General features: G+C 49.6%; 2 protein-coding genes and 1 long non-coding RNA gene across 8 annotated transcripts in view; 1 reads left to right on the top strand and 2 right to left on the bottom strand.

Moving 5' to 3' along the window:
- The first annotated feature begins 10,429 nt into the window (after window positions 1-10,429).
- On the top strand, window positions 10,430-61,156 carry Capn2 (calpain 2). 3 transcript variants are annotated; one of them, NM_017116.2, is made up of 21 exons: window positions 10,430-11,092; window positions 15,779-15,848; window positions 34,963-35,081; window positions 35,621-35,754; window positions 36,731-36,899; window positions 37,810-37,893; window positions 38,874-38,959; window positions 40,185-40,259; window positions 41,349-41,509; window positions 43,492-43,661; window positions 45,281-45,292; window positions 46,164-46,375; window positions 48,033-48,069; window positions 49,342-49,407; window positions 50,905-50,962; window positions 54,080-54,144; window positions 55,133-55,201; window positions 55,572-55,650; window positions 57,555-57,671; window positions 58,126-58,184; window positions 60,149-61,156. In NM_017116.2, the coding sequence occupies exons 1-21, from the start codon at window positions 10,856-10,858 to the stop codon at window positions 60,170-60,172; spliced, it is 2,103 nt and encodes a 700-aa protein (NP_058812.1). In that variant the 5' UTR covers window positions 10,430-10,855; the 3' UTR covers window positions 60,173-61,156. The 3 variants fall into 3 exon arrangements, 2 of the variants coding, with proteins under 2 accessions (NP_058812.1, XP_087436615.1); XM_087580489.1 differs by lacking the exon at window positions 45,281-45,292 and adding an exon at window position 44,313 and having other exon boundaries at window positions 10,601-11,092; window positions 43,492-43,678; XR_015635162.1 differs by lacking the exon at window positions 45,281-45,292 and having other exon boundaries at window positions 10,601-11,092; window positions 43,492-43,678.
- LOC102555308 (uncharacterized) lies at window positions 29,222-30,522 on the bottom strand. Its single transcript, XR_015636234.1, has 2 exons — window positions 30,310-30,522; window positions 29,222-29,495 (listed from the first exon to the last, which is right to left on the bottom strand). It is a non-coding gene; the product is annotated as an uncharacterized LOC102555308 (long non-coding RNA).
- Window positions 61,157-65,967: 4,811 nt separating the features above from the next.
- Window positions 65,968-66,684, bottom strand: part of Tp53bp2 (tumor protein p53 binding protein, 2) — a 56,656-nt gene continuing 55,939 nt past the window's right edge. For all 4 annotated transcript variants that reach the window (XM_087581041.1, XM_087581043.1, XM_087581044.1 and 1 more), the window contains one exon: window positions 65,968-66,684. This exon is cut by the window's right edge and continues 43 nt beyond it. The gene's annotated coding sequence lies outside the window, so the exon portion shown is untranslated.

The following is a 66,684-nucleotide window of genomic DNA, read 5'->3' as shown; positions in this document are numbered from 1 at the left end:
TGCCAAGTCTGCTTCAGGCACTCCCTGCTGAGCGTGACTCAAGAGGCTGAGGTCTCCCTACAGAACTTTCTCAGGACTGGGCTGCAGCCGCACCCTCAGTTCGTTCAGACTGGGCACAGCCCAAGGAACAGAGGCCCAGTGAGCTGTCTCGGGGGAGTCTGGAAGCCCCGTCCCCAGCTGACACCAAGTCTTCCTAAAAGGGCTGGACAGTGGTCAGCCTGCGCCGCACATCCAAAGAGAGTGGACTAGCCGATCGGGAAGGCCCTGCCCTCCAGCCCCCTCAGAACCTCTCATGAATATTAAGGAACCTGTGCTCTGAGTCAGAAGCCATGGAGACACACAACTGAGCGTGACTCAGTCCCAGGCCCAGGCTCAGCTCTGAGCTTCCTCTCAGATTATGCCCTTTTTTGGCCCCGGGCAGGGTTTCCCTCGTCTCTCTTAGATGCTGATGGGCAGAGCCTCAAACAGCCCAGGATGAGCAGAGCTGCAGCTCACAGGTTCCCTCTCCAGAAGGGCTGGGTGCAAGGAACGTCTCCCCAGGACTTCAGATCCTACGGGAGGATGATGAGGCACCACTGCCCCTCCTCTAGCCGCGCCTCAGAGTCCAAGCTAAAGTTCTAGTGAATGGACAATCCCAAATCCTTAGAAAAACCTCCTCCTTGCGTGTATAAAAGGAAAATGAAGTAGGAGCGAGGGGGTGGGGGTTGGGCGACGACAGGGGGAGGGACGGGAAGGGTGGAAGTCTACACCAGCAGAAGCATCACGGTAATTTTACCCCAAATCCTAGCTGTATTCACAAGTGACCCCTGGTGGCAAGTTAAACCAGGCAGGTTTTGAGACCAAAAAAAAAAAAAAAAAAAAAAAGGCAAAATTTCCCATATGAAGATACAAGCACAGGGAAATAGGGAGTGCGGTGTGCGTGTGTGTGTGTGTGTGTGTGTGTGTGTGTGTGTGTTGAGGGTGTGTGTGTGTTGAGGGTGTGTGCTTAAGGCAGTGTATCCAAGAAAGAAGAAGAAAAACCCAGAGAGAAGAGAGAAGGGTCTGCTGGGAGGGGGAAAGTCAGAGTGTCTTGAAGCCACAGAAGTGACTGGTGACACCCAGACCTACAGTACAGAGTGTGTTGACAGTGAGTTCAGGGCGTTAGCTACTCCCTCGGACTGAATTAAATGCATGTCCTACACAGAGGGTCAGAGTTCCTAGCTGCAACCTGCCTTCACAATACAGAGCCACAACACCCTGGCTGCATGGTCCTAAGGACTCAAATGAATCCATTTTCTCAACTGCAAATGTGACTAGATAGCAAGACATGGCCCACTGGGCTACCGTGATGATCTAATGAATGAATATGTGCCATGCCTTTGAGAAAGAGACATGGACTCAAGCCAGCTCCACCAGTGACAGCACACAGAGGTTCTAGAATGGCCGCTGCAAACCAGGCAGATCTCCACCAAGTCTTCCTTGTTCTGGAGTCTCCCTCTGAGTTCCCTCTGAGTTCCCTCTGAGTTCCCTCTGAGCTACACTGTGTTTCCCTCTGAGCTACATTGTATCCTTTGCCCTGAGGTATTTTCTTCTCTCTCTTCCCTGTTCTTATAAGATCTTCCTTGGGGTCTGAAGACTTGCCTACCTCCTGCTCTCAATACTCTCACACTTGGTACCCCAAAGCCTCCTGTGTCTTTTCTTATTGAGTTTTTTGAGCAGTGTTTTACTCTATAGCCCAGGCTGGCCACAAACTCATAGCAATGCCCCTGCTATGTTGAGATCACAGATGTAAATGACCATGCCTAGCTGCCTTGGACCTCTGTTCCAGTTTGCTTTCTGTTGCTGTGAAACAAATCACAACCAAATGCAACTTGGGGCAAGTCAAGGTCTGTTTGGCTTAGAGGTTACAGGCTTAAAGGTTACAGTCCGTCACAGAGGGAAGCCAAAACCGGCACTCCAGCAGGAAGTTGAAGCAGAAACAGCAATAGCTTGCTCCCTCTGGCTTTCTCAGTTACCTTTCTCTGACAACCTAGTCCACTCACCTAGGGGTGGCAACTGCTCATGGTAGGCTGGGCTCTCCTATATCAATTTGCAATCAAGAGCATAACACACCCACTCTGGTGGAAGCCGTTCTTCAACCCAGGTGTATCTAGTTGATGACAACCTCCACCTTTTACCTTTTTTTTTTTTTTTTTTTTTTTTTTTTTTTGGAAAGGAACATTGTGTCTAGAGGGCACACAAAGTTAAATAATTCTATGCTGTAGGACCTATCAGAGCCCTTAATATATAAGCAGCATTATGACTCATCAAGAGGCAAATTGAATAGGAAACATTTTCCAAAATCAATTGGCCATGAAAAAATTTACAGATCCACAACCTCGCAGAGACCTCCCACCAACATCTCAAAAGACTCAGGCTGCTTTACAGAATCAAGTTGCAAACCACCTCTAAAGTTCCATCCAACCCTGGTTTCTGGGATGCAGAGCTCACATTGCGAAGCATCCCTGGCAAGTATATGGCCCAGGCGGGGCCATGTCTGTACAGAGTTAACTCAAGCTGTCCTGTGCATTGCATCAGCAACCTGAGCTGTATCTGCAAGCCTTCGTCTACCTGAGAGTGACCGAGCACGTTGTCAGCTCTGTGGTCCCTCTTTCACAGAGAGAGAAACTGAGGCCTAAGAAGATAAAGACACTGGCTCAATCCATGGTCAAACAAACTCTTAGTGTGCTCACTGAGTTGCCCCCGGCAGGTGGATGGATACCAAAGGGCCCACTGATGAGGAGCCTGGAGTAGAGAGGGGTTTGGAATCAAACCCCTAGAACTAACGAGGCCTCAGCAATCGTGCTACGTCACTGAGGCAGGTCAATAACAACAAGGAATAATACCTGACCCCAAAGAGACCACAGCAGAAGGCAGGGGAGGCACATGAACCACATCACAATGGCCATAAAGCAAATTCAGCAGAGAGCAGAGGGAATGTAGGGCCTTAACATAATAGGGGATTGCTGTGGTTTGTGGTTTTTTTTTCTTTTTTAAGATTCGTTCATTTTATTTTATGTGTGTGAGTATTTTGCCTATGTGTATGTATATGCACTACGTGTATGCACTATATGCACTACTATATGCACTGAATGTATATACATACATTCAGAAGAAGGCATTATATCCCTTGAGCTGGAGTTGAGCTGCAGACCATCCCATGGGTTCTGGAAACCAAGCCCAAGCTCTCTGCAAAAGCAACAAGTACTCTTAACCTGAGCCATCTCTCTAGCCTCTCTGGTTTGGATTTTAAATGACTATCAAGTGCCTGACTATAGGGTAACAACTGGTTATCAGACTATAGGACTTTTAGAGGACATTGGAGCAGTTAGGAGACGGGGCCCAGTGGGAGGAAATTTGATGTGATTGCTTGATTGGGAAACATCCCTGTGTAAGTCTATGTTGTATTGTTGTGAAGAGACACCGTAACCATGGCAACTCATTAAAAAAGCATTTAGTGGGGCTGGGGATTTAGCTCAGTGGTAGAGCGCTTACCTAGGAAGCGCAAGGCCCTGGGTTCGGTCCCCAGCTCCGAAAAAAAGAACCAAAAAAAAAAAAAGCATTTAGTTAGTGGCTTGCTTACATCCAGAGGCTTAGCCCATTATCATCATGGCAGAAAACATGGCAGCGCATGCACAGACATGGTGCTGGAGAGATAGCTGAGAGCTCTGTGCCTGGCTCGCAGCAAGTGGCTGGAGGAAAGAGACAGTGGGCCTGGCTTGAGCTTCTGAAACCTCAAAGCCCGCCCCCAGTGACACACTTCCTCCAACAAGGCCACGCCTCCTAGTCCCTCTGGAGGAGAGCACTTTCTAATAACCAGGCATCTAAATATATGAGCCTATGGTGAATATTCCCATTCAAAAGCACCACAATCCCATATAGGCTCACACATGTGAGCACGGCAGCACCGTTCAGGGAGGTTTAGGAAGCTTTGCTAGAGGTAGATTGTCTCTGGGGAGAGGAGTAAGCTTTGAGTTTATAAGCTCACCCCACTTCCAATTTACACCCTCTGCTACTTTATGCTTGCAATTGAAGATGCCATCTCTCAGAATCCTGCTCCTGCTGTCTGTTTGCTGTCATTGCTCCTGAGGTGGCCCCTTATCCTTCTGTATCCATAAACCCAAATAAACTCTTCCTATCAGTTGCCTTAGTCATGGTAATTTATCACACCAACAGAAAAGAAGCTAGTACACTTGGTCACTGGGAGCATACACCTTAAGGGACTATTAAGAGCCCAGCCTCTCCTGTCTCTCTCTCTGCTTCCTGGAGGCCAGGAGGTGAATAGACAGCCCTGCCATATACCCCTGCTATGACATAGTATGCCACCATCAGCTCAAACCCACAGGCCCAGGTGACCACAAAACTGAGCCTATGAAACCAGGAGCCATGATAAACTTTCTCCTTTCAGCCAATTGTCTTAGATGCTTTGTCAGAAGGGCAGAAAGATGATTTACTAGTTTGGTGGTTGACTCTCCCAGCCCCTTCCTGTCTCTTTACTAGTACAGGGTCCTGGCCCCTTGGCCCCCTGTCTACAACCCCCATATGCTCCATTCAGCATCCACTGAATGATTAATGGCTGACAGACTTCCTGCTTCAGGACCAATGTCAGCTTCCTCCCACTAGCTTAGCAGCCAACACTGCAGAAGCTGTCCAGTGTTTTCCGTATCTCTTCTTGGCAATGGGCCTATTCACTCTTTGACTGAGAAAAGGAATGGAATTGGGTGAAGAAACCAGGTAGACTCATGTTCCTGTAACTGCAAATGCCCCCCAGATCATAACTGAGCAAGCCCAGGGCAGTGCTCAACCTCCATGGTCAACTTGAATGGATTTGCAACTCAAGGATGCATTTTGGGATGTGTCTGAGGGTGCGTTCCAGAAAGGCTTAACTGAGGAAGGAGGACCCACTCTTCCACTCTGGATGTGGGTGGCTCCTTCCCATGGGCTGGGTCCTAGACTGATAAACTGGAGGAGCAGGGGGCTACCTGGGCACCAGAATTCATGTCTGCTTCCTGACCATGGATACAATGTGACAGATACCTCATGTTCCCACTGCTGGGATGGATGATACTCAAACTAGAACCAAAACAGACCCTGGGTGGCCTTTTCCATGTACTTCGTCACAAGGTAACAAGGTGCTAATATACCTAGGGATACTTAAAATGAAGACGGATACCAGAAGCCCTGAGAAACTGGCAGTGACATGTTTGGCGTATTGGGAGAAATTACATGCCGACCATCCAGGCTGTACGCTCAGGAGCCAAGTGACCGATTAGCACACTGACCTCTTGCCATGTGAACTTGAGCATATATCTGAGAAATTTTAGAATTTCTGCTTGGGAGGGGCTTGGGAATTGAAAAAATGCAGATGGTAGTTGGAGTTGCAAGGGGTGGTCTTAGGGCCTGCCTTGTGGCTACTTTTGCTCAGCGAGCAACTTGTTCTGGTTAAAAGCATTGATTTGGAGGACTTGGGATACTACTGATGGAACTGGGCAGGGGCCACACCTCTCTGGTACCCTGTGGCGCCTCCCCATAGAGCAGGCAATGTAGTTTTCTTCATCAGGGACTGTGAAGATGGAGAATCAGCAGCAGTACTCATGTCCTGGCATTTGATGGTGATGATGATCGTGGCAATGGTAACAACACCTAAAGTCTTGTTGTTTCCCAAACAATTCAAAGACAGGGTGAGCTGATACTTGTTACAACTCTGACTATGCAAAATAGGTAGTGGGTACCCACATGAGAAGAGGCACCCTAATTTGCTTCTCTGCAGCTCTGATAGAGTACCAACTAAGCAAAACATGGAAGAAAAGGGCTTATTTCACCCTACAGATTCATTGTCTTAGTTCGGGTTTCATTGCTATGAAGAGACACGGTGATGGCAACCCTCATAAAAGGAAACATTTAGGGGCTGGGGATTTAGCTCAGTGGTAGAGCGCTTACCTAGGAAGCGCAAGGCCCTGGGTTCGGTCCCCAGCTCCGAAAAAAAGAACCAAAAAAAAAAAAAAAAAAAGAAAGAAACATTTAATTAGGGCTGGCTTACAGTTTCAAAAGTTTAGTCCATTATCATCACGAAGGGAAACATAGTACCATGCAAGCAGACAGGACCATAGAGGAGCAGCTGAGAGTTCTACATCTTGACTCATAGCCAGCAAAGAGAGACTACGCCGTACAGTAGCTTGAGCATAGGAGACCTCAAAGCCCACCTCTGCAGTGATGCCCTTCCTCTAACAAGGCCACATCTCCTAATAGCACCATTCCTTATGGGCCAAGCATTCAAGCACTTGAGTCTACAGGACTCATATCATTCAAACCATCACAGCCATCATGGAGGGAAATTAGGGCAGGCGCTCAATGCAGGAACCTAGAGGCAACCCCTGAAGCAGGGCCCCATGGAAACACTGTGCACTGGCTTGCTTCTAAGCTTACACTCAGCCACCTTATTTATACAACCCCAGGCCCACATGTCTGGGGATAGCACTCACTATGGTAAGATAGGTCCTCCTCTATCAACTAGTCATCAAGGAAATACACCTCAAGACATGCCCAGGAGCCAATCTGACGGAGGCAATTTGTCAAAGAGGTTCCCCCCATCCCCCAATTATCTCTAATTGGTGTCAAGTTGGCACAAATGATCAGGTATAAGTAGGAGATAAGATGGGGCAGGAGGCTGGCATTTTGAAAATGGCAAGGGATCCCACAAGTGAAGATGTAATTTTTCCTTAGCAAATCTGCCATTAGAAGAAGCTTCTATGAGAGCCCCTCTGAGAGAGGGCATTTGGTGCCTAAGGTGTGGCCTCATCTGTGGCCTTCGACTTTCCACAGCTGTAATACAGGCACGTGGGGGAATAGACTAAAGGCGGGAATGACTTGTGTGGGCTCAGGTTTTCAGAGAGCCCAGTGTGTGGTCAGCTGACTCCATCATTTAGGGCCGAGGTGAGGCTGAACATCGTGGAGGCAGGAGTCTCTAGAGGAGAAGGCTGTTCACTTCATTGTAGACAGGAAGCAATCAGAGAGGAAGAACCTGAAGGCCACGTATACCCTTCAAAGGTCACCTTCCAGTGACTTCTTCCTCTCACTAAGCCCTGCGTGCTAAAGTTTCTGTCATTTCTCAAAATAGAGCCACTAGCTGGGGACGGAGCATTCACCACAAGCCTGTGAAGACATTAATGCTCAAACAAACTGGGCACACAAACTGGGTCCTTTGTTTTTGTCTCCTGAACACTGATACAGGGGACGGAACTCGGGCCTCTGTACACTAGACAACTGATCTACCAGTGAACTACAGCTCCAGGTAGATTTCAGTGACACTGTGGAATTCATATTGTCTGTGGTCCGCTTTGGAGTCATGCCACAGACCTGAAAGGAGGGGAAGAGGAAAGCATATGCTTGCCTAGTGCTCCACCTGCCTAGTCCTTTGCTGTCTGAAGCCAGAAAGAGAGGCCCTGCTGTGGTCTAGGGTTTCAGAGTAAGGTTTACTCCAGCACATGTCAGCTGCTGCCATAGCCCTCTCGAAACAGGGAGGGAGGATTTCCTGTGGCCAGCTGTTAAGTTTGTGAGTGCAACAAAAAACTGCCTCTCTCTCTCTCTCTCTCTCTCTCTCTCTCTCTCTCTCTCTCTCTCTCTCTCTCTCTCTCTCTCTTTCTCATATTCCAGATATGCCAGCTGTTTCTGATTCACTGCTACCCTTCTGGGCTGGATGAGTCATTTGGAAAGAGGGGATCTGTGTATGTCTCTATGGTTCCCTGACAGGGATCCTGTGGCCACAGAAAGAAAAGACTGAGCCAGCTCTCCTGAGAAAACACGGTGAGGGAACTTTGGGAACATAAAGCACAGTGTTGACTCAGGTTACGAACTGGTCCTTGTCCAAAGAGTGAGGTCAGTCATTACTCTGTGTGTCTACAAATCTATTGCAGTAGTTCTAGATGGTCTGGGGCCTTCGGGGAGCAGGATTCTATGCACATAGTTGGCTAGGTCGGCTGCCCTGCCCAAATGCACGGAGAAGGAGGTCACTAACCCGGAAGAGGAAGTCCTGAGTGAGAAGAGACATTCTTCCGCCTTGGCTTTGCAAAGCTTCAGTCTTGCAAGTTTCTGACTTGATGGCAGTGATGGGTGTAGCCTGCCCAGGCATTTGTAGCTTAAAGGATTGGGGAAAGTGGGGGGGGGGGGGGAGGGTGGAGCAGGAGGGGGGATTGGAGGAGGGTTGCGGGGGGGGGGGGGGGGCTGGCCTCCAGCTGCCAGGGAGGAGGAACTTTCTCCATCAGAAAACCAAACTTCTTGCTACAGCAGGATTGGGACAAACTTTTCCCCAAGAGCACTGAGCCCAGAAGAAATCAGGGTGGGGCCAATAGAAATGAGATAGTGGAAAAATTAAAGGCTCCCAGGAAAGGTCGAGAAGCATCTGAAACCATTGCCTGGGAACCCCCTGAACTACCAAGGACTACTGTGGTAGTCTTCTACTCCTTCAGTCACACAGGACAGGGCAGAGCCTGGTGACAAGCAGTATGCCTATCAGACAATGTGCTGGGAGTTGAAACCTGAAGACAGAGGATATCAAATAAAGTCAAATTTAGGTAGGAAGAGATGGTCTTTTCAAAGAAAGACCATGATCCTAGGCAGAATGGCCCACTCTCAGGACTCTGAAAGCCATCTCAGATTCAAACAGAAGAATAAGGGAGAGGAGGCTCCTTTTTCTGTGGCAGGGGAGGGACAGAGTCGGGGAGAATCTGGAAGAGAAGCTGGAGACACACTGGGAAATGACTAGTCAAGCAGGGGAATGCTCCAGCTATCATCATCCCCTTCCCAGAAGCTGGTGAAGGTGGGTTGGAAGCCCTGTTTCATTTGTGTGTGTGCCAGCCCGGGAGAGGCAGAGCTGTGGAGACAGGAAAGAAAGAAGGAACCCCAAATGAAGTTACAGCAAGCGAAGCAGTGGGTCAGCCTTGGGCAACAGTAGACACGAGGTTAAAGACAAGAATAGATACAGTTACAAGAATAGATACAGTTACAAGGCTAATATAGGTATGAACAGTTCTTACAGCTAATATTATGGCTGTCGTATTGATACAGAATGAACACATTTTAAGCGATTTTATTTGACAAATACAGATGGAATAACCAGACACATCATGTTTTGTTTGTTAGCCAGGGTCTCGCTGTGTAGCCCAGCTAGCCTGGAACTCTCCATGCAGACCAGGTTGGCCTGGAATTCATGGAGATCTGCCTGTCCCTGCCTCCCGGTGTTGGGATTTAAAGACATGGCCGCCGTGCTCAACACTAGGCATTTGTTTGCATCGTGATAGTTTCCAAGCTTCATAGCTTTCCCCGGAAGCTGTTTATTTTTTCCCACCGTCTGATTTCCTTTGGCCCCACCCTGATTTCTTCTGGGCTCAGGATTCAAAAGGGAAGTGGGGGGGGGTGACAGCAGACAGACACTTGTGAAGTGACAGTACAGACAAGCCCTCGCCTTGCCACAGGGAGACACTTTGATTCCTCCTGGAAGAGAGTCATTTGCATACCACATAGATATTTCAAGTTGCTACAGTCTCCTGCAGCTTCCAGAGTTACAAACTAAGAAACCATGCAATGCTGAACCAAGATGAGGCCCAAACCAGGGTTTCTCAACCTGGCACAGAGACATTGCAAACTGCATTCTTCTTGCTGTTCTCTCTGTAGAGCGATGCACTCGACCTTTAGTAGCACCCAGCTTCCACACAGTAGAGGCCAGGACCCTCTTTTTCCCCAGTTGCAACAATATGAAGAAAGCCTGCAGTTAGGGTCAAGAGCCTCTTGGGTCACACTGGTGGGTGTGGGTTGCTTCCGGTGGAGACCCCGTGCTTTAAACCACTCATAGAACGAGCAGATACTAAGCCAGCCCAGTATTCATTCCAGAGCTATGTTCAGTGTGTGAGCTGCAACTCCGGAACTCTCCCTGGACAAATGGTACCGTGGTACCTGCCACCAGTAGGGCCTCTGTTCTAAATGCTCTCCCAGCAGCAACTCAATAAACCCTCCCAGGTAAATCTGAGTTTTAACTAAGCACCACACTATCATTCTAGCATAGGTTTGCCTCGAGTGATCTTCCCCCTTTTCTTGAAATTTAGATTTAACACGCATAGATGTTTTCTGTCAAATTGTACAGCCCTACTTATGCATGAGTAGCTGTTCAGTAACTACAGAAGCCCTGGAATCTTAAAATCCGTGTGTTGCCAATGCCTAACCAGCTTTAATTCGTGGGGGTTACATCTTTGAGCTTCTATGAGGCTCAGTTTCTCATCTGTAAGATGGACACATCGGTAGCCATTTCTCAGAGATGTTGGGGTGTAGCACATGTGCCCAGGCCTGCAGAGCTCTCCGATCCTGAGCCCAGTGAGTGGTAACTGGCTCGGTCTTCGCGCGCTCACTCCCTCGTCCGCTCCTGACTCATTTGCTGTTTCCTGGACAGTCATTGCTGAGTTTCACCCTGCCTTCTTCCCGTTGAGTCTCAACTTTCGCACCCCAACTTGCAAGTGCCCTCCCCCACCCTCCTCCACGGCAACCGGGCCTCGCCATCCCGGGATCTGTCCGAAGGTGGCAGCATTGGCCCCTCAGTCCTCCACGGTCGGGCTGTCGCTGTGCAGGTCGCCGGCTGGCCGCGTCCGGAGCCCAGCGCCGAGCAGGCCTGGAGAGGCGGAGGCCACACCCCGCGCGCGGCCCAGGCGCTTCCCGCCGGTGAATCATCCCCGCAGCGGCAGCTCCCGCAGTCCGCTGCAGCGCCCCGGGCTTGGCCGCGCCCCAACCGAGTGCTGCGCCCCGCCTCTCCGCGACCCCTCTCTCTGTGCTGTGCGCCATCCCGATCGCTACCATGGCGGGCATCGCGATGAAACTGGCCAAAGACCGCGAGGCGGCCGAGGGGCTGGGGTCTCACGAGAGAGCCATCAAGTACCTCAACCAGGACTACGAGACACTGCGGAACGAGTGCCTGGAGGCCGGGGCGCTCTTCCAGGATCCTTCCTTCCCCGCCCTGCCGTCGTCCCTGGGCTTCAAGGAGTTGGGGCCCTACTCCAGCAAAACTCGGGGCATCGAATGGAAGCGGCCCACGGTAGGAAGCGCGAGGGGAACGGGTAGGGCCGGGATGGCCTGGAAGGGCACTCGGGGTTCCGGGAGGCTCCAGAGGGAGGCTGCGAGCCCCAGGCTACCGGGTTTGGTAGTCCTGACTTGGTAGTGCTCCTCGATTGCTGCTAAGGGGACTCCAGATGCAGGCTGAGGCCCACCCAGTGGACCTGTCTCAAGCTGCGCCCAGAGCGCTTCGCAGGACAGGACCCCAAATCCCATTAAGTGGACACGCCCTGGGCCTTCGGCTTCGGCTTCACACAGCAGCAGGGCCGCTGGGGTGAAACTTTTATTGGACTTTAGTGGTGAGACGGAGGGAGGAGACATGGGTCAGCTGTGGGGGGTGGGGTGGGGATATCGGAGTTAGGTAGAAGACTCTGGATTGCTGGGGTGAGGGGTAAGGGGCGGTCACAGACTAGCGCTGGCTAACATAGGTGGTCTCAAGTACATGAGGTAAAACGTTACATTTATCCAACTTGAATCTAGTCTATTTCTCAAAGTGCAGTTAGAGGATCCCTCCTCCAATATTGCCCAGGTAACTTAAAGAATCGAAGGGCTCCAATGATCCTGTTACTCATTATTTTGCTGGCCTAGAGTCCTCACCTGGTAACCTCTGCTCGACTCCTAGATGCTCTTGTTCCAACCCTCAGGGCCTCTGCCCTTGAGCCCTTCCCTTTCCCTTATGGTTTAAGGGTTCAGTAGAAGCCCTGCTGGTCCTCATCCCATGGGACCCCGCTTGACTTTTCCAGGGAACAGAGAGGAAATCTAAACTTTTAGATTCCTGTTAGGACAATGGACATTCATACCCTGCTTTCATACTCTTGGTTCTCCCAGGCTGCTTTTGTTATCCTGAATCTAGTCCGAAGTACCCTGGACTAGCTGGGGTGTGGCTCAGCTGGTAAAGTCTTTACTCAGTACGCCTGAAGCCCTGGGTTCTAACCCAAGCACCACATAAAATCAGGAGTATGGTAATGTATGCCTGTAATCCCAGCACTCAGGAGGCGGCGACAGGAGGAGATCAGAGATTCAAAGCCAGGGGCCATAAAGATGGCTCAACCTACTTAGTTCTATCCCAGAACCCACCTGGAAAAAGAGAACCAGCTTCCAAAAATTGTTCTCTGACCTCCACATGCACACTGTGGCACACAAGCAGAGTCTCACAGGCACGTGCGCGCGCGTACACACACACACACACACACACACACACACACACACACACACTAAATAATAAACGACGGAGACTGGTCTGGGTTATGCAGTGCATTTGAGGCCAGCCTGGACTACATGAGATCTTGACTCAAAATTTAAAAGTCTCTGTGGAGCAGGACCCAGAGCACCTGGGTACCTTGGATGGCTCACTGGCTCTCTCTTCCTCACCTCAGCTGGGCGTGGAGGTACACACCCTTGATACTTTGTAGCTTTGGTTGCTTAGTAAGTTCGAGGCCAACCTGAGCTACAAAGTAAGACTGTGTCTCAAAATTAAATGAAATAAAAATAAAACAAACCAGACCTCTCTGCTTTCTCTCTTCCCTAGCACCCTTGGGGCAGCTGCCATGGCTGGTGTCCCCTTCCTGGAGACCCCGTTCTTCTCTCTTACCCTTCTCATCTCCCAGGCATGCTCTTCCTGCAAGTCTGGCTCATTCACATTCTTTCCGAGAGTCCTTTTCCACCCTGCTGTTCTCTGTCCAATGCTCATTTCTGTCCTGGAGTTGTCACCATGAACCAACGCAGTCACATGTTTTCTTGCTTGGCTGAGCTGCTGTGTGTTATTTGCCATGTGCTCTCAGTGTCTTGCCAGGGTAGTGTCCCTTCTCAGGATTCATTCACTCACTCATTGATTCACTCATTCAATCACTCACCAGCATGTAGGGAGTGCTTACCTTAGCCCAGGCATTGGGACATCCATGAACAACAAGTCAGCAACTAATTGGAGAACGAATGAATGAACAAATGTACAGTCATTATGAACCTCAGATGACATCCGGCTGGGGAGACGACTCACAGACAGGAGAACGTGTTCCTTACATTTGCTTACTGTTTTACAACTTCTTATCCTAGTATCATTTCTGTGGTTATAAGACACCCTAAGCAAAAGCAACTAAGGGGAACAGCTGGCTTACAGTTCCAGGCTACAATTCATCATTAAGGGGAAGTCAAAGCAGGAACTCAAAGCTGAGGCACGTTCACCACCCACACACATACTGAGTCCACGGACCTTCCATTCAGTCGATGAGCAGTGATTGAACACCTCTTTTATTCCAGGCACAGTATACTTAGTTTCTGTCTCTGAACCCACGGAGGGCAGAAATGTCCTTCAACAGGTGACAGTGCCCGTGGACCTTCTGAGTAGAAAAAACAGAATTCCAGAGCCACTTCAGGGACACTGCCTAGGGCAAGCGGGCTATGCACCACACATCTTCATACAGTTGGAGAGACCAAAGCTTAGGAGTGTCAAATTTTCTCAAAACAAATAAGGACTGGAGCCGTGGCATGGCTGGACTACCTGTCTTGACCTGTCCTGTCAAACACCCGTGACTTGATTTAAGAGTTGTTTGGCTGTGAACAACTTGAGTTTGCTAAAGGTTGAATCACGAAAGAGGAAGGGATTAAAGGTGACTTCCAGAGAAAGCAGGACAGGCAAGGGAGCCGGTTAGCCATGTTGTGGGCTTGGGAGCTGATAACTCTTCCCGAGAGAATGTCATAGCACTGGCAAGAGAGCTCTCCACTGCAAAGAGATGACATAGACCATGACCACAGCCATACTGAGGGCAGTGGCCATGCCAGTCCACAGTGACGAGTGGCCCAGCATCATCTAAGGCTGGCCCATGAGGTCCTCCCAGCTGTCATGATAGAGTATTTGCCAAGGCCATTCACCTGACCCTGAGAACAGTCCTCTGTGGTGGTACACTTGTCTTCTTCAAACCCATTGTACAGATTCGGAACAAGCTTCAGGATGTCAAGTAACCCACCAGCATCCCAGGCCTTAGGCAATAAACGGCAGGGCTGAGATTCTCAGTGACTTATCAGAATCCAAGGCTCAAGCCTTCTTCCTTCTATGGCTACATTGTGTTTCATTCCAGGCTCCACAGGCTGTGACTGGGGCTCAGTTTTCTAAAGTATCTCTGGGTTGTGAAGTCTGAACTTGGACTTCTCTGGAGACCCTGAGGCAGTCTCTGAAGTATAATGGTAGCCCCCTTCTGAGATAAGAGCTTGGCTCCTGGATGATCAGTTTGACAGAGGCTCCTGGAACCGAGCCCAGTCTGCTCCATCCCCGGGGTTAAGTGCTTGCCTGGCAGGCCTTAGGAAAAGTTGACTTCCCTGCTCGGACAGAAATGCTTTCTCATTGCCTGGCGGCATTGCCCCTGCATCCGCCAGGCAGACTGATGGGGAAGCAGGAGGTGAGCATGCTGTGTGAGCTCCTGTGCTGCTGGAAACTGCCAGGATAGACCCAGCTCTCGCCCGGGGAAGAAGACTCCTGGTAGACAGAGTAGTGCCAAGAGTCAAAGCCATACTGCAGATGCGACATTACTACTGATCAGCTAAGATTCGGGCCCTGACTTCCTTTGTGGCTTTTGGGTGGAGCTCTTCAGAATCCGGAAACATCCAGAGGCCTGCTGGAGGGCTGAGCCCTTCCACGTTGGCTGTAGGGAGCAACCTCCTCAGAGGCATTAGGGTGTTAGCACTTCACACCAATGAGTTCAAACCCCCCGCAGTCTCTACCACTGGGGATCCTTGAAGCTTTGAGCAATCACTTTACCTCCTGAGGTGTTCTCCACTGGAGAACAGGAGGAGCTGACTCCATCTTGACTCCCCAAAGGGCTACAGGAGGTAAATCGCCATGCAGTGTCTGCGCAGCAGGTGCAGAAGGCATGAATTCTCTGAGTGCTGGGAGAATGCAGAAGGGCTGGATTCAGCCCCTGTCCCCAAGAAGCACTTGTATTGGAAAGATGGAGGAACAGGCTGGAGAGATGGCTCAGTGGTTAAGAGCACTGACTGCTCTTCCAGAGGTTCTGAGTTCAAATCCCAGCAACCACATGGTGGCTCACGACCATTTGTAATAGGATCTGATGCCCTCTTCTGGTGTGTCTGAAGACAGTGACAGTGTACTCAAATACGTAAAGTAAATAAATATTAAAAAGAAAGATGGTGGAGATGGTGGAGGGCCCATGAGTGTCACCAAACTGATTTAGGTTCTCAGAAACGCTAGGCCAGAACTCAAAGGGAAGGGTGGGGACAAATGTGGAAAGTAGGGAAGGAAAGGATCTTGAAACGTGAACAAACCATTTGGGAAATGTAGGCAAAGGGAGAATGATGTACAAACCCAAGCAGGCCCAGAAGAGAAGCTTCCAGAATGGTGGGCAGGGGGCACTTGGTGTGGAAGATCCCAAAGCCTAGCAGAGGATGCTGGATGCCTTCCCTGGCCCTGGTAAACAGTATAATGGAGCAGGCTGCAGGAAATTTGGAGTGTGGGGAGTCTGGTGACTTCCTGGAAACCTTCCCCCACACACACACAGGACCAATGAAATGGGGTCACATAGACCTCTTCCTAGCATGGAGGTCTGACAAGAACCATTCCTCAGGGCTGAGCAGCATGAGGAGGAGCGGCTTGAGGCAACCCCAGGGAACCGAGGCTCCTGTCCACGGTGCTGACCATGCTCCGTGTGTTTGTTTCCAGGAGATCTGCGCAGACCCCCAGTTCATTATTGGAGGTGCTACCCGCACAGACATCTGCCAAGGAGCCCTTGGTAAGTAGTGGGGTCTGGAGCAGGCTGTGCTGTGTCTGTGTCAACTGCAAGTTCTGTGGCTTCTCTCCCCAAGCTATGAGTGACTTCCATTTTCAGAAGCTCCCTGGATTTCTTGTCTCCTGGCGATGCCCCCTAGCCGGTCACTAGGCTAAGGCGGAAGGTCTGTGCCACACAAGTCAGGTCCAAGAGGAGGCAGTGACTCAGTGTGAAGGAAGGGGGATCCTTTCACTGCTGAGAGGAAGTAGAAAACACTAGGGCCCGCTCTGCCTGGCAGCAGCTCCCTGCAGAAGCTCACCAGGGAAAGCAGTGTGGATTGTGAGCAATCCCATAATTCAGTCTAATCCAAGCATCCATCAGTATTGGGAGGGCCCTGCCTGAGAATTAGGGCTCTAGGGTCCCCAGCTTCTGAAACTCCACAGGCTTCTGGTGAATTTCAGCCATGAGAATCCACCTTCGCTTTTTCTTATACATAATAAACATAGGCCTATTATTATTTAGGGTAGATTACTTGCTCTGATAAACCAGAAACCTGCTATCTGCCTCAGTGGACTTCCCAAACAAGTCCACTATAACAAAACTGGTTTTCTAGAATTCACCACCTTCTCATGCCCACCTCATAGAGGTTTTGATCTCATACTGGTGGCAGCCACTCTTCAGAAAGTCAGTCACTAAACCATGCTTGCCCACACTCTAAGATTCCCCCTGACTCTTCTCATTTTACAGATGAGCCTTGCCATGCTGTCGTCAATGGAGAGGCCTAGTGTACAGGCACATTTGTCTGACCCCAGCACTAGTGTGTTAAGTGCCAAGATGGCCTCCCCAGAAAGAGGCCTGCAAAAATACCACTGTGTGGGGGATGTGATAGCTTGTTCAAACTCTCAGGATGGAGCAGCCTCTAGAGAGAACCGGACCCAGGCCTGTCGGAACACAACTTTTGCTGAGTGGGATTCCTAAAATTCTATAGAGTTTTTTCACCTGCAGAAAACAGGCCCAGGAAAGAGAGCAGACCGGGCATCCTAGGGTGCCTAAGATGAGTGTCCTTTGGGGACAAGCCACTGCTTAAAGGAAATGGAGAGGGTGGGGTTGGAGGTTGATTGAGATTTTGACTGACCTGGGAGCATTTGAAGGGTCTAGGAAAATACAGCAGTTTCTGGGTGCTAACGAAGCCTGCACAACTACTTCAGAAGTCTGTCCACATCCTAAGGCCCGGGCCACATGTAACAAGTGCCTGAGCTAAGGCCCATTTCCGCTCCACCAAGCAGTTTGGGAGGGGCCACAAGGGTTAAACTCCTGGGAGAAATTGTTTGCTGTATGCCCGGAACTGAATGGGAAAGAGGCATGTAGACCTTCCTAAACGTTCTCAGTAATCAGTTTAAGATTTCTGGAAGTACCAGAGTAGCCATTTTATCTTCCTTCGGCTTCATATTCTGGGAGATTCTAACGAGGCTGTGGGTGGTGAAATGTGGCTTACTGAACTCTCACCCGTACTCTGACATCTGGGCTTGAGATCCTGAAGGGGTGGTGACATCGCCAAGTCCCAAAAGACTCAGAGGCAATAGAAGGGCTGTGGCAGACAGACACACATTCCCAGTAGGGTTGGTAACAACATCTTCAACTCCCAAAAGGCTGAGAAGCAACAGAACAGGACTGGGGCGAAGACACAGGTTTCAGTAATGTCAATGGTTGGGAGACCATGGCCCAGGCATCCCTGGGGACCTCAGTTTTCCCAAAATGCAGGAGGGAAGGTAAACAAGATGTTATCAGAGCCCACTGATGTGTGGCATTCAGCCCTCTAAGGCTGTTCTTGCAGTGGGGCGGGATAGTGGTGCAGTTCTTGACCAGCATTCATGAATGAGGTCCCAGGTTCAATCCCTGTGGCAGCAACCAGTCACTCAGTAAGATCAAGTCCCCAGCCAACTGTTTTTCATTCTTTGGTCCGGTGGGTAAGCAAGACGTATCACCTGAGAAACAGTGCATGACTCAGACGGCAGCATTGGGTTTACTTGGTTTGGTTGCACAGCACCATCCCGAATCCCAAGTAGATAGTTTTTCACGCATGCTATGCAGATATGAAAAACTGAAGCACAGAGGCAGGAGGGTCCATGGAAGGCTGTGTCCTAGTCATTGTCAGAGCTCTGGTCTGATGCCAAGTCATTTTATAACCCGACAGGTTCAGAATCCTCAGTGCTGAGCTGAGAGAGGATGTTTCATTTTCTCTGTGCCTCCTACCCAAATGCGTTCACTGCCCCAGTGAGCCTTCGTAAATGACCTCCTTGGATGTGTACACGTTCTTGCATCTGTCCACACCCTCCCACACCCGTTACCGTGCTGCCCTCCAGGGCTTTACTCAGTCTCTCACCTGCATTCCTGGAAGGCTCAGCTTCGGGCCCTCCCTCAAATGCCCCGCATCACCACCACGGCTGTGTGCGCATGCGCACCCGTGAGTGTGCGCACACCCGTGCCTGTGCCCATGCTTGTGCCAGTGCGTATGTGCGCGTGGGCACACACGGAGGCACAGAGGTGCTCCCACCGTGAGCCACCTGCGTTGCAGAACGTGGTTGGGCAAGGCATGGACTCAGCAAAGAAAAAGAATCTGCCCTTCTTCAAGGAAGACTGGAGTGGAAAGGCTGAGCCTTAGTTAGGCCGGCTGGAAGGCCAGCCACTCTGTACTCTGTAACTGCTGATTGTGATGGATTCTGTGCCCAGCAGGCCTCTGAGGTCCAGGTGAGAGTGCTGACACAGCTGTTCAAATGGCAGGCCTGTGCAGCCCTGTGCGCTCTGGGCCATTGAAGTGAGCCACTTCATCTCCACCTTCATTGAGCTCCCAGAACACCTACCACCAGGTGTTTGGCCACAGGGTGACCTTCTGCGCAGCCTCCTAGTGCTCGCCTCATTAGAGAGCAGCAGGAAGGCAGCTCTGTGGGACCTATGGCCCTGAAGGTGTAGTTTCTGGTCTTACCTCCTCCACCACTGAGTAGCAGTGATGATCTTGGGTAGGCCACCCACCTTTTGCGAGCGTTTGTTATTGGTTTTTGTTTCTTTTTTTCATTATAATAAATAAAACTATGTGCTTTTAGAATAATTTTAGATTTACAGAAAAATCAAGGAGGTATTGCATAGAATCAGAACCAGTTTCCAGTCATGACCATCACACGAGTGTGGTACATTTGCTACCATAGACGAACCAGTATCGGTACACTCTCCTGAGGTCCGCGGAGACTCCTCAGGTTTATCCAGAGACCTTTTGCATCTCGGGGTCTCTCCAGAATGCCTCACTACATCATTGTCATGGCCCCCAGAGCATCTCTCTACTGTGACAGCTTCTCAGTCCTGTTTTTTTTTTCTTGTTAAATGTGCCAGTTTCAAAGAGCACCAGCCAAGAATTTTGCACAATGCTCTTCTCTTGGGGTTTGCAGGCGTCTCTTTTAAAGTAATATACATATGCCTATAACCCCAGCACTCAGGAGGCTGAGACAGGAGGGTCGCTAAGGGTTCCGGGCTACCCTGATCTATGTTGCAAGACCTTATCTCAGACGTCAAATTTAATAATAATTATTATTATAATTAATAATCGCCATAGTAGTAGGGAGGAGAAAAAGAAGTAGAAATAGTAATAGCAGCAGCAGAAGGAGAAGGAGAAGGAGGAGGAGGAGGAGGAGGAGGAGGAGGAGGAGGAGGAGGAGGAGGAGGAGGAGAAGAGGAGGAGGAGGAGGAAGAAGAAGAAGAAGAAGAAGAAGAAGAAGAAGAAGAAGAAGAAGAAGAAGAAAAGCCTGTAGTTTAAAGAAAAAAAAAACAACAAAACAACACACACACACACACACACACACACACACACACACACACACACACACACAGACAGTGACCAGAAAACAAGCGTCAGCTGGTTTAATAGTGAACCCATCTCTCTTCACGGTCCTTCTACCAGCCCCACCCCCAGCCCCTATCCCTCATCCTGCCCCACCCCACCCCACCCCACCCCACCCCCCAGTAGAGGCCCCTCCCTGAGCACTTTAGCATCTATGAGTCATGGTTTCTGCAGATTTCCTTTCTGCTGCAAACGCTTGCACAGCTGCTGTCAGCCTCCCTGTTGTTTTTCCTGCTGCAGATAAGGCAGCAGAAACCGGGCTCTGGTGAAGGGCTAAGCTGCTGTTTTGCCCCTAAGCCCTGTCATGTCCTGGCTGACCCCAGCCTTGGCCATCAGATAGCAAGGCTACAGCCCTGCCTGGTCTGCAGCTCTGTGCTTGACTGTGGGAGTAGAAGTGGTGGGAAGCCATCAGAGCTTCCAGCTCTCTATGGATTCTCCTCTGAAGCCGTGACAAGCCCAGCAGGTAGCAGGGTGACAGGGTTCTAGGTCTGTGGGTCAGGATGTGATCTTTGGTTTGTCTGGGTAGTCCCTCGACCTTCCCACCAGCTGTCTGTACCTAGGAGCCACACTGCACCCCTATATCGACCCAGTCACCACGTCTGAGTAGAAAGGGTTGGGCCGGGTTTTCCTAAGACCTACACTTGCGACATTCTGTGACTTTAAAAATCTGTCAGTTCAACTATGCTTAAGAGCAGGGTCCTAAATCAGTGGAGCCTTGCTTAGCTTAGCCTCAGCTCCCAACAGTATGAACTCTGGGGAAGCTCCTCTCCAGGGTTCTAGCAGTAAGGACTTCATGTCCTATGAGGTCCAGGGGGGTCCTGGCCACAATGTTGTGTAGAAGATGAGCCCCAGGATGAGGTGGCCTAGAAGGCAGGTGTGCAATGAAGCAGGCTAGACCAGCTCTGTCCCAGGAGAGCACTTAGCAGTGATATAAATGTCCAGCTATACTACCCAGTAGGCTAACCGCCAGTCATGTCCCTGAGCGACACTCAAAGTGTGAGGTGTGCAACTGAGGAACTGAACTTGGTGTTTTGTTTTCTGAAGTGAGGTCTCACTCCATGGCCCACTCCCTGATTCAAGGAGCTCTTCCTGCCCTGGCTTCCCACACATGTGGACATGTGGATGCTAAGTGTGCACCATCATGACGGGTGGGGGAACTGAACTTGTAGGTTTTATTTAAATCCCACTAAATGTGTCTGTGGCAGCAGATAGTGCTGGGTTTTGGTGCCCGGTGATTAGAGGCCTCTTAGCTCCGTCACTTTGAACAGCAGGAGTGCCCTTCCATATACTGGGTTTGACAACCCTGAAGATGAAATGGAATGACTTACAGAGGCTCAGTGTGCAAGAGGGTGAGCCGTGGAAAGGTTTAGTAAGGTCTCTGGGGACAGAATGTCAGAGGGGAGTATGCTCAGATGAGGTTTCATCACCCTGCCCATCTTCCATGCCTGAATAGGACCAGCCTTAGCACCTAATGTGGTGACCATGATGCTGTCAGAGAGAGAAGTGACTGAGGGGCATAACACTGGGGAAAGTTCCAGATTCCTCTGCTCCCGTGCCTTGGAGTTGTGATGGTCAAAACTTCCTGCTATTTCCTCCCCAGAGCCAAAGGCCATTAATGCCACACAGCCCGGGTCCCTGCACCGCATAGCCTAGGCTCCTATACCCGCACAGCCCAAGCCCCTGTACCACAGAGCCTAGGCTCCTATACCACACAGCCTGGGCTCCTGTGCTTGCCCCCAACACCCTGGTAATGTTGGTCATCAGTTTTCAATTACCCGCCTATGAAATGGGAACCATAAGGACATTTGAGTCCTCTTTCCTTTTCCCACACAATGGAGCATCTCGAGATTTCTGACTCTAAGGTACTCTTGAGACCCCGGGGCCTCTGGGGATTCCTTTCTCCCTCTGGAGATCAGAGAGAACCCACACCTTCACCATTTCTTGTCAAGCCAACCTTCCTTCTGGTGTTACTCCTCCATCTAGTTGCCTCAGCTCAATCCCTTTGCATCCCTCGGGCTGCTGCAGAGGGGGAGGAAGGATGGCTGCTGAAGAGCAGGCGCCTCAGTGGACAGGAGCCCCCCTCTCTCCTCTTCTGTGGGTGTGGGAGGCAGTGAGCTGGGGAAGGGGTGTGAGCCCCTGCAGCCTCCCCCTCACCCCCACCGCCTCTTTCAGGGAGTCCCCACAGCAGTAGAGAGAAAGACAAGGGAATGAATTGGGTCTTTTTCTGTACAAGAGACTGACGCCCTTATGCTGATGAGGAGGGGCTGCCCTTATGCTGAAGAGGAGGGGCTGCCCTTATGCTGATGAGGAGGGGCTGCCCTTATGCTGATGAGGAGGGGCTGCCCTTATGCTGATGAGGAGGGGCTGCCCTTATGCTGATGAGGAGGGGCTGCCCTTATGCTGATGAGGAGGGGTTGCCCTTTTGCTGATGAGGAAGGGTTGCTGCTCTCCAGCTCAGGTTCCTGCCCTCCCCACGCAGATGAAGATAAGATGGCATGCATGTTATGTTGGGAACTCCCATTAGGGGAAGCCTCTTCTGGTTTGCTGCCAGGCTGTGGAATGACTAACAGGAGGCCAGGCCTAGAGTGACTTATCACCCTGACACAGGCCTGGCTCTAGGCTGGGTGCTTCCTCTAGAGGAAACCACACAGCTAGCTCCACAGGGACCCTCGACTGTCATTAGGGTCATTCTTTCTTATCCCCTTTATTTTATTTTTTTTTTTTTTGGTTCTTTTTTTTCGGAGCTGGGGATCGAACCCAGGGCCTTGCGCTTCCTAGGCAAGCGCTCTACCACTGAGCTAAATCCCCAACCCCTCTTATCCCCTTTAAAGTCAAGACCTTCAGTTCCCTGAGAACTGGGGTTCCCTCCCTCTCTGGGCTGCCTAGGACAGGAGCTTGGCTTGTCCCTTCCCCCACGAGGTGCCAGGAGGGGTGGAGACTGAAGGTGATGTTGAAGGCAGGAATGTAGCTAGGAGCTGCTTCCGAGTTCCTTTTTATCCATCCAGCTGTGGACCAGTGAGGGGAGGAAGGGGGCCAGCATAGGATGGAGCCACAAAACCAGCAGGACAGAAAGCAGGCTTTCTCCTGGGTGTCATTTGGGGCAGAGAATTCTTGGTTGGTGAAGGGGTTGGGAGTCCCTTCAGAGTCTGTTCAGGACAAATCCCCACAACAGGTGCTCAGCAAAAAGGAGATGTATTACCAGGGAGGGACCGGAGATTGGGGGGTTGGAGGGCAGAGCTGCCTCTAGACTGGGAAAAGGCAAGAAGCAGCAGGTGGTATTTGCAGGAGTGAATTTTCAAGGAGAAAGGGGGATAGTTTGTGCTAGGATGAATTGGTAAGTCCTGATTGGACAGATTAGCCCGTGTCACCAAATAATGATCGTTGGACCTTGATGTTTAGTCTCGGGAATGAGTCAGTGGCTAAATAAGGAAATAGAACCTGGGGGCCTAGCTTCGGGGATGTAATCTAACTGTCTAGCAAGGGAGAGGGAAGGAGGGTGGGCAAGGCCAGCCTGCAGTACTTAGGCCTGCTAAAGAGCCCTTCAGTGGGGGAAGGCGGGAGAGGGTGTGTTCTTGAGAAGTCAGCAGCATTCTAGGCCACTGCTACCCCGCACTTGCCAGGAACACTCCCTCAGACAGGTTGAGATGGTCCTAGTGTGGGGAGGACGGAAACGTCCCAGTCGGAGCCACTGGCAAAGGAGCACAGGGTCTCGGACACAAGGCCACAGAGGGTCACACCACACTGGGTTGGCCATCGAGGAGGCTCCCCAGACGGGTGGCAGTGCTCTGATGGTACATGCCAAAGACAGCCGCACACACCTCCCGAATTGCAGCAGCCTAACTGAGGCAAGATTATGCCTACAGTAACATTGGAGCCACGGGGCAGCTTGCACAGGGATTCAGCATTGTTGGGATATTTGAGCACGTGGGAGAGGAAGACCAGGCTTCCCACCAGCACTGGGAGGAGCTTCAAAAAGGAGAAGGTGGGGAAGACTTCTCTTGAGTTTCTGTCAGGCCCGTCTACCAGTTTCTTCAGTTTCCCAGCTCTGGTCCATCCTAAAGCACTCATTGGAAGTGTGTGGGAATGTATCTGGAGACCAGGGTGTCCCGTGTGTGACCTGCGAAGTTGATGTCCAGGACATCCGGACAATAGCCTCTCAAACCCTTAGAGACTCAGTCAGCTGGTGCAGCTAAAATGTAAATGGCTTTGACGTGCCTGGAGGGGCTGACAGGGTGGGACAGCCTAGTATCAGAAAGTGAAGCGTTAAGGCGGAGCCTCAGTCTCAATCCCCCTCACTGTCCCCCCCACCCCCAGGATGAGGGCTGCACTTCAGATTCCAAACCGACTGACCTTTCTACCCTGAGCTGTGCCTATTCTCCACACCTTTGACCCTTCCCTCTCCCCAACTCTCCTCACTCAGTCCCAGCTGCCCCTCTGCTAAGCCCACCCCATGGCCTCGTCCCTGCCAAGACCTGTGTGCACCACCATCATTGGGATCCAGTCTCCATGTCGAGTTAGCTGCCCAAGTGTCTTGACATTGCCTAAGGCTAGATTAGAGGGTGATGGTGCCCTCTGGCCTGCATGCACAGCACAGGGGTGTGTGTGTGTGTGTGTGTGTGTGTGTGTGTGTGTGTGTGTGTGTGTGTAAAGGTAGAAGAACCACAGAAAGTTAAGCACAAATGAGAGAAAATGTAACCATCAAAACTTTCCAGGCACAAGGAGAGCTTTCAGGAGTGATGGAGTTGGCTGGTCTGTGTCCTGTCTCCCTTTCCCCCACCCCCACCCCTTCCCCCTCGAGCTTAAGCACTGCCTTGGCCGGTGGTTGAAGTTTATGAACGATGGGTGTCTCCCTCCCCTGGGCTTATAACTCACTCATAGCCATGGTAGGGCTAAGCTGACACAGGGCCTGGTCAGGGTTTATCCCCAGGCTATTGCTTTCTGGTGTGGTGAAGATGTGCAGAACCCAGCTTGCCCTAGGTCCCCTGGGTGCTTCGCCACTCTGCCTCACTTTCCTGTTTGGGAAGGAAAGGTGTTGACAGCTGAAGGACACGGGAGAGAAAACACCCAACAAGTATGTCATCTTTCCCTTAGTAAGCAGCTGCAGATGAGTCAGCTAGCCACAGATATTCCCCACGGTGGTACAGGTGACCCTGGTCTGCACACGGGGCTGCCGCACAGGGTGCAGGGACCAGGAGTACAGCTCTGGAAATTTACTGGCATAGTCCTGAATGAATTTATCTTTTCAGGAGAGAGCCCTGAAGATTAAAGGAACCATTCATAAGGCCTGTCCTACCTAAGACGGGATCTGGGGTGCCAATGGGGACCAGTCTGCAGGCTTGGGTGTGGCAAGAAGGCTGTGGGGGTCTAGGGGTGCTCATTGGAGCAACAGGAAATAATTAGCCCTTTCATCCAGGAAGACGAAGTGAGTCTCCAAGGCTGAGTCCAAGGTGTGGAAAAGCCCAGACTCCAGCTTTGACTGGCTTTGGCCAAGCAAATTAAAATGGGTAGAGAAAGTCTGAATTCATAGAGACCCTAAGGGCCCGTGGATGAAAGGCCTTCTCAGCTGCCCCAGGCTAGAGAGAATATCACTGAATTGTTGAGGAATAAAAGAAAGATAAACCAAGCAGTAGAAGCTGGTCTGTCGAGGCAGGAGTCTCGGGAGAGCCCATCAGGGGAAGAAACCGTGAGCACAACCGTGGACTCAGGAAGAGGAAGATGCTGGCTTCTGAGAGCCTTGCAGCCTTGTGCTCTGTCAGGTCACCAAGCAGAGAAGGGACCTCCAAAAAGCCTGCGATTCTCAGGTCCAGGGCCCAGCTCTAGATGGCCTAAAGAGAAACTAGGTTTCCCCTGAAAATTTGGTCTGGTGAAGCAGGGTGTGCGGGCTTTCTCTGTAAGGCCCACTCTTACCTCTTAAGCAATTGTGCAAACATGGCTTTGACCTCAGTGCTGAGCTTGACCTCCATATTGACCTTGACTTCAGTACTGACCTTGACCTCCTTTGTTTGGACAGCAGCATTTTCTGCAACTTTGGAAGCACCCCCAAAAGCTCAGCCAGAACCATGAGACAGAGCTACAAACACCACTGTCCCCTCCTCCCCTCCCTCCCACCTTAGTGACAATCTGTCCCTCTCCTCCCCAAGCCCTTCTGCCAGCCTCACACCTCCCAGAACAAAACTGCCAAAGGTGACTAAGGTTTGCACAGGACAAAAAGAAAGGCAGCAAGGTTCACCCAAAGTCAAGTGGCAGCAGCATCGGACCAGACCTAGGTTTCTAACCACAATTGTGTGTATCTGTCGGCCTCGGCCTCAGCCTCAGCCTCAGCCTCAGCCTCAGCCTCAGCCTCAGCCTCAGCCTCAGCCTCAGCCTCAGCCTCAGCCTCAGCCTCGGGTGGGCCTCTTGGGTCTCACTTGATTAGCTTCTCGCCACACAGGCTGGGCCAGTGCCCCTGCCCGAAGTGACTGCTGCCCCTCCAGCCTTAGTGTCCAAGGCTCCTGGGTCATGGGCCCAGTGGGCAACTGTCATGTCCATTTTGTTTACCTATCAAGCAAATGGGACAAGTGGTGCTTAGGACAATGTAAGGAGGGTGGCTCACACCCAGGGAAGGAAAGGCCACAGGAAGGGAGAGCCTGGGCCAAGGAACAAAGTGAACTGAAGCTACAGGGGGTTGAGAGAGTAAAGAACCTAGAGTCTGAGGAGCTTGGGAGGGCGGTGTTACGGTTAATGGTGCCTTCTGGTGCTGGAAGAAAAAACGGGTGTGTGGAACATGCCGGAGGGGTGAAAAACTAGACGCAGAACTGGGTAGGCCAGGTCTCTGAACTGGCATGAGCTCTGCCTACAGTAAGTCACACCCTGGACGGGAACCCTGGAGGACCTCAACAGAGGAAAGCAGGATTTCTCAGTGTGTCTCCAAGCAAAAGATGAAGGTGTCAGGTTTGCTGCGAGGCCCTTGGTGACTCCCCTGGCCACAGTAATGTCCTTTCAGTGCTGGGTCTAGACTCCAGAACCTTGCCTCCCCCACCTTCCTCAAATTGTCAGTCATTTTACTTCAGAGTTTAATGATCCACAGACTCCCTCTCTATAGGTATCTGTAGCCCAAGTCTGGCCTCTTTATTTGGAGTGGGTTATTCTAGCTCTCTGTATTATCACAGAAACAAAGTCCAGTGGGAGTAGGTGACAGAGAGGGCACAGGAGGCCCCCACGGCTCAGTCTGCAGCTTCAGTGTCTTCCTGGATGTCTGACTGATGTGGGGTAGCCTGGGTGACAGATTGGCATTCTGTGAACAGTGGTCACGGGGCAGCTCAGTAACCTCTGGGCTAACCACGGACGTGTTCACAGCTGCCAGCTCCCACCCTGGGGAGGCACAGCCTTGGGGACTCTCATGAGGGATAAATGCTACAGTGACCCATCTCTGACCCTTGTCCCTGCTCTCGTTCAGGGTGCTGGACAGAAGCCAGTATGAGGCTTCCCAGGCAAGAAAGGCAGACTAGAGACGATATGTCACAGTTGTACAGCAGCCAAGGCGGGGTTTATATATACATGGCCTCTCCTCCTTCCCAGGGTACACTGACAACAGTGTAAATATAGACAGTACAAGCTGTGATAGCCTTTAAAGAAAACCAAGCAGTTACAAAGAAAATACAGTCCGGGGTTGGGGATTTAGCTCAGCGGTAGAGGCCCTGAGTTTGGTCCCCAGCTCCAAAAAAAAGAAAAGGAAAAAAAAAAAAGAAAGAAAATACAGTCCAGAGCCAGCCAAATTATAGACACCTGTAATCTCTGCACATGGGAGGCTGAGGCAGGAGGACTGCTGTAAATTTGAGACCAGTCTAGACTATTAAGGAGTTCCCGGTCAGCCTGAGCCTCAGTCTTACAGACTGAGACCCTGTCTTAACAGAGAAAAAGAGATGTCAAGAGGAAGAGGGAGCCCTAACCCAGAGAGAAAAGGGTAAGTACTGTCGAGGGCACTCACTGTGGCAGATAGCCCTGTGCTGAGGGCACCGAGGGCCTCTGGCTCCTGCTGGCCAGCCAGCCTAGCCTGAGTAGCCCAGTGAGAAACCCTGTCTCAAAAGCAGAGTGGCATCTGAGGAACAACTCCTGAGGCGGAACTGCACACACATGCACAGCCTCCTGCTCTTGTGTATGCACATCACACACACACACACACACACACACATATACACACACACATACACACACACATACACACACACATAGGCACACTCTCCTGCTCTTGTGTATATGCACACACATTAACACTCCTGCTCTCCTGTATGTACACAATCACACGCATACACACATGCACAGCCTGCATATAACACCATACACACACACACACACACACACACACAGGCACACTCTCCTGCTCTTGTGTATATGCACACATATGAATGGCCTCCTGCTCTCCTGTATGCATGCAATCACACACATACACACAACCATAGCCTCCTGCTTTTGTGTATGTCACATAACACATATACATATACATACACATGCACACACACAAACATGCACACAGGCAGAGCCTTCTGCTCTTGTGTATATGCACACACACATGAACACACACATATACCCAGGCGCGCGCGCGCACGCACACACACACACACACACACACACACACACACATCAGTTTTTCCTTTTTCTATTAACTGTATATTTTTCTAGTAAGTTTGGTCTTTTGCTCTTTACATATTAAAAAAAAAAGTGACCTGTGGTCTAGGTCTGAACAACATTCATTTTTCACCTTTTTTGTATTCTCATTCATTTACTTTGGTTTTATTTATTGTGACTTTTACCATGTAATTTCTTTAATGTAGTTAAATTTACTATTTTAGATTTAAACATTTTTAACTTATGACTTTAAAGTTTCATGGCTTCTAAATTACAACTAGATAGCTAATTTTTACTCTACGATTGCAATAGAATTCCCCCACTTTTTCTAGAATTTTTGGGGATTCACAGACGATGTCAAATATTACCATAATATAAAATATGCAAACACATAAGAGGACAAATGTATAAATGGATCGTTTGTTGCAGTTAGGACTGTATACATGGTATGTATAGATATAAATTTAAGTTGATAATATGACTGTTTATATATGAATGTCAAACCATTCATCATTCCTTCTGAGTGCCCTCCACAAGTAAGGAGGTCAGAGGACAACCTGCAGGAGTCAGCTCTCTCCTTCTACCTTCTGAGTTCTGGGGCTCAAACCCAGACCTTAGGGGCAGAGCCTAAGATCCATCCCTCAGCCTGTTCTTCTGCTCATGGTTTTAGACATTCTTACTCATGGTCGCTTTGTCACTTTGCTCTGCTGTTTAGGGTGGTTTGAGGGGGTTGGGGGGAGCATGGCCTGGAGCTTGTGCCAGGCGTGAGTCCCAGGGCCTGGGGAACTCTTCCTAAGTTCCAAAGTGCTCGAATGACGGTGTACACCACGACTTGGGCCTCTTAGATACTGCTGTCTGCCTGGGCCTCATGCTTAATTCCCCCATAAACATAGGTGTGGACAGATTCCGATTTTTATTGCTATTTTTATTGAGATCACATTTATAGGCCAATTTAAGAGGAAAAGACGTTTTTATGATAATAAATCTTTGTAGCTGAGAATATGGACTACTTTAAAAAACACAGGGTAGACAATTGCCTCAGCCCCACAGGCTGGGGCCTGTGCAACTTTATTAATACAGGTCAGCAGCTGCCGGGGGCTCTTTTCTTCGTCTCGTTCTGCAGGTTGGGGGCAATTGACAGAATTCTAGAACCTGAAGTGGGACTTGTACAATGCTACCTACCAAGAGAGAGCCACCATCAGAGGAAGCAGGGAAAACGTGCCCTGACCATTGGTCTACAGGTCCCCCACTGGCTAAACCACACCAGCAGCCATAGCGTCTGCTGGTCAGGGGGCTTCTAAGCAGAAACCAGGCTGGAGGCTACAAACTAAACACAGAGGCAAGCAAAAGGTTGCCAGGCTCCTAACCGCAGCCAGCCATAGTCCAGCATCAGGCTCTGGGGACAAGTGTTTCTGCTTGAGGTAAATAGAGTAATTTGGGGACCCAAAAAGAGTCCACAGAAGATGATGCACAAAGAACCTTTGTACCTGTGTAACAACAGTGATGACTACCAGGAGAGACAGTCCTCTCCCCTCCTCCCCACGGCGTGGGCCAAGGTCTGAGTGGTCCCTCCCAACAGCGTCGTCCTGTTGTGACTGGCAAGCAGAGCCAAAAGTGTGCCACTGGGGAGCAGAGCCTTCTAGTCTTGAATCTCTTACCGCTGCCGGTTAAAACCTGTACATTTCTTTTCTCAAGCCGCACCCACGTGACCACATTCCAGGGCCTCCGCCCTGGACCCTACAGGCACCCTTTAGGGCTGGCGCTAAAACAGACTAGCTGAATCCCTTCGTGGTAGTTAATCCACTTATCAGACCCTCCCAAACTAGCTGGCTGACTTATTACCAGCCCAGCCTGTAACTGCCCCAAGCAAGTTTTGCTTAGCGGGGAACCCCGGGGACATCTCCAACTAGGCTACCTGCCCACGAACAGGTCCTCGTGATTATCCAGAAGGGACAGATTTCCATAAATGCTACAGAGGAGGTGGATTCTGACCTTGGTGGGGGATAAGTCAGAAATGGGTGGGGCTGAGGGAAGAGGCCATGGTTGATACAGTTGTAGCGCAGGTGTCTTGGCGAGAAACCGTCTACTGCTCTTGGGGCTTACAGGTGGCGTGAGCGCTCTGCAGAGTCTCAGGTCACATCTCGAAGATCCGGGTCTCCCAACACTGCTCTGAGTTGGGCGAATCTGAAAGAGGCACCAACCTATCTGCAAAGCAGGGGCGTAGAGGGTGTGCAAGAAAGAATTTAAATTAGCAGACAGCTGTGGTCAGTGTTCAGGAACCCAGACTGCGCCCGCTGAAACTGGTTTCCGCCATGAAATGGGGGCACTGTTTAGTGACCGTGAAAGGATGTGATACTGTGAACACGTATGCAAATGCTTGCACAGGCCTGGCACATGGCAGGCCTTTGAGCGTGTCAACTGGGTAGAGATTGATGCCAATATATTTTGTAGGAATCCATATTTAAAAGGGGGGGAGTTAATGGAGCTTCCTTTCCTATCTCTAAATATTCTGATTGGGCTAAGGGAGAACATGAAGGAATCAAATATAAAATGTGATTTCAGGTGTTTCCAACTTATTAAAACCCAAAATATTCTCCTTCCTCTAAGGCTTCCTCACTGGGCTCGAGAGTTAGAAAAGTTGAATGTGTGGTTGTAAGCACACATGTAATCCCAGCACATAGGAGTCTTGGGCGGGAGAAGTTTTGAGGTTCTAGATAGCCTATGCTACGCAGTGAGACCTTGTTTCCACGCACCCACAGATCCAAAGTGTGCATTCGCTGCTTCCCGCCTTGGCTTTGACTGTAGGGTTGTCTTGGCTGTGTAATGCTAAGCTTTCACGTTGTCTTGGTGAATTACCTTGTACTGAAGAGATTATAGGCTTTAATATTTCATAAATGTGGCAGTTTGCATACTAATGACCCCCGTGGGCCCCTGTATTTGAATATATTTGGATGCTTGGTTGCTATTTGAAAGGATTACATCGATTAGGAGGTGTATCCTTGTTAGTGGAAGTGGTCTATTGAACCTTGTTGATTGTTAGTGTATCCTTCCAAAGTGTTGAATTCGAATTTACAGTTGAGCATTCCTAGTGGGAACAGGATACTCTTGATGAAAAGAAATTACTGACATGTGTTATTCTGAAACAAAGCCCAAGATTTGGCTGGGTAGGATAGCACACACCTTTGATTACAGCACTAGAGAGGCAGAGGCAGTCAGAGAGCTCTGTGAGTTCAAAATCAGCCTGGTCTACATATGGAGTTCCAAACCAGCCAGAGCTCCATAGTGAGACTGTGTCTCAAGAAAACAAAACAAGAAACGTCCCAGTATTTGGACTTAGAGACTGTGTGTGGGAGATCTGACAAATATCTACTCCATGGACCTCCTGACCTTTGGAGATAAGAGAGGTGTTAGGAATGACCTGAGCCCTATGAGAAGTTCTAGAAAAATGCAGACTATTCTTTGTCAGCATTAAAGTGTTGTGCAAGTGTTAGACACCTGTTTGTTTTTAAATTCCTGCTGGTAGGAAGAACACGGACTAGAGGGGGAGGGGGTCTGAGCTGTGCCCCTTCCAGGATGGAGGAGCTAAGCCTACCTTAAAGCCCCTGTCTTGTCGCCCAGGGGACCCTCTAGCATCGTGACCCTTTCAGAAGAAGCTGGATGGCAAGTGGTGAGGAAAATGCTCCTCTCCAAAGGCGGCTTGAGAAGAGGCCTAATTCTTGCCTGTCTAGGATGGATATGTGCTTCTGAGACATGGAGAAAACCAGAAGCCACAAAGCGTGGCCACTGATTTCCAGGATGTGGCAAGAGCACACTGCACTGCTAGTGGTGATTCAAGACAGGTGTGCCCATCTAATATGAATACAAATACGGAAATACAAACATGTCACTTTCCAAGGCCAGTCCTTCACGCACTCAGTCATTGTTCGCTGAACAGCACGCTGGTCCACAGTGACCTCTGAGATTATAAAGGCCTGGCGTTCCACGTATGCCTATGCTTCCGTGTGCATGCTGATGTGCGAGCATTGGTCACTGGGGCTGAGGGGATCCGGAGGCGGGGAGGGAGGACGTCAGGGTGGTCACCAACGTGCTCACCAGGCCTCCCCTAAGCAGATCCTCAGATTTGATGGAACCTTACACAGAATCCATGCAAGCCCCAGCTCAGGTCTGACCCCACACGGTGGGTCCATTTTCACACCCCAGGCTGTGTCCTCCAAATGCCATGAATAGGCTACAATCTAGGCAGTTTGCAAGAGTCCTAGAAAATGTAATAAGTTCAAACTAATCTAGAATCACAACCATTGCCAGGCTCCTAAAGAGGTCTAAAGGAGAGGAGAGATGGTATAAAAAGAGGGGGGCTCCTATTACCCCAGAAGCAGCTGGTGCCTAGAGCACTAGCCCTTTAGTTATGGGGAGTCTGAGTGTCTTAGATGGACGAGCAGTCGATCTCTGGAAACTGGCAGGTCTTTCTTAACACTGTGTCCACAGGTCCATCCAAGGTACAAGGGGGAGATAGGTAGGAAAAGCACTCCCAGATAGGTATCCATCCTTGCTAATCCTCAGATCTACCTGCTGTCCAGAGATAGAAAGGATCACTACCAAATTTCTCCTGGGTCCCCAGTCAGAGTCTCCGGTTTGGACAATATAGTGGCCTCAATGACCCGAAAGCTTGGATCCTGACAGCCAATAAAGCCCTACCTTTAAAACTTGGGCAGGCAGCTGTTTGAGTGTGTGTGTGCAGTGGACACAGAGGCTTGCTAAGCCTTGCGACTCTTTAAAGTGAAGACAGCAAGTGCGCTACATGGCCTCCTGGAGCTGTTAGGAGTAATGAGAAGAATTTGGATCTCCCAGATCAGTGGGCAGCATGCAGGAGGTCTGAATAAGCAATGGCTCTTGTCCACCTTCTCCCAGCAGTAAGCCACAGGGACTTGCAACCCAGTGCGCTGGGTCAGGAAATGGGGGAAATGATCAGTTCATGTGAAGGAAATACTTCAAGCCAGGTTTGGCTTCATGGATGGCTCCACTCGGGAATCTAGCTTCCTCATCTCTCAGCCTTTCTTCATCAGCATTGGCAGGGTTTCATGGAGGCAGCATGATGTCAGAGCCCTTCAGACCACACATCTTTATAGATGCAATGCAGAGGCCACCTGCCCCACCCCTGAAGTTCAACTGGGGGGAGGGGGGGTCATTACACTTTGTTCCTGAAGTCAGGCAATGCCCCTGTATTCCAGTCGTCTGGAATTGGGGACAGGTCTATAGCTACTGAACCTTGAGACAGAGTCCCGGGAAGGCTCTGGTGTTACTAGGAGAACGGCAAATGGTTGTGGTGGAAAACTACAAAAATCTGCATTGCTCTACTGCTCACCCAAGTCCAGAAGTTTTGCTTTCTTTTGGTGACCTGCTGACTAATCAGGGAGGCTGTGTGTTCACTCACCACCCGCTGCCACCATTTGTCACACAGCACAACCTGAGGAGCTGAGTGCAGTCCTGTCAGAGGGGTCACGTAGCTCAGGCTATATCAGGATTTGCCCAGTAGCCACCAGAATTCAGAACTTCATAAAGGCTGCAAGGATTCTAATTAACCAAGCCATGCCCTGTGGTTGCCAAGACAACTTCTACTGTAGTAAACATCTTCATTCTCTTCCTAGTTCCCTTTTGTTGCTGGTTTTTTTTGTTTGTTTGTTTGTTTGTTTTTGTTTGTTTTTGTTTTTTTTTTTGTTTTGTTTTTGTGCTCAACAATGTCCCTGTCTGCAAACTGTCTTGAGCTGGTGCTGGACCAGGTTGTCTCTAAGTGCGGGATTGACCTAGTGCTTCCTACATGGAGCTCCTGCAATGGTCCCCAAGGAGGACTGCATGCTTTAGACACACATCCTCCTTCACAAAGAATGGGCCTGATGATCAGAGAGCCTCATCTGGTTGTCCCTGTCCCTTCCCTCCCATGTCCACATCCCAGAGGTGAGCTCTGCCTCTACCCCAGGATACCCTGGCCAGCCCAAGTTCATGCATACTGTCTGAGTTCATGCATTGTTGCACACTCCCGTGATCACACTGTCCCTGTCCCTGCCCAGGCATCTCTCTCCTTGTCTCTGAATTCTTGTAGGAGATGGGCAGTGTTCAGCCCCTCCTCGTCGACTGCTGCATTTTCTCCCTCTCATTCAAACTCCTCTCGGAAACCTCTTTTTTTTTTTTTTTTTTTTTTTGGTTCTTTTTTTTTCCGGAGCTGGGGACCGAACCCAGGGCCTTGCGCTTCCTAGGTAAGCGCTCTACCACTGAGCTAAATCCCCAGCCCCTCGGAAACCTCTTTTCACTGAGGCCTCTTGTTGCCCTGTTAAGTTCGGTTCGCCCATAGATGGGCATAGTTCCTGTGTGTGAGCACAGGGCCAGGCTCTAACGACACAGTTCAGCCATCGCAGAGTTCTGAGTTTCTCAGACAATGAACCTCTCTTGTATCTAGCCATCCACACATGGCGTTTCTCCATCAAAATATCCACCAGACCAGGTGACCTATCCCGTAGTTGAAGACTGTCTGAAACACTGCTCCGTCTACTCCAGGGTAAGGTTGGGTTTTAAGCACCCAGCTGCAGGAACAAGACTTCACAGCCTCCGGGAGCTAAGACCTGACCAGAGCTCATGGCTTTGCATTCTCAGGGGACTGCTGGCTTCTGGCTGCCATCGCCTCCCTCACCTTGAATGAAGAAATCCTGGCTCGAGTTGTGCCTCTAGACCAGAGCTTCCAGGAAAACTATGCAGGCATCTTCCATTTCCAGGTAACTTAATGGTTGGCCAAGGCACCTCCCCGTCCTGGCTCAGGGACTCAACAGATTCCTCCAGCTTGACTTTGCTCCTCAGCTTCCTGGTCCCTGGTGGTTTGAGAACTCTGGGGGTCAGTTCTGTTCTGCAAAGAATGCTGGAAGAGAGAAATTTTCCCAACCTGTCCACCATGTGGAGTCCCATCATCAGAATGGCTGGGAGTTGGGGGTGGGGAGAGTCCATGGAGGTAGATCATGGTGTACAGGAAGTAATGTGTTCAGGAAGTAATCCCTAAGTTTTTAAGTTTATTATTTGAGGTTTGAGATAAAAGGTTAAAAGGCTTCCTTTCCCTGATAGCAAATGAGAGATGGCATTTTTAAAGTGTGTGTGGCTTTGGAGACCTACATTGAGCTCCACTGGCCTCTTGCTTGGTGAGGGGCACGCTTAACATAAGACACTGAAGAGAATCATGGGAACTTACAACAAGGGGCTGGGCCAGATGAAGCCAAGGCTCGGAGTCCCAGCGCCACCCTCTCTTGTCCCCCATGCCCTGCAGTTCTGGCAATATGGCGAATGGGTGGAGGTGGTGGTGGACGACAGACTGCCCACTAAGGACGGGGAGCTGCTCTTTGTTCATTCAGCTGAGGGGAGCGAGTTCTGGAGTGCCCTTCTGGAGAAGGCCTATGCCAAGTAAGTAACCACGCCCTTCCCCAACACCCCATCTTGCCCCTGCTGCCCTGGACTCTAAAACAGGAGCTATTTTGGGGACTGTTTTGAGTAGACATTCTGTTCTATAAAAGGATGACTTTGGCCCAAATTGGGCTCTCAGTTCAAGGAGGCAATGTGGGCATGGGAGTTGTTCACATGATACACTGGTACAGGACGGTCATTGTTTTTGAGCAAGGGAACTGGAACATGCTGAGGCTAATTGCTCTGGCCTTAAGAACTCTGCTTCTTTGGTGGGCCCCGTTGCCTCTTAACCAAAAAGACCAAAACCTTCTTCCAATGGCAAATCTGCCCATTGCAAAGGTAGGAAAATAGTGGAAACTCACCCAGAATAAATCATGCGGCTGGTAAGAATGGTTTCCCAGTTCTAATCCTAGCTGGGCCTCACTCAGATGGCCCGAAGTTGTGCCAGGTCCACCCAGGATGTCAGCCCTCTGAAGTGGAGGTCTCAGGTGCTGGTGCTCTCGCTGCATTAAGATCGGAGTGAGTGGGTTTAGGATCCCTACAGCCCCAGGCTAGAAATGGGGCGTAGGGACTCCCTGTCCTTAGCCAAGAGAATTTGGAGCATAGAGCTCAGGGCATGACCACAGGAACCTGCTGTGTGCTTCTCAGGAAGCTGGATTCATTACTTTAGTGTCAACCTCTGTGTCAAGGCTAGAGTCAACACCAGAGGCTGGATCAGAACTAAGTCTTTCCAGCTCCAGGGTTCGGTACAAATTCTAAAACATGTCATAGCCGCAGAGGAAAAGTAACTACAGAGATAGTGCCTTGCCTTCCTGGGTACCCCAAGTTGGAGACAAAGACAAAGAGAATGAAAGCAGGGGACCCCATGAGCTCCCATGGGGGGGATCTGAGTTGGAGTGGGGTGGCATTTTCAGGGATGAAGGTGCACCCCGCAGCATCCAGGGCACTGAGTGGCAGTGTGAATTCCCTCCTTCAGGATCAATGGGTGCTATGAAGCACTCTCAGGGGGTGCCACCACTGAGGGCTTTGAAGACTTCACAGGAGGCATTGCCGAGTGGTATGAGCTGAGGAAGCCTCCTCCCAATTTGTTCAAGATCATCCAGAAGGCTTTGGAGAAAGGTTCTCTGCTTGGCTGCTCTATCGATGTAAGTCTCCATGGTCCTCTCCAAGCACTTCAGTCTGCTGTCGCTCCGAGGAGGGGTGGGGTGAGGGTGGGGTTGGGGATGAGGGGCTCTTTAAAACAAAGGTGCATTCCACTGCTCAGCTCCCGAAGCCCAGGATCACTAGGCAATAGCTCTCTAGGGGGCGCATTTGAGATAGGAACAGTGATTCCTGCCCTTCCTCCCCAGCCCACTTTGGATTCTAACTGTGCTGAATCACTCTACTCAAAGAGCGCAAGTTACACAAAGTCCCCCATCTCCCTTCTGCTGGTTTTAGCACCTTGTCCCCCACCTGCAGGGCTGTTTGAGCAGCCCCGCAGCCTCTCCTCACTCTGTCCCAGTGCTCATGGGTCCTGGCTAAGACTGCAGGGAGTACCGCAAGGAACTGTTTCTTCAAAATAGCTTTGCAGGCAAACCTCACCAGGGAAATGGAAAGTGAGCCTGACCCAAGTCCTGGCGAGGAGCTTCCCCAAGCTGGGCCCAAAGAATGGGAAGGGAGGGTTTTTAAGGAGTTGGCAACCCAATACACGGATTCTGAAGCGAGGGTAGAAATAAAAAACTGCCATCGTTGTGCAACTGAGCTGGGCGGGGTAGGGGTGCGGAATTAGAGCATCTTGGCTACAGTTCCCCCATGGGGTGTCTGTCTCTAGGCCTCCCACAGACCCTTGTCTCGAAGGTGAATCCCTGCACACCCTCCCCATCCAGAAGATGATTCCTGGGGCTTTGGGATATGCGCCAACTTGCGCCTTGGTGATCAGCAACTGAAAGCTGCTCCTCCAGGTGGCAGGATGGATGCTCAGAGTCCCCCAGGCTGGGCCCGGGTGCTTTGTGCGTCCTTCTGGGCCATTTGTATCCGGGCTAGAGCAGCCGCCGCCTATTGTCCTTGCGTTTACAGATCACCAGCGCTGCGGATTCTGAGGCCGTTACGTACCAGAAGTTGGTGAAAGGACATGCGTACTCCGTCACTGGAGCCGAGGAGGTACGGGCCCCTGCTAGTTGGTGGCTGTCCGGGGTGGGGCCTCCAGGGTGGCAGCTGCCTGGCGCGCGCTGCCCTCTGCTGGTCACAGCGGCGGCTGCAGGCGTTCTTCGGATCAGCTTTAAAAACAACCCCCAAACACAGCACTTCCTGTTTTATACTCTTCAAATTACGGCTCCTGGGGCGTGGTGGCTCACACCTGAAATCCTAGCCCCTGTTTCTCAAGTCCTAGGATTTTTTTTTAAAGACTTTTTTAAAATGTGTATTTTAACTTGGCTAAGTTTGCCACACAGGCTGTCTCCAAATAAGTGGCTGGGTTTTTTTCCCCCAGCCATTTACAAGTAAGCTACAGGAATGGTGGGACTGTCGTCCCAGCTACTTTGGAGTCTAGACAGGAGGGTCATTCGAGTCCGTGTGCTCAGAGGTTAGCCTGGGTAACCCAATGAAACCTTGACAAAACAAAAAACAACAGCAGAAACCCAAACCGCATCTTCCTTTCTATCCAACACCTTTAAGCAACTGAGAAAGCGCCTCTGAGAGCCTGTAACAAAAGTACAACCTATTATAGTTAACTGCGGTGTAGCTGTAACACCCCAAGCACGGACACCAGGTTGAGCTAGGCCGGTTGTGCCTCCCTCCCACTGCTGACAAAGATTAAAGGGCCCAGTCTTTAGAGCCAGCTCCTGGGAGCTTTAATTCTCATTTCCTTTGTTTTCGGGGAGGTGGTGGTATTTGTTTTGCTTTGTTTTGTTTGTGATGGAGTCTCACTGGCTTCCCTGAACCTTGGGGAGAGACCTAGGTGCTTGGGGTTTAATTCTGATTATTCCAAGGCTGGCTGGGAGTGATCTGAGCGTCAAGCCCTTTCCAGCTTCCATGATCCTCCTCCACCCACTTATCTGAAGCGGGGTGGGGAGGGTCCAACCCCCCCACCCAAGCCTGTGTGGCCCTCAGCCTCTTCAACTTTTTTTCATTGGATCCTTCAGGTTGAAAGCTCAGGAAGCCTGCAGAAATTGATACGTATCAGGAACCCCTGGGGACAAGTGGAGTGGACCGGGAAGTGGAATGACAAGTGAGAAGGGAACAGAGTGGGCGGGCCAGGGTGCACGCGCATCCTACAGGGAGGGCCAGCTGAGTTGGTCCAGGAAGCATGTGCATCCTACAGGGAGGGCAGAAGAGGGCCAAGGAGGGCTGAATGCAGCTCAGGGAGGAGGCACTGTGGGTGAGGCCAAAAAATGAGGTTCTGAGGTCCCTCCTCACACTGCGTGTGCCCCAGGCCTGTGCTAAAGGGTTTCGCAATCAGATCACTACTCTCAGCACTGAGCAGCCCTGGCTTTGCCCAGGCCTCCAGCAGGCTACATTCTTTCCCTACCTCACAGTCAGTGGCCCGACCGACTGTTCTTTTCCAGCTCATGCTCACTCTGCTACTGGGCCCTCTGGGGAAAATACACCCCACAGACCAGTGAGATGGCTTAGCAGGCAAAGGTGCTTGGTACCAAGCCTGATGACATGAGTTTCTGATCCCTGGGACCCACGTGGAGGAACGAAAGAACCAGTTAACCACAAGCTACCCTCTGACCTTCACAAAGGCACCATGACAGAGCGTCCACCACCCCGCTAGACTATTCGAGCGAGCACACACGCACGCACAAAAAAATAAATGTAAACAGGAAAAAAAAAGAAAAGAAAAGGCACCGTCATCCTAATACATCAAGGCATGAACAGTGCACCAAGAGCAGAGATGAACTCATTGATTCCCCAGGGCTGTTAAACTTCAACCCTCTGGGGCAAGTGATCCATTGAGCCTCTCTGCTGGGTCCCCCGACTCTTCCCGAGGTGCATGTCCCCCTTTTCTACCCCTTTCCTGGCTTGTTCTAAGCAGCCCTGCCCTCAGCAGAGGAACACCTATGGGCAGACTTCCTTCCAGGTTGCCCTGGGGGTGGTCCTTGGTGGATGTCCAGTTGTTGCCCCTAAAAGATCTGCCAGGAGCATCTCCCCTGACACAGGCAATGCTCCTTCGTCCCTTGATGGTGGGCCTTGCTCATTTCCTACTCTTCTATCCACCATGGTCCGGGAGAGCAAGACGTCTCCCTTGCTCTGTGCTGCTTAGATTATGCTTTGCGTTTCACCATGGGGTCTGGATCCAGGTGGGAGAATCCCTTCCTTTCTGAGGCCTGGGCCCTTGGTAGGTAGTCAAAGAGGCTGTGTTCCGTGCCTCAGTCTTTGGGGACTGTAGAGAGAAATGGTCTTTACCACACATTGGTTCCTAAAGCCTCTCTTATTGCTTTGCTTTTCAGCTGCCCCAGCTGGAACACGGTTGACCCAGAAGTAAGGGCAAATCTAACAGAACGGCAGGAGGACGGAGAATTCTGGTAAGTCAGCGGAGGCTCCAGGGAAGTCAATAGGCAGGGAACCAGTCAGAAATGCATCCACTGGGGTTGGGGATTTAGCTCAGTGGTAGAGCGCTTGCCTAGCAGGCGCAAGGCCCTGGGTTCGGTCCCCAGCTCCAAAGGAAAAAAAAAAAAAGGAAATGCATCCATCACGCTGAGGCATGTGGTAGGGCACTGTGGCTTTGCTGCTTTTAATGCATCTAAGTGCCAAGCAGATGGTACACCTCTATGCTCTCTAGAAATTGAGGAAGAGGGCTCACACATCAGAGACCAAGCTGCACAGCCTCAGCTATCCAGAAAAAACCTGTCTCCAACAAAGGAAAAAAATCTCTTTATGATTCTAAACAACTCTTAAATCTCTTCAATGTGTCCATCTCAACTGTGGGGTTGACACCCTGGGCAACCTCACCAAGGCTGAAAGAAATTCCTTCAGAAATGTTCAGACCCCAAGAGAAAGCACAGAGAAAGATGGGACCTTTCCTCCCACCAGTCTCTAAATAGACATCTTGGCTCATTAAAAAACCAACACCAAGGAAGGGATGGCTCAGTGGTTAAGGGTGCTCTCTGCTCATGCAAGTCTGAGTTCAGTTCCCAACCCCACATGGTAGCTCATAGTTGCCTGTAACTCTAATTCCAGGGGATCTGGCTTCCTCAGGCTCCTGCTTGTATGCAGGGCACAAAAACTTACTGACGCAAACACACAATTTTAATAAAATAAATAGAAAGAGACTGGCTCCTTAGTGAGCAGAGAGGGTCCCTCATGTATGCACTGCCCCACAGAACACCTACATTGGTCATTGTTTGCTCTGTGAGCCCAGATGTTGTCTCTGTTCATATCTATTCATGGCTTTCATTTCACATATGAGAACTCTGGGGTGCAAAGAGAACTCATCAATTTGCCTAAAATCACCCCTTAGAAAGTGGCTGTTACAGAACTACATTTAGGGCCCTCTGAGTCTGGCCATAGTGCCCACTCCTGGGTCTTAGGCGGTCCCAAACCTGACCAGGTAGAAGTTTAAGGATGACCCTGTGTCATCTGTAACTCAGGACGCCTTGTCTCTGCTTTGCTAGGATGTCCTTCAGTGACTTCCTGAGGCACTACTCTCGTCTAGAAATCTGCAACCTGACCCCGGACACCCTCACCTGTGACTCCTACAAGAAGTGGAAACTCACCAAGATGGATGGGAACTGGAGGCGAGGCTCCACTGCAGGGGGCTGCAGGAATTACCCAAGTAAGTGTTATGACCATGAGTGGTTGCAGTCCCATGGCCTCCTACCTGGAGAGAGACGCCACATCAGCCTGAAAGCCTGGGGGAGTTGGCTCCCACTCACCCAGGCCCTCGTTCTCTTCCCTCACCACCAGCCTTTGTCTCAGCATCTATTTTTCCATTTTCTCAGCCTTACTACTTCCTGCATTCGTTTGCTCTGGTACCCTTTGGACCCCACATCCACTGATGGCCTTCATCCAGTTTATGGAGGCAGTGCTAAGCCCCAGTTCATAACGAGCCACCCCAGGCCCTCATGCACTGCATCCTGGGACACACGAGCCTCTCGCTGTAGTCTGTCACCCTCTTGTGTGTCAAGTTTACTTATAAAATGTTTATAGCTGGGTGTTGGTAGCTGCGTGCCTTTAATCCCAACACTCAGGAGGCAGAGACAGGCAGATCTGAGAGCTGAAAGCCATTGTGCTGTACAGAGTGAGTTCTAGGACAGTCTACACAGAGAAATGCTATCTCAAAAAGACAGACAGACAGGAAGGAAGGAAGCAAGCGAGCAGGAGAGTGCTTCTCCTCTGTTCTGCTCTGTTGATTCCTTTGCTGATCTCTTCTGTTTTGATGGCTCAGTCCTCTCCTACTCTGTCCCATAGACACTGTCTGATCTCCATGACACTGCCAGTGATAGGGTGGGGTGTACAGAGAGTACTGGGAACTGTTCCAATGAGCTTCATCTGTGTATTAATCTTCTCGATGAACTCAACTATTTTCATTTCCAACTTGAGGATGATGGGACATGGGAAGTGGCTGGCCCAAGGTCACAGAGCTTTCTGGGGTTAGAACCCAGGCAGTACGGCTATGAAGTCACTCTTACTCTGGTGGCAGATCATGGCCATATTTTGATTCTCTGTTGCGGATGAGGAAACAGAGGCTGTAGGTCGTACACCAGGCCAACAGAGCAAGCAGACTAGCCGGCCAGCCCCTCCAGTCCCAGCATGCAGTTCCAAGTGCAGCTCTAGAGGCTTTAGCACCCACAAAAACACCCTGTACCCCTTAGGTGGGGAGTCTGCAGACACTCTCTCAAGGACCTCCGAGCGAATGCTCTTGCCCTTGGGGACGTCCTAACTCAACAGTACTTACTCAGTGACACTGAGGTAGCCTAGAGCTTCGTACACAAATGAGTATGTGCCAGTACAACTGAGATTAAAGAAGCAGTTGTGTCATGGCTGCCAACACTGCGAGACCATGCTTCCAATTCAACCCCAGAGGCCATTGTGTGAAGGATGGGAGGCACTCAGACAGGAGGGACTCAGTATCTGGCTGCATATGGGGTTTGGAAGTGTGGGTTGCAGAGGCACCATAAGATGTTTTCTGGCCTCTGCATTTGCAAAGGAATGGCAGGGCGAGGGGGAAGACAGGCACAGTGTGCAAAGATGTCCTTAGGGAGCACCAAGGCAAGCCAGCCTAAGGGCAAAAAAGTACCATTCCTGCTTTAGGTCCTCCTGAGGTGCACACTGTGCCAGGAGCCCAGTGGTCCTCCATTTGCTATGATGTGGGTGATAAGCCTTTGTGAAGACTTTGTAAGGGGACCAAGAATGTAACTCTGATGGGAGTGAATCCCTGGTTCAGTTTCTAGTACTTGCCATGCCTGCACTGAGCAGGTAGAGAGTCAGGAGGACCAGAAATTTGAGCTCATCCTCAGACACATAAGCAAGTTTGAGGCCAGCTTGAGCTGTAAGAACCCTTGTGCCAGAGGAGAGAACCCAAGGAAGCTGTCTCCTCACAGTAGCTGCAGGCAGATTTGACTCCGAAGCCCGTCTCTGTCAGTAGCCACTCCATCTAAGAGGTTGCCGTTGGCCTCTTCTGTGCTTCCTCTTTTCCCACCAGCTCCTTTTTTCTCATCCTTGACCCACCACCTCCAGCCACAAGGCCAGACCCACCGTGGTTCTCAGATCCTGGAAATTTATTCAGGGCTGGGTTCCTCTGACCTTGTTCCACAGATACCTTCTGGATGAACCCTCAGTACCTAATCAAGCTGGAGGAAGAAGATGAAGATGATGAGGATGGGGAGAGGGGCTGTACCTTCCTGGTGGGCCTCATCCAGAAGCATCGGCGGCGGCAGAGGAAGATGGGTGAGGACATGCACACCATTGGCTTCGGCATCTATGAGGTATGGGCAGAGGATGGGTGGAGCTCTGCCTTGCCTTGCCTTCCCTTCCCTTTCCTTCCCTTCCCTTCCCTTTTCTTCCCTTTCCTTCTCCCAGGCCCCACATAGACCCCACAGGCAAGACTTGGAATAAGACAGAGGACAGGGAACTTAGCCAAGCCAAAATAAAGAAGCCAGCATAGCCAGACTTAGCAGTAATTGACCCAAGGTCTATACAGCTGTTTGTGTCCCCAGGGACCTCCTGGCTCTTTCTTGGGCTCCCATAGCTACCCTCTTGGGAGTTCCGTGCTTGGAAAAGACCTCCGTGTCCCCGTTCACATCCCCTAGTCCTGGCATTCTGGTTAGCCCGGCAAACTCAAAAAGAATAGAACAGAATATTCTAGAGCACACCAAGAAGTATTGAGAGGGCTGAGCTCAGCCAACAGGTCCTAATGGCCAGAGACCAGCCAAGTCTTTGGCCTGGATGAACAAGAGCCCACAACAGGATAAAGAAGGGCCATTAGGCTCCCCAGGGGCTGGCTGGCTGCAGCTGTGCTCTCACAGGTCCTTTACTTCTCAAGGGACTCGGTGTCATTCCAAGCCAAAGAAAAGCCCTGCCTGCTCAACTGCGCCAGAGGGGCAGCCTTGTCAAGGCAATCTCTTCTTCAAGATAAGGGTTAGAGCTAGGAGACCTGACTCCATGTGAGGGCTCAGCTGCACAAAACATGGCGTTGCTTGGCAGATGAGCAGATCATGGAAGACCTCAGGGATACCTTTTTGCTTAGTGAGTGAAATCCGGCATTTGCTGGACTCTTCCTGGTTCTGCAAACCCTGCTACCCATCATTCCCTCAGTTCCATGTTTAGCAAGGTCACGTGGTAGCCTGAACATGACTTTGGGAAATGGTAAACATTACCAAGCCAGACCTCTACCCACAAACTCCAAGCACACTCCCAGAACACTGCGGAAACCAGACTAGGTGTCAGGGAGGCAGTCTAGCCCCTGTGCTCCGCACTGGCAACATGGCAGCTTCTGATTGGCTGACAATCTGAGCCCCACCCACCAACCTGAGAAATGGGGTTGGACAAAAAACATCAGTTTAAGTATCCCTGGACTCTCAGCCTCTGAAACGGCGGAAGCTCAGGACTTGGGCAGAATAGCTCAGAAATGCCAAGTGAACTGTGTCTGCTCATGCATGCACTTAGAAGTCCAGTCATGCGCTTTCAGAGTTGGGCAGGATGTTGGCAGTTATCAGTCCCATTTGACATGTAAGAAAACTAAGGCCAATAAGAGAAAGTGGCTTAGTGGAGGAGATACAGACTGGGTGTGGCTTGCCCTGGCCTGTTGCTTCCTCCACCTGTAGCCAGCCCTACTTTCCCTGAGCAAGAGGTGGGTGTGGGCATCCACACAGATAGCTGGTGACCAAAAACAAGTCACCACATGCCTGAATGATAGTAAGGGCCCATCCACCATATCATCGGATCCTAAAAGGGTTTCCTTCCAATGTGCTACTTTGAGTTACAGTGATGACCTAGTTAATAGCACCGGAGCTACCTAGAAAACCCTTGGTGAAGAGTCGGGCACAGTGCTAATGTGTTTGTTCTCAGCTCTCCAAATCTGAACCAGTCCTCCTTTATTTTTCAGGTCCCAGAGGAGGTACGTCTGGCATGTGTCAGTCCCCGTCCCCAAGCCTCCAGCTGCCACCAAGATTGAGGCTTAGCCAACCTGATCTCAAGGAGTAGTGGGAGCTTCGGAGGGGGCTGGTGGCTGGGGATGAGCCCTTGATCCTGCAGAGGCCATGTGGAAGTGGCTCCAATTCTGGGGCTGACTGGAGTAAGCTCAGGGCTAAGTATCTAGAGAGTTCATTAGTGCTTACTGTTTCCCCCACAGCCCTGAGAACAAGCAGAGGCGGGGTTGGGGTGGGGGTCGGGGAGAAGCAGCTCTCAGGCTATGTGACCTTCTATGCCTGACATACTCTCTCTGAGCCTTGCTTTCTTTTCCAGTGTAAGTAATTAACCATCAACCACTCTGGGCACTGTGGGCATGAACTGGGGTACAGTAGGCCACAGTTAACAGTAATAAAGTGCCTAGGAGCCAGGGGACTCAAAAGGTCATTTACTAAATGGCCATACCAGGTGCCCGGACCCACCCATGGCCATTCAGATAGACAATTAAGATTTATTGTGCTGTGGGCCCAGCCTTGAGTTACATCTAGTTTGACAGCCAGGCTCCTTTCTCTGCTTTGTCTTTCCTTTTGTCGGCCTGTGAAACACAACATAGAAGTGATCTGGATCTGTTGTGAGGGAGGGACCTCTGGCACCCTGATTGTCACCTAGAGCGAGGTGGATGGGAAAGGGGTGTTCCCATCATACCTGGTCATGCCTGAGCTCCTTACCAGTAGTGTGATGCTCAGGGTGGAAATTTCACTTCCCATCTAAAATGATCCAGGCATCGTCCCCACTATTCCTCTGGGAGTGAACGTGACACAAGTGCAAGCTCCTTCCTCATTGCTTTGTTTAACCATCAGCTAACAGGGCAGACCAACATCCACCTCAGCAAAAACTTTTTCCTGACAACCCGAGCCAGGGAGCGGTCAGATACCTTCATCAACCTCCGGGAGGTCCTCAACCGCTTCAAGCTGCCCCCGGGAGAATATGTCCTTGTTCCTTCCACCTTCGAGCCCCACAAGAATGGCGATTTCTGCATCCGAGTCTTCTCAGAGAAGAAGGCTGACTACCAGTAGGTTCTGTTACCTCTCCCTGTTTCTGGCCCTGGTCTGCCCTTCACTTTTCTTTTTCTCTAACACCAACCTACTTGGCAGGTCAGTGTAGGGCTGGAGAACTCTGAAAGTTCTACTCAAGGAAGCAAAGGGAAAAGGCACTCAGGACATGCTAAGTTGGAACAGGGAAGCTGGGGAAGTGAGTGGCTTGCAGTCCAGTGCCACAGTCTGTTATGAATTACCAATTGTTAATATAATTTTAATGGCCCATGTATACCCTCTGTGAGCCCACTCCTGGCATAACCCTGGCTTTCCCAGGTTATGTGTAATCGATAGTATTGATGTCCAAAACCTTCCCAGTTTTAGTCAGGAAGTCTCTGGTGGAACCTTTTAGGCAGATATGACAAGTTCCCACCATTGTCCCTGTGGCCTCAGTTCTGCCACCCCTGTCACCATGTAAATCATTTAGCCAGCAGACAGAACCACCTCTGGACACTGTAAACCAAAGGAGGATCACTGTAAGACTGTAGGGACCCCAGCAGTAGAGACAAAATTGGAAAGACAGGAACAAGGGTACTCTGGAGGAACCACAGTTGGGACAACCTTTGCTTAAGACCCAAAGGTCCCATAGATTGTGTTTGATGGGGTGGGCATGGGCCAGTCTCTACCCATTTCCTCCTGTGAAAGGGAAGAGGCATTGGAAGAGAGACCATGGAACCTCTGCTTCAAGACACTACATGACAAGAGAAAGAGTTTCCGTTCCCAACAGTTGTGAACCAGTAAATGCCACTAGAGCATGGTGGTGGCTCCCTCCCAGCATGGTCCTCCTGTTTCATTGAAGCTTGCTGCAGGGAAAGGGCTGAGTCATTTCACTTGGGAATCCCAGTGTGTCCAGCCTGCTCTGGTCAAACCCTATGCTGCCTTTCTCCCAGGGAAAGGCCCCCAGTGTGAGCTCTCTGCCACTCAAAGATGCTGCCCTGACCTGGGACAGCCAACCTACTGCAGATCCCAGCTAGCAGCACTTGGAAGTCCCTTTACCCTCCTGTGACGATTCAGGCCTGCAGGTGGGGCTCTCAGTAACCTAGTTTAAGACTACAGGCACCCAAGTAAAGCTTTCCTAGGCTTAAGTCTCCTCACTGAAGGACCCAGCTTATGGAAGGGACTGTGTGGAAGTAAGCTAACATTGCCATTAGGTTCCACAGGGCTTGTTCCAGCCCAATGTGGGACAGAGTCACAGGTTCATGCAAGCAATTATTAGGTAGTTTTCTCCTGGCACAGGATGCTTTAGATGGAACTTCAAAGTTGTCCTTTGAGACTAGGGATGTAGCTCAGTGGCAGGTGCTTACTCAGCATTGTGAGACCTCAGCACTTTAAAAAAAAAAAGCAAAGCAATGAAACAGGTGTCAAGAAACTGTCCAGCCAGAAGCCAAGTCCCAGAGCCCTTGCACTGGACCACTTAGGAAGCTGTTTGATAAAGACCCAAAACCAACAAAGTATCTCTACCCTGGCTACTGTTGCCAAGAGGCTGTGTTATCACAGAAACCGGGTACAGAGATGCCCTCTGCCACAGCATGCTTCATTGTAAACACTGCTGTTCTGTCTCCAAGAGTGACTTCTGCAATACTTCTAGCTCACCCTCCCCAGCCTTCTAGTAACAAAATATCCTTCTCTTTCCAGAACTGTCGATGATGAAATCGAGGCCAACATTGAAGAGGTATTTCTTCCTTAACTCTCTAACTCTGCTCATTGATGGGTGGACACACAGGATGTTGACAGAGCAAAACCACTGTGGGGGCCTGGGCACCCCTTGGGCTGTGTGAAGACATTTTGAAAGCCAGGCTACAGCCAGTCAGACTCTTGCTCATTAAAGCCCAATTATTCGTGTGCAGGGGGGTCGGGGTGAGGTTGGAGGGTGGGAATAGGGAAGGACAAATCACTAATGCTGCCCTAAACAGGCTGGGCTCTGGTCATTCCCCTTGCTCAACCTCACTTTTTTTTTTCTATTTTTCGGAGCTGGGGACCGAACCCAGGGCCTTGCGTTTGCTAGGCAGGCGCTCTACCACTGAGCTAAATCCCCAACCCTCAACCTCACTTTTATCATTTAGAAAATGGACTCAAAGGATGAGGAGATTCCTCATTTTCTGAGAGTTCTAAGAATGGTTCAGTGGTAAATCCCGAAGGGCTTTAGAGGTGTAATTCAGGAATTTCACCCAAGGCCCAGTCTTAGCAGAACTGAGTAAAAGTACCATAGGCTAGAGAAAGGAAGGGGGTCTTGCTTCCTCTCTCAGAGTCCCCAAGGTGACTCTGATTGGATCATAGTTGCTGAAATCCTGTGCCTCTCATACGTACCCAGTGGAACACCAAATGGTTTGTAATTGACTAAACTTTCCACAACATTCCACTGGGCTCCTGTTGGAGTAGACCATACAAGGTCATTTTAGTTAAATATTAAAGATACTTGGGATTACAAGAAGTTAAAGGGTAACCTCCCTGCCATGTGGTTTCCACCCCCTCTCATGGGCTTTAGCTAAAACAAAACAAAACACCTTACCTGGGCATGGTGGTACACACCTGTGATCTCAGCACACAAGAGGTAGAGGCAGGAGGATGAAGAGTTCAAAGCATCTTTGGCTCTACAGTGAGTTCAAGGCCACCCTGGACTACTTGAGACCCTGTCTCGAGAAGGAAAAAAATTCTCAAAAGACAGGTGTGGTGACGCACACCTGTAATCCCAGCACACAGGAGAAGGATCAGGAACTCATAGCCATCCTCAGCTACATAAAGAGTTTGGGGCCAGCCTGTGTTATATGAGTCCTTGTCTCAAAACAAAACAAAATCATTAATTCCTCATAGTGACATTCATTGTAAGCCCAGGAGCCTTAGAATTCTGGCCTGAGGGACAGGAAGACTGGAAATTGGGGGGTTGGGGATCTTGCTGTCAATCTCCCCTTTAACCCATTTCCTGTTTCTATGTCTCACCTTCTAGATTGAAGCCAATGAGGAGGACATTGGAGATGGATTCAGAAGGCTGTTTGCTCAGCTGGCTGGAGAGGTAGGTGTCATCAAGGTCCTGCTGACTCAAAAGAAAAGTGATCTCCTGGCGGAGACTTCCATCTAAGGGGAAAGGAAGCAAACCAAGCAAAATCTGAACTGTCACCGGTCGCTCAGACCCTTAGCTTGGCATTCCTTGTTCATATCCTCTCAAGCCCTCTGCTGTCTTCCAGGGCAGCCATGGCTCTGCTCTTCTTTCCATGAGATTCTCCCTCACTTTGAGGCTGTTTTGTGTCCTCTCTGTCCCATGCCAACGGTGACAGGAAACTTGACTCCCAATCTTGGCCTCCATAAACATACCTGAGATAGAAGGGACCCATTCCTCCAGAATGTAAGGAGTTTACACCAAAGCCTTGCTTGTCTTTTTCTTGAAATATTTCCCTAGCCCTACAGTCTCATGACAGAGCCAATCAGCCCTTTCTTCCCAGCAACTCCAGAAGCAAAGTGTCCTCCTCCACTGTGTAGCTCTCTCTAGTGTAACCGTGAAAGAGACTTATCAGAGTGCTAAGCCAGATGCTGTTTGTGCTAAGGCACCATCTGTCCCCTCTCCACAGTTTCTCATGGGAAGGGGCATCAGAGAAACTTACTATCCCCACTGACTGAACCACATATACCCCACACATACACACACACACAGTGAACAGAGTTAGCTGGACCTGAGATAGGACACTGAGGAACCCTGGCAAGTGACCCCAGAGAGGAGATGAGCCGTCTTGGAAATGGCTGTTCTCTTTCTTTCTTCCTTCCTTCTTTCTTTCCTTCCTTCCTTCCTTCCTTCCTTCCTTCCTTATCAGACCTCCCTTTCCCCGAGTACTCCCTCACACAGATCCTCCCCCATTCTCCCCTCCCCTTCTCCTCTGAAAAGAGGTACCCCTCCCCCAGGTATCTCCCCTTCTTCCTACACATCCAGTCACTGTAGGACCTGGTGCATCCTCTCCACAGAGGCCAGAAAAGGTGGCCCAGGAAATGGCTGGTCCTAAGCAGTTTCAGGAACTCCAAAGTCTGAGTTGTAGAGGTTAGAGGAAGCCTGCCAGGTAGGAGGGATGGTTAGGGAGGACGAGGCTGCCACAGAGAAAGGGTGACTGACTAGACCTAACCTACATTACCACAGTATGCTAAAAACAAGCCAGGGAAGTACTTAGTGTAGGTTGGGGACAGCAGCACCAACATCACTTAGGTTGTTAACAATGCAGTCAAGATTGCATTGCTAAGATGCTAACCACTTGGAGGCCGGAGAGATGGCTCAGTGGTTAAGAGCACTGGCTGCTCTTCCAGAGGTCCTGAGTTCAATTCCCAGCAACCACATGGTGGCTCACAACCATCTGTAATAGGATCTGATGCCCTTCTCTGGTATGTCTGAAGACAGCAACAGTGCCCTCATATAAAATAAATAAATAAATCTTTAAAAAAAAAGATGCTAACCACTTAAGGTGTTCACAGTGGTTCGCCCAACGCCTACCGGGAAGCCCATAATGATGTTCTGGTCATACGTCCACAGGATGCGGAGATCTCTGCCTTTGAGCTGCAGACCATCTTGAGAAGAGTTCTAGCCAAGCGTAAGTGTCCTTTTTACAAATCCCTTATCCTACTCTTCCCGCTTTAGATGTGAGGGGACATGGGCCAACTCAGCAGCTGTGGCTAGACCATCACTCTCTGTTCCTACACCAGCATGACCTTTGCACTGCCAACACGGGAGGAACAGGATGGAGCAGACTCCGAGTGAGGTCATAATCTAGGGCAAAGGTTCCTGGGTCTAGAGATCACAGAGGAAATCCAAGTTCTTCTATGGTTGCGCTCTGTGATCTAAACCCAGTTAGACCACCCGTCTGATTACCCCCACCCCATCCAAAATAGACATACTGTGACTTCCTCTTCCCAGTGGTTAAATACTACTTTGTGAGATAACATCTAAAACTCTGCCTGCATGCTGTAAACAGAAGTTCTTATAATGACTAGCTGGTAAGGAAAGGCTAAGTCAGCCCAGAGGGTGGGCACCAGAGTCCTGAGTTCCTAAGTTCTCTGTCTACATAGGGGAGAGGGCACCTGTCACTGACTGGCCAGAATGACGGACAATACGCCATCTTACCCACAGACTAGGAGAGATACATTGCAAAGTCTCAACACCCCACCTTGAATTAAATGAGCTTCAATTCACTTGAGCCAATGGGACCAAGTAAATGGTGTCTAGATTCTGGAAATACATGCTCAGGCCCAGGTCAGAGGCTTCCATAAAGCAGGGAACAAGACTAGGTAGAGATCGGAGAATGAGGCAGAGTCAAGGTTATCGTCAGCTTTTTTTTTTTAATCTTATAGCTATTACTTTTTAATTTTTTTCCTTTTAAAATATATAGGTATTATTTTTTACATGTATATATATATATATATGTGCACATGTATGTGCACACATATGTGTGTATGCACATGAATGCCACCTTGCACACATAGAGGACAATATGCAGGAGCTGTTCTTTTCTTCCACAGTATGGGTTCTAGACGATGAACTTAGGTCATCAGACTTGATGACAAGTACCTTTACCTGTTGACCCGTCTTGATGGCCTTTTTGGCTTTGAGATAGGGTCTCTCTCATTCTGTAGCCTAGAATGACCTCCTTGAACTCAGTGTGTAGCCCAGGCTGGTCTTGATCTCACAGCAATCTCCCGGCCTTAGGCTCCTGAGTCCTGAGGTTATGGGTGTGATCAACCATGACAGCTTTGCTAGCTGTTCCTTAAGTAAGAAATTATCAAAGACTGATGCTCACTCCTCCTGCTGCTGCTCATCCCTAGAGAAGAGGGGAAATAAACCTCTCCCACCTCAACCCTTACAAGTCACGATGCTTCTGACAGGATAGTGGAGTAGTTAGCCAGTGTGTAGTGCCTGAAGTCATGCGGATCAGAAACACACACACACACACACACACACACACACACACACACACACTGTGACATCCTGAGTATCAGCTCTATCAGTCATCAGGGACGTTCGTGACCTCCAGGGGCTGCCGTTCCATCTGACGCCAGACCAGACGACCTCCCACTCGACCCCTCTGGATAAAAGAAATTCGTGTTTTAGAGCTAAAGAATAGCCCAAGGTCTGGAGGGTATTCCAGACATGGTGTGTGTCCCTTGCAGATATGGGAGACAATGGGTCCTGAACAAACAGCTATAGGAGAGCATTTGTGCTTCATAGATCACTCAGCAGTCAGAGTGAGGGTGGCTGGAGCCGGCATCCAGACAGGGCTTCGCCAGGGCTGGGCTACACGCTCCTCTTCTAAAACGGGAGAATAGTGACTGCCAGACCCAAGGATGGTCAGAGGGCTCCTCAGTTGGCTGCAGTGTATGCAGAAGACAGTCTCTTTGTCTCTCACAGCTGGGATGCAGAAGAGCTAAGCCATGCTTGGTCCAGCCTGCTCCCAGTTGAGGGAAAGCGTGGGCTGCTGAGCTCAGGCCCCTCCCCTGCCTGTCTGGTGACTCCAGCCTTCTGCCCAAGTGTCCCCACACAGCCTCATGACCCTACATGGAACAATGGATTGCTGTCTAGTGGAATAAGTTTAATACAGTGTAGGCCCAAATATTCTACAAAGACATCACCAAAAGGGTTATTCCTTGTGGCCTGGAGAGATGGCTATGGGGCTCAAGTGCTTGCCGGGCTGCTATGAGGACCCACGTTTGAATCCCTGGAACCTCTATAGAGCCAGGCACAGTAGGATGCACCTGTGCCCCAGTGTTCCTATGGTGAGATGGGAGATGGAGGCAAGAGACCCCAGAAGCTTGTGGGTATCTCAGTCTAGCACCCACAGTGGCTAACGACAAAGAGACCCTGTCTCAAACAAGGTGAAAGGTGAGGACTGACACCCCAGGCTGTCCTGACTTGTACCATGTGTCATGGTACAAACCCGTCCATACTCACACGCATGCATATACATCCATCATACATACACATCACTATCATCCTCATTACACACGCACACACACGCGCACACACGCACGCACACACACACGCACACACACGCGCACACACGCACGCACGCACACACACACACACACACATGCAGAGCTGCTCCTCGTGAAGTCCGTAGGGAGTGTGACGAGAGTCTCAGACCACATGCCACCACCAATGACACAGAGCTAACCTAGTAAAGGTTCTGAGTCCTCCAATCTCTCTGTCACCTCAGACAGAGACACACCGGTCTGCAGATGGACCAGTGGACCCTCGGCCTTCCTCTCTCTGCTCAGAGCCTACAATGAACGCACGTGCTCTCTGGCTGTGTGTGACCATAGGCACTTTCCCACCCTGTCAGCATTTAAAGGTTCAGCTGTAACCAGGTGTGCTGGCACATGCCTACGGTCCCAGCACTTGGGAGGCGGAAGTGTTGACTTTGAAGCCTGCCAAACTCCATCGCAAAGCTTAAAAAGTCCAGTCACTTTCTTATTCAAAAAGAATAATATTACTTTAATATTAAACCCTGTTTGTCCATGGCAGTTATACAAAGAAATCAAGTACACTTAACACCCTCTGTGCGTTCCCGTTTGACAGCCAGTCACACATGGCTAAAGTAATCCGATTTGCTGTCATAGTGGCCTGCAGAGAGGAAGGACATGTCTACCTTTGCAGGAAGTTCTGGGAGACAGTGCTGGTCTGGGAGGCTCCTCATACTCTTTATTTTATCTTTTAGGCGAAGACATCAAGTCAGATGGCTTCAGCATCGAGACCTGTAAGATCATGGTGGACATGCTGGATGTATCCTTTCGTGCGCTCCAGAGAGTGGAGCCTGCCTCCTCAGATAAAGGAAAGGAGTCCACTCCCCACCTGCCTTCAGAGGCTTGATTTGTGGACAGGCAGCCTGTCAGGTCTGGGGCTAGAAACCTGGACCCTACACCTGCCGTCTCTGCCCAGAGCAGCCTCGGGGGCTTCCTGGGTGACATCGTTCTCCAACTTTTCCTAAGCAGAGCTTCCCTAAACCACAGTGGGCCTGACAGGAATCTGTGTCCTTAGCGAGATTTCCTTTTAAAGCCGCGTGTGGTGGAACACTTGTGTCAATTCCAGCACATGGTGGGGCCAAGGCGGGAGGATTTCCAGTTTAAGGCCAGCCTGGGCTACATAGAAAAATCCTCTCAGACAAACAAGCAAACGGAAAAGTTTCTAGACCCTAAGATGAAGGCCCGCCTCCATTGTTATTCCTTCTCTTTGGCCTAGCCTCTCGGGGATGCCCACCTGTCCATGGAGCAGACTGAGCATTCTCTCTCTCTCTCTCTCTCTCTCTCTCTCTCTCTCTCTCTCTCTCTCTCTCTCTCTCTCTCTCTCTCCATCTCTAATGCTCAGTGATTGAACAGTCCAAACTTCTGACACTGTGTCTACTGGCCACACGGCATGTACCTATGACACCACCCCCTTCACAAGATGCCCCTTCAAAATACTCGAATAATGTTCAAGGGCCCAGATCTATCTGTCACCTCATAACAAACTGTTATCACGATCTGGGGGCCCCATAGCCCCTCAGTCAGCAGACAGCGTGCACACACACACACACACACACACACACACACACACACCCTTCCTGCTACTCCCTTTTGAGGAAACTCAAGGGTGTGAAAAGCAAAAGGCAGATCCTTCAGTGAAACCTCCCTATGCTTGCTTTGGGAAGACCAGCAGGCCCAGCCTGTAGGCCAACCAGATGGCATTGTACCCAGGGACCGCTTACTCCAGAGCTTTTCTTAACCGAGGGCAGGAAGATGGGAGCGGCAAGCTGGGGCTGAAGGAGTTCTACATCCTCTGGACGAAGATTCAGAAATACCAAGTAGGGCCCTGGGTACCCCAGGGTGGGTAGGTCAGTGCTGGGGGACATTTAGGCATATGCTTTAAGGTGTAATGGTTCTGGAGAGTAGGGGCACATTTCCAAGGGAATTGAATTTCGCGGAACTCAGCAGAGGTGAAGTTTGCTTGTATGCTGACCAACCAGGCAAAGCAAGGACTTAGCAAGTAACATAGCCTTGTCCTATCATTTGCCTGATTGGTGACCAGAAATGAGGTCACTGTCAAGAGTTTCCCGAGAAGGCTGTGTAGAAAGAAGTCCTTCGAGCCCACTCAGCACACACCTAACAGGCACCTTGACACCTCACCTGTTTTGCTTTGGGTCACAGTTCTAATAAGCATTTTTCATGTTCCAGAAAATTTACCGAGAGATCGACGTGGACAGGTCGGGAACCATGAATTCCTATGAGATGCGGAAGGCTTTGGAAGAAGCAGGTAATGCTTTAGACCCACACCTCCCAGCCCGTGTTTTCTGCTGAGCTCCTGCATACGGCATAATGATGCTTTGCTTCTGGGTCTGGAAATGGAGCTCAGAGGTAGAGCTCTTACACCATGCACAAGGCCCTAAGTTCTGTCCCCGGGAACAGCCTGGCAGAGCAAGCAGGTGAAGCCAGTCAGCTTTCAGGTGTGTGTGTCTTTCTTGATGTGTCTGTGTGTGTATGTGTGCATGTGTATATGCATGTGTATCCCTCTTCGTATTCCTCACACTCTTTTCTGCTGTTGCTGCTGTATATGTGTCTGTCTGGTGTGTGTATGTGTGTGTGTGTGTGTGTGTGTGTGTGTGTGTGTGTATGTGTGTGTGTGGTATATGTGTGTGTGTGTCTGTTTGGTGTGTCTGTCTGGTGTGTGTATGTATGTGTGTGTGTGTGTATGTGTGTGTCTGTTTGGTGTATGTGTCTGTCTGGTGTGTGTGGTGTGTATGTGTATATGTGTGTCTGGTGTGTATGTATGTGTGTGTGTGGTGTGTATGTGTGTGTCTGTCTGGTATGTGTGTGTATGTGGGGTATGTGTATGTATGTGTATGGGGTGTGTGTGTCTGGTCTGTGTGTATATGTATGTGTGTGTGGTATATGTGTGTGTGTATCTGTCTGTGTGTGGTGTGTGTGTGGTTTGTGTGTGGGAGTATGTGTGTGGGGTGTGTGTGTGTGTTGTCTGTCTGGTGTGTGTGTATGTGTCTCTGTGTGTGTGTGTGTCTGTCTGGTGTGTGTGTGTAGGGGTATGTGTGGGTATGTATGTGTGTGTGGTGTGTATATGTATGTGTCTGTCTGGTGTATGTGTTTGTGTGTATGTGTGTGTATGCATGTCTGTGTGTGTATGCATGTCTGTGTGTGTATGCGTGTCTGTGTGTGTATGTGTCTGGTGTGTGAACTAGGGTGTGAACCTAGCAAAGACCAGCACAGGAGACTTCTGTGCTTTGAGGACAAATCTGACTACAGGAGACTCCAAACAACAGTGGTTCGAAACAGGGTGCATCTTTCCCTCAGGCATCCAAGGTTGGGGTGGAGCTTCTACTGTTAGCATCCCAGGCTCCTCCTGTCCACTGCTTAGGGATCTGGGACAACATGACTTCTGCTCACACACACTATCGGCCAGAACTTGCTCTCAGGGTCTCTTACAGCAAGGGAAGCTGGGAAATGCTGCCAACAGCCACCGGCCTGTTGAAGTTCCTTTTCAGTTCATAAGGAAGATTTAAAATTAATTAGTCTGTCACAATCAGTCCTCTGGGAGAGCTAAATCTTCCTAAGACTAATCTCCAAGCTGATTTAGAACTAACTACAAAAGATGGGATCATGGTTATCAATACAGAGTGGTAAGACCATTGTAGAAAAGCAGACCCAGAGCTTCACTTGTTATCGAGGAAATAGACCAGGGCGATAGAATAACAGAAACCAAAGAAACATCAGAAGGGGCTGCATTGCAAGTTCAACCAGCCGCCGCCCATGGACAAGAGCAATAGCAGGTGTAAAGTGTCACGTGGTGCGGGAGCTGGAAGATGGCTTGGTAGTTCAGAGTATTTGCTGCTCTTACAGAGGACTGACTGGTTACCCACACCCACACTGGGCAGCTCACAACCACAGCTCCAGCTCTTAGGGATCCAGCACCCTCTTCTGGCTTCTGCAGGCACTGCACACAGGTGGTGCGCATATAGAAAAGCAGGTGCACGCATATACATGTTAAAAATATTAAAACAAAGTAATGAAGACAGAGACAGAGAGACAGAGAGAGAGAGTCACGTTGGTTCCACAGCACGTGAGAAGAGCTAGATGGTAGGCCTGACACTGACAGAGCCAAGCAGTGGGCCTGACACTCACAGATGTCCCTTGTCCACTCTCCTCCAGGTTTCAAGCTGCCCTGTCAACTTCATCAAGTCATCGTTGCCCGGTTTGCAGATGACGAACTCATCATCGACTTTGACAACTTTGTGCGGTGTTTGGTTCGGCTGGAAATACTATTCAGTACGTGGCTTTAAACATTTACTTGGAGTAAAGGCCTCTCTCGGCGGTTCTCAGCCTGTGGTTCCCAACCTGTTTGGGGTTTAATGACCCTTTCACACGTCTCACCTGAGACCATAGGAAAGCACGGATTTTTTTTACATTACAATTCATAACGGTAGCAAACTTCTGATTGTGAAGTAACAACGAAAATAGTCTTATGGCCAATTACACCATGAAGAACTGTATTAAAGGGTGGCAGAGTTAGGGTGTTTGAGACCCACTGACCTATCTCGTCCTTCACCGGGGGTGCAGTAGTCACTGATGTGTCTGTGAATTGAGAATAAATTTCCCTTTCCTTAAACGGGGGAAGCAGGAAAGAGTAGTAGCTTGTGGCATCCCACAAAAGTCAACTGCAGCCCTGGACACTGCTCCAGCCCTGCTCCCTCATTTCTCACATCCTGACCTCCCTCCACAGAGATATTCAAGCAGCTGGACCCTGAGAACACTGGAACGATACAGCTCGACCTTATCTCGGTAAGTCAACACCAACCCTGACTCCTGGGAAGGCTGCTGCAAGATGGGTCAGAACAGGCTATTTTGGGGGCTATCTGAACAAACTGTTCCTGGGGTAACTGACCTGAACAGACTGATCCTAGGGCGACCTAAATAGGCTGCTCCTAGGATGACGTTCATTTGAAAACTTGCTTCTGGATTTTTTCTGGTCTGTTGGGAATAGGTCTGTAAATGGTTGGGAGGTCCCACGATGCACTTTGAGTTGCTATTTCTGAACTACTTGCTGATTCTCCAACCTAGGAAAACACACCTGGCTCTCTCGTCCCATGAGCTTTGACTGGAGCATAGCATTGGGCTAAACTAAGGTTGGGTATACCAGATGGCTGAGGAAAGAAATGGTCAGCGTTTGAAGGAGTGTGCTTGTAGAATGAAACCCTTAGTGTAGAATCCAGGCTGACTTCTGGGACATTCATAGGACATATCTACTTAAAGTATTTTCTAGGACAAATACTCCTCTCTACTCTTTCTCCCCTTTGAAAGGAAGCTAACAACAATGTGTATATTTGTCACAGGTCATGATAGGTTTATGTGTCTGGAACACAACAACATATCTCTGAGATCAATCTAAGGCAATATGGTAGGCCACTTCACCAAAAACGAAGCAGGGACATCTCCTTTAGTCCTGCTAACAGAAGGCTCACACACACAGAAGCAGCTGGGTAGCAGAGAGCCTGCTGAGCACTTACAAGGCCCCAGGTTCAAGTCCCAGCCCTGCAGAAAACATCAACATCAGCAGAGAATCCAAGACCCACATGGCTCCAGTTGGTCCCAGAGCCTGGCCGGGCATTGCACAGAAGGATGCAGTACTGGGTGGGAATAGTACTTCTGTTCGCTACTTCTCCATGTCACCTAGGAGAGCCGAATGGCAGGGAGGCAGGGTTAGCCATTTGTTTGGTTTTCTTGAATTTTGAACTCCGGAGCTCAAACAGCTGCTCACTGTTCTGCTGTATGTTGTAAAGTACACGTATCCCAGTGGAAACCTTTTAACCAGTTACAAATGCCCAGCTGCTTAGAGCTATATATGTTTTATCACCTGGAAAGCATCCTTAGCCTGAGCCTGCAATTTAAGGGAAGTCGGTAAAACTAGAATATGAAACATGGCAGGCTAGGTTCCAGAAACTGGTCTGTTTCTCATTCCTGCTGGATAGCCAATTCTGAGTCCCCACCCAGTCCCTGCTTACACATACTGGCCTGTCTGCTGATCAGCCCCCTCCTATCTCCTAAGGAACACATACCCTCCATTTCACTTACCTTCCCAGGTTCCTAAAGATCCTTAGGAGACGTTGCCAAGGAGGAGCCATGTCTAGAAAGTTGCCCCTTAATTATGCAGTGACTTTCATGATTTCAACCTCAGTTGTGGGTTACATCACCCCGGAGGTCTTTTCCAATCAATTTAGAGTCTGCCAGAGTTCCTGTTATTTCAATATAGAACCAAAAATAGAACCAAGGCTGAAAACAGTGTCCACATCTCAAACCATTTTTTGAGGGGGAGAGGGGTAGGTTCTCACTATGGACCCCTGTCTGTCCCGGAATTCTCTATGTAAACCAGGCTAGCCTCAAATTCACAGTAATCTGCCTGCCTCTGCCTCCCTAGAACTCAAGGTATGCACCACCACACTAGCCCCAAATGAACCTCTGATGTGGTGTGTTGAGGCAGAGGGATGAAAAGCTGGTTCACATGTTATCCGGATGCCACCCTTCGTGTATTCAATACTACAACAGCCGCTGGTTCAAGTCACCCAAATCCTCACACTTCTAAATGTAGACTCCAGAACGTTGGCAGAATAAACCGCTAGGGCATGCTGTCTTAGTCCTTGGTAAGCTTTCGGATCCAGCCATCTTCCAGAATAACTCAAAACGACCTATAAGGTCTTTCATTTTAACACCATCCCTGAATGGCCGTTCGGTTCTTTTTCTTCATGCAGTGGCTGAGTTTTTCAGTACTCTGAAGTTACATGCCTGAAGATTTCTGGTGGAAGAAAACAGCCAATGCCTACACTTAAATACTTTGTATCTGGACCTTGAACGTACGGGAACATTTACTTCATCGGGTGATTGTAACTGAAGCTCTAACCGTCAGAGGTGGATGAACTTTCACATATCAGAGTAATGGATCTGCATACCATTAACCAAATGCAAATGAATTGCATAACCCTCGGTAAGGTCAGAGAGAGCTTTATGCCTGTACATAGTATATCCTTTCTACTTCTACACATCGTCTCTTCATAGCAATATTAAACCAGGAAGGACTGTTGAGAGGTTTAAGTAATTGGGCAAACAGCAAATTGATCTCAGAGGCCACAATGCCTTGATGGGAATATTTAAAGAAATTTAAAAATTTAAGATGCAGTGGTGGCATCTTCCACAGCAGGCCAGAGAGAAACAGAGAGAGAGAGAGAGAGACTTGGAAATACAATAATAAAGTAATCTGTGGAGGCGTCTAAAGAATCCAGTCTGATGGAGGCATCTAAAGAATCCAGTCTGATGGAGGCATCTAAAGAATCCAGGAGCCAGGAGTATCTGACACAAGGCCAACCTGGGCTACCTAGCAAGACCTGATCTCAAAAAATAAATGTCAATTAAAAAAAAAGAAGGCATGTTTCCATCATTTGGTTCTAACAAAAGATGGTTTTTATACACCTTTGTGAACAGCAAGCCCTCTTAGACTCAAGTCCTTGACCATATTTGGCCTTAGACATTGAAGTAGTGAGTAGTGAGATCATTTGACTGACCAACTGAGCCAGGTCTGCCATCTGAAAGAAAATCGTGATACAACCCCAGGGATGGTGCCTACGGCTCGGGAGAACAGGGCTCAGAAGATCCTTCTTAAAACAACCAAGCTGGCTTCGTGGTCCGAGGAAAATGCTAGCAACCATACAGACATACTGCCTTATCCACTTCCAAACGTACTGTTAATAAAGAGTTGCAATGCAGTCACGCCGTGCCTTGTTTTTCCTCGTAGAGCGTGGCCCCCGTGGGAGGGTTTCTGAGCGCACAGGTAGCAGCTGGTTTCTACTTAAGTGAGGTCTGCTGTTCTGAAAATTCACGCACTGAGAGAGCATCTTGCCTGTCACTAAACTGTGGACTGTACAATGTTTTAAGACTCTAGTTCAGAAGTTCGGGTCATTCTACCGGAAAGGACAACCTTAGTTTCATCAGCTGGGTCTGGTTTAGGAAGGCCTTTTGGGAAGCCATTGCTGGTTCCATCACTTTGGCCAGCATGGGAGCTGAGGAACCCACATATGAAATCAGCAATCCAGGGCGAGGCCTGAAACTGGTGATCCTTGAGGAATCACAAAATGGGAAGGAAAGAAAGAAAAAAGGTGGCCTGATGGGAAAATGCTGTCCACTATTTCATGGACAGTTTAGGGGGCAGATTCCTGCCCCCTAGGGGCAGGGGATATATAGCAGGACTTCATTTATTCCAGAAAGATTTGGACCTAACATTGGCCTTGAACTCCTGATCCTCCTGCCTGCACCTCCATAGTTCGGGAATTACAGCACCATGTCAAGTAATTGATGGGTTTCTCCAACACACCTAAAAGTAGGCTGGGAAGGCTAAGAAGTTGGGAGAGTGTATATATGGAGCTAACTCAGGTCACTGGCATGAGCTTCCTCTATTCAACACTGACAGGTTTCAGGACAGGGAGGAATGGAATGTCTCAGGACTCTAGGTGTCAAGGGTAGTGTTGGTAAAGGACTGAAGATGGGATTGGATGGAGGAAGGTCACAGAATGAAGTCTGAGGTTAGGAGTTGTAGCAGGGAGATCACGGTTGCTCAAATAAGGGCAGTAGTTCTAGACCCAGGTGGGAGGGGTGGGAGTGAGGGCAAGGGTCCTGCTGTAAGAGGCTGAGAGGAGGAGGGTGGTCTCGGGTAGGTGTAAAGTGGGGCAGGAGAGCTGGCCTCTTCCAAATGGCAGAAGCTACACTAGACATCATAGCTGGCAGCATGCAGCCAGCCCACCTGCCGCTCTCCCTGATGCCAGCTTTGCTCCTTGTTGCAATGAGGAGGGCAGGGTTCAGTTCCCAGCACCCCATGGCAGCTCACAACCAGCTGTACCTCCAGTTCCAGTGGATCCGATGCCCTCTTCCGACTTCCATAGGCACTGCATGCATGTAGTGCGTGAGCATATAAGCAGGCAAAACAATACACACAAAATGAAAATAAGTAAGCCTAAACCCAAAAACTGGTTGGAGCCCATTTTACAGGGAGGAAGCAGAGTCGCAAACTTTTTGACCCCATAGGAACTGACCTGGCCTACATCTTACCACCGTTTCTGTAAACATCTGGCCTGACTCGCAAGCCCACACCTGTCTTGGCTCTTCTGTGGATTGGGTACACCCATCTCTTCAGTTTTTCTTCTCATACCTCCTCCTCGACGGCATCCCAATCTCATCCTGCCCTACCCTGACCTGTCCTTTCCCAGGACTAGGGATTCTAAACTGTCCTCCTAGATCCTCTTCTTGGTTCCCCAATCACTTCTCCTCCTGGTACCGTCTAGTTAGTTAACAGCCTCTCAGTCCTCCACCTGGTACCATCTAGTTAGTCAATAGCCTCTCAGTCCTCCACCTGGTACCATCTAGTTAGTCAATAGCTTCTGAGTCCTCTTACATGGCAAAGGTTCAAGTTACCTCTCATGGGTACTCCTAGGAACACCTCCAGCACCCAGCCCATCCCCCGCCAGGCTCTGCTGCCTTTAACTCCACTCACTACTTCCTCCGCCCCCGAGTCCACGTTCCCCTAGTTTCCTTCTGTCCCTTGGTTTTGTCAACTGTGACTCCAGTCACATGAAACCACCTCTAGCCAAGGCTTCACTGCCTGCTACATCTGAGCAAAGTTTACACTCTCCTCCTCAGCATGGCCCAGTGCACAGGGCTTCCTTCTCCCCTGTGCAAAACCCTATAAATCCTGCTGTCAGAATGGCTACAACAGCAATACAGAACTGAGAAACGGTTCAGTCGTTTGATAAATTATGAGTTTGGTATAGCCATTGGATCCTACCACACAATGGCAAGCAAGCAACAGAATACAGAATTGTTTCCGGCAGGCTCTCAGTTGTGCAATAAAAATCTGAAAACAAGACCACAAACTACACCCAACAGTGTCTCTCCAGCGTGCACTGCCTAACTCCCCACAGGAATCCCTGCTTTGTATATGAAGGTTGTGGTGACATTACAAGTGAAATAAATTATATGTACGTAAGTAGTATTAAAAGGAGAGAAAGTACTAGACTACGTTCTGTTGTAACAACCACTTGTGGCTTATTTTCATCATGATTTGAAGACAGATTGACCACCCACAATTCTGAAGTCTTAGAAAACCCAGAACACCAGAGATTGTGTTGAGCCGATTGCGTGTAAAGTCTGGCTAGGATCGATGCCTTCATTGTCTAATTCCTGTCAAAGTCACATGGGCATTGCTTAAGGTGGTTTTGCATAGAGGAGGAATATGTGATAAGACCTCTATGTAAAACCTGAACATCTGTGAATCCCACACTCATGTCTAGTTTGGGTGGGCAAGGAGTTGTAGAACTGACTAGTACTGCGGAGGGAAGGATTGTAGAACTGACTAGTACTGCGGAGGGAAGGATTGTAGAATTGACTAGTACTGGGGAGGGAAGGATTGTAGAACTGACTAGTACTGTGAAGGATTAATGTTGCGATCACAATGTTGGGAGTGAATAAAAAGCTGTTACTTTGGAACCTTAAGGAAAAAAAAAAGAATTCCTAGACAGAAGCTTTGTCTGAGGCTGGTTAGAACTGCAGTGGTGTGGAGGGTTGGAAGGCTACAGGTCCAGGGCTAGATTTAGCCCCCTGATAGCCACCTCTGTCAGAATAACATCTGGTAGTAGATAAAAACTGTTCAGAGTCTATTAACCGTCAGTGTAAGAATGTCATCACATAGCATGAGACCATAGGAGATTCCCCTCCCTGCTGTAAGTGCCCCTCTGATGTACCCACCGATTTCTTAGGTTGCCTTCATTTATGACTTCCTTGGTTCTACTTCTAGAACACTCCATGCAGCTGCTTCCTTGCGGGAACATAGGAACCTGGAGTAACTTGGCTCCATGTTTCCTGGGCCTTGGTCATTCAAATTGACTGCATGATAAAACTGTCTCTCATTCCCTTGAAAGCTGTGTCATTTTTAGTCAATAACCTTTTCTTACATTTTCAAGTTCCCCCAAGAAGTTCTGATACTTTAATGATGAAACAGGTTTTAAAAACAACAACAAAAAAAAAAAAAAAAAAAACCTACAAAGAGAATAGAAAGGAATAGTAAGGGTAAGGAATTTGCAACCAACTGAACCAGCTTGGCTTCCTTCCCTACTTCCCATTCTGCTTTTGAAGGCTTGTGAAACTCTTCTGCAGTCTCTATTGAACTTTCCATGATCGCGCTCAGCACCCCTTAGGTTTCACTCCATGTGTTAAGAGAACAAGTCTCTGGGAGGTCAACTGTCTTGGCAAGGTCGTACAAGGAATGACTGCAACTGTCTAGTTCTAGACCCCATGTCCTATTTGTCTCCTACTGTAACATCTCATACAAATCCAATGGCTTAAAAATATCCATTATCTCACACGTACACAGCCTGGGGTCCATTAGTGCGCCTCACACACATGGGGAGTCATCGCCAGACAGATCAGCTTTCCTGGTGGGGTGCACTCAGGTCCCCATGGCTACAAACCTAAGGTCTTGTCTCCTTACAGTCCAGAGTTTTTCTCCCTTTTCCTACTTTCTGGTTCATGACTCCTTTCATCTTCGAAAATACCCCACGTCTGTCTGACCACCCCTTCAGGCTCAGGCTCCTGCTTCCCCTTCTGCTTTCCAAGGGCTCGTGTGCTTACACTGGGGCCACCTGGATAATCCAAGCTGATCTCCGTATTGAGTTAGCTGATTAGGGAGCTCAGTCTGAAAAGTCCTTAGATCTGTGCCAGAATCACTGACTGGGGAAGGGACCTGGGTCCCTTCTTGCTGTGCAGTCTCCATATTTAATTCATATTGTCATTCTTTCTCCATTATCTGAAAGATTATATTGTTTTTCATCTACTTTCCTTGTTAGCATTTAGCCGCTCTTAAAAACGTCCAGAAAAAGCAGCCACTGTTTGTGCACCTGTACTTCTATTACGGTTATATGCAGTTACATTATACCAAGCAAAGTGGGTTCTAAAACGACTCATTACTTGATTGGTAATAAAAACAATTAAGTAAACAAATCAATAAATGTATACAACTTTATGAAGAATGTGAAAAGGACATTAAAATGGCCCAGCAGAAGTTGCATGTCCATGTAGGCTTTCTTTCACTATGATCTCCATGATCTTTTTAAAACTACATTAGGAGGTGAAGAGATGGCTGGGGGGTTAAGAGCACCAACTGATCTATCAGAAAACCAGAGTTCAGATCCCTTCACAGACATCAGGTAGTTCATTAATCATTTTAACCCCAGTTCCATGGGATCTGACACCCGCTTCCAGCCTCAATGGAGAAACAGGTACATATGTGCACACGCCCTCCCTCAATCTCTTAAAAGTATAGAATTCTAGCCATTCGGACCTGTAAACTGCAAAGATGAGTATTCGTAATTCAGAACGGCTTTTCAATCACATGACGGGAAGGGGCTTTCACCACAGTCCGGCCGGCTGGGTCACGCAGGGCGTTACTTCTCAGCAGTGCAGTAGACAGCCAATGGCTTACACCCTATAACTAAAGCTGTTTATAACACTAAAAGGAAAACCAGTAAATGGCTTAGAGTCATAAAGTTTAATTTTATTACAATCATTTTTAAAATCACCTATGATCCTGACAAATACAGGTAAATCTATAACAAACTCTAATTTCCAAGATACAAAAGACAATAAATACAGATTCAAATTCAACCTACAAACAAGATTCTAACTCTAGCTTAGATTAGGTAGTGTAGTGTAGTTCAGTATTTCAGATACGCACAATTCTTCAATGCTACAGGAACTCATCCATTGGTTACTGCTCACCGACAGGCAGCTAACAGTTCTTCTGTGATCATACACAAGTGTGCTGCACCCGCCGGGGACCCCCAAAGCCTGCCAGTGCTCGGAGGCGGTTGAAGATGGTGCCAGATGGCACTGGTCCCTTCTGGCAGGTCAGCAGAATGGGAACAGTGCCAAAAACACCCTAAGCAGGACAAGAAGCTCATTTTCCCACAGCCCAACAAATGGTCCCATTTCTGACAAAACCAGATCCTATCCATGTGCCACAGTGAGCGCTCTGCCTGCACGGGGTGCCCGCACGGGGTGCCCGCACGGGGTGGAGCGGACTCACATCTCTGCTCCTTTGCTCATGCTGACTCCTTCAGTTTCTCCTTCATTTTCCTCCAGGGCACATTCTTCATTGCTCTCAGGGTGCACTGTGGTTAACGTCAGTCTTTTGAATTTTCTTTCCCAGAACAATCACGGTACTTCTAACTCATTCTTCATTAACTCAAGC

This window comes from Rattus norvegicus, chromosome 13, assembly GCF_021556685.1.
Source record: "Rattus norvegicus strain SHRSP/BbbUtx chromosome 13, alternate assembly SHRSP_T2T, whole genome shotgun sequence".
NCBI classification, from domain to species: domain Eukaryota; kingdom Metazoa; phylum Chordata; class Mammalia; order Rodentia; family Muridae; genus Rattus; species Rattus norvegicus.
Note: the sequence above shows the minus strand (reverse complement) of the source record. Positions and strands in the feature narration are given on the sequence as shown.

What these genes read in the sequence shown, in the direction of transcription:
- Capn2 (XM_087580489.1), top strand. Translation starts at nt 10,856, where the DNA reads ATGGCGGGCATCGCGATGAAACTGGCCAAAGACCGCGAGGCGGCCGAG. An exon ending in GAAGGCTTTGGAAGAAGCAG is followed by an intron (nt 55,651 to 57,554) that starts GTAATGCTTTAG and finishes ACTCTCCTCCAG; the next exon opens with GTTTCAAGCTGCCCTGTCAA. An exon ending in TCGGCTGGAAATACTATTCA is followed by an intron (nt 57,672 to 58,125) that starts GTACGTGGCTTT and finishes CTCCCTCCACAG; the next exon opens with AGATATTCAAGCAGCTGGAC.